The sequence below is a fragment of the Brienomyrus brachyistius genome, chromosome 20 (assembly GCF_023856365.1).
Source record: "Brienomyrus brachyistius isolate T26 chromosome 20, BBRACH_0.4, whole genome shotgun sequence".
Lineage (NCBI taxonomy): Eukaryota > Metazoa > Chordata > Actinopteri > Osteoglossiformes > Mormyridae > Brienomyrus > Brienomyrus brachyistius.
Window position 1 is genome coordinate 12,710,972 of NC_064552.1, and position 69,318 is coordinate 12,780,289.

At 43.2% G+C, this 69,318-nt stretch overlaps 7 protein-coding genes across 20 annotated transcripts; 6 read left to right on the forward strand and 1 right to left on the reverse strand.

Moving 5' to 3' along the window:
- Positions 1–263: 263 nt before the first annotated feature.
- zgc:174164 (uncharacterized protein LOC570656 homolog) lies at positions 264–11,837 on the forward strand. Its single transcript, XM_048987935.1, has 22 exons — positions 264–416; positions 1,030–1,139; positions 1,220–1,296; positions 1,462–1,540; positions 2,655–2,731; positions 4,129–4,324; positions 4,468–4,530; positions 4,620–4,691; positions 5,105–5,274; positions 6,360–6,447; positions 6,654–6,784; positions 6,923–7,094; positions 7,184–7,273; positions 7,836–8,031; positions 8,168–8,273; positions 9,002–9,182; positions 9,305–9,391; positions 9,462–9,567; positions 9,660–9,795; positions 9,912–9,987; positions 10,820–10,863; positions 11,179–11,837. The coding sequence occupies exons 1-22, from the start codon at positions 341–343 to the stop codon at positions 11,294–11,296; spliced, it is 2,451 nt and encodes an 816-aa protein (XP_048843892.1). The 5' UTR covers positions 264–340; the 3' UTR covers positions 11,297–11,837.
- A 517-nt stretch (positions 11,838–12,354) lies between these two features.
- Positions 12,355–16,769, forward strand: LOC125715544 (L-seryl-tRNA(Sec) kinase-like). Its single transcript, XM_048987227.1, has 6 exons — positions 12,355–12,743; positions 12,963–13,221; positions 14,339–14,540; positions 14,793–14,868; positions 15,359–15,452; positions 16,006–16,769. Exons 1-6 carry the CDS (start codon positions 12,525–12,527, stop codon positions 16,206–16,208), a joined length of 1,053 nt encoding a protein of 350 aa, XP_048843184.1. The 5' UTR covers positions 12,355–12,524; the 3' UTR covers positions 16,209–16,769.
- On the reverse strand, positions 16,394–30,559 carry ikzf5 (IKAROS family zinc finger 5). 11 transcript variants are annotated; one of them, XM_048987212.1, is made up of 7 exons: positions 29,924–30,556; positions 29,607–29,740; positions 24,620–24,658; positions 24,221–24,286; positions 21,414–21,578; positions 20,693–20,875; positions 16,394–20,564 (listed from the first exon to the last, which is right to left on the reverse strand). In XM_048987212.1, exons 2-7 carry the CDS (start codon positions 29,737–29,739, stop codon positions 19,618–19,620), a joined length of 1,533 nt encoding a protein of 510 aa, XP_048843169.1. In that variant the 5' UTR covers position 29,740; positions 29,924–30,556; the 3' UTR covers positions 16,394–19,617. The 11 variants fall into 11 exon arrangements, with proteins under 11 accessions (XP_048843169.1, XP_048843171.1, XP_048843174.1 ...); XM_048987214.1 differs by lacking the exon at positions 29,924–30,556 and having other exon boundaries at positions 20,693–20,971; positions 24,237–24,286; positions 29,607–29,648; XM_048987217.1 differs by lacking the exons at positions 24,221–24,286; positions 24,620–24,658; positions 29,607–29,740 and having other exon boundaries at positions 20,693–20,971; positions 29,924–30,559.
- A 482-nt stretch (positions 30,560–31,041) lies between these two features.
- Positions 31,042–37,427, forward strand: acadsb (acyl-CoA dehydrogenase short/branched chain). Of its 3 annotated transcripts, none has more exons than XM_048987224.1 (11): positions 31,042–31,171; positions 31,730–31,895; positions 32,150–32,250; positions 32,337–32,543; positions 33,768–33,938; positions 34,510–34,635; positions 34,717–34,809; positions 34,898–34,987; positions 35,365–35,502; positions 35,927–36,026; positions 36,127–37,427. In XM_048987224.1, exons 1-11 carry the CDS (start codon positions 31,139–31,141, stop codon positions 36,201–36,203), a joined length of 1,302 nt encoding a protein of 433 aa, XP_048843181.1. In that variant the 5' UTR covers positions 31,042–31,138; the 3' UTR covers positions 36,204–37,427. The 3 variants fall into 3 exon arrangements, with proteins under 3 accessions (XP_048843181.1, XP_048843182.1, XP_048843183.1); XM_048987225.1 differs by having other exon boundaries at positions 31,045–31,171; positions 31,736–31,895; XM_048987226.1 differs by lacking the exon at positions 31,042–31,171 and adding an exon at positions 31,204–31,384.
- Positions 37,428–50,252: 12,825 nt separating this feature from the next.
- On the forward strand, positions 50,253–52,733 carry LOC125715724 (homeobox protein HMX3-like). Its single transcript, XM_048987582.1, has 2 exons — positions 50,253–50,946; positions 51,391–52,733. Exons 1-2 carry the CDS (start codon positions 50,658–50,660, stop codon positions 51,999–52,001), a joined length of 900 nt encoding a protein of 299 aa, XP_048843539.1. The 5' UTR covers positions 50,253–50,657; the 3' UTR covers positions 52,002–52,733.
- A 5,757-nt stretch (positions 52,734–58,490) lies between these two features.
- LOC125715302 (homeobox protein HMX2-like) lies at positions 58,491–60,483 on the forward strand. Its single transcript, XM_048986611.1, has 2 exons — positions 58,491–59,090; positions 59,744–60,483. The coding sequence occupies exons 1-2, from the start codon at positions 58,835–58,837 to the stop codon at positions 60,289–60,291; spliced, it is 804 nt and encodes a 267-aa protein (XP_048842568.1). The 5' UTR covers positions 58,491–58,834; the 3' UTR covers positions 60,292–60,483.
- A 1,306-nt stretch (positions 60,484–61,789) lies between these two features.
- On the forward strand, positions 61,790–67,365 carry bub3 (BUB3 mitotic checkpoint protein). 2 transcript variants are annotated; one of them, XM_048987964.1, is made up of 8 exons: positions 61,790–61,954; positions 62,468–62,662; positions 62,767–62,836; positions 63,054–63,205; positions 64,234–64,392; positions 64,561–64,738; positions 65,234–65,450; positions 66,815–67,365. In XM_048987964.1, exons 2-8 carry the CDS (start codon positions 62,468–62,470, stop codon positions 66,822–66,824), a joined length of 981 nt encoding a protein of 326 aa, XP_048843921.1. In that variant the 5' UTR covers positions 61,790–61,954; the 3' UTR covers positions 66,825–67,365. The 2 variants fall into 2 exon arrangements, with proteins under 2 accessions (XP_048843921.1, XP_048843922.1); XM_048987965.1 differs by lacking the exon at positions 66,815–67,365 and having other exon boundaries at positions 65,234–65,648.
- The last annotated feature ends 1,953 nt before the right edge of the window (positions 67,366–69,318 follow it).

Below are 69,318 nucleotides of genomic sequence, written 5' to 3' on the forward strand. Positions count from 1 at the left end.
TTTGAAAATTTTCTTTCTGGAAAAATCCTAGCTTGACACCATTCTAAATACATTAATGCCCCTTGAACACTTATAGAAGAGAACATTAAATATTACTAAACACATATATTAACTGCAGTTCTCACCCTGTAACTCTTTTCTTACGACCGAAACAAACTGGAATCTAGTCAAGTTTAAAATATAGACTAGATCAACCGGTTTTTTACTAGTAGACACCCAGATCCCTTCGACAGTCACTCACCCCACCTCCGGAATTACCTTTGAAAGGTTCCTGATTGCATACACACTTTCTTTGCCACGGAAGTTAGCGCGCAAGCTCGCTATTGGAAATACATTAGCGATGGCAATAATGCAGGGGAAGAGTATCGTCGTTCTTGTGCAAGTTTTTTCTTTTTTAAGGGCAATTACAAGCCACGGTAAGGCCAGACTAATACTTAAAAAACATATGCGGATTCAAACTCAAAGTAGGAGTATTTTATCATGACGGCTAACCTGTAGAATACTCACCTAGTAGAGTGGTGCAGGTGTTGTTAGTCACTCAACACAAAATGAAAATTGAGTTATGTGATTAATAAGTTGCTTCAGGATATCTATCTATCTATCTATCTATCTATCTATCTATCTATCTATCTATCTATATATATATATATATATATATATATATATATATATATATATATATATATATATATATATATATATATATCTATCTATCTAGCTTTACAAATGCTGATTGCTAATCTCGAAGAATGGTTGTTCATTTTTGTAATGCATGTTTTTGTGATGTTTAACATCTTTTCTTTCATACTTTGAAAAAAAAGCTTATACATCATACGCTACCAGATGGGTCTGACTGGTTACGAGAACGCTTCTTTTTTAATAATGTATGCGGTTGTTTGAATTGTATCATAAATCCAAGTTCAAATTTTCTTATTTGGATATACGTTTTGAGCGTATCTTTGTTCGTGGTCACGGGTAATCGGTTATGTTTAAACAGGAATCGGTGCTTTGAGTAGCCTGTCTTTGCAGGGCTCGCCGATGAGCTGAAACTGCAGCTTTCGAGCCGCAAAGTTGTGTATCCGCAGATAGTCCATCACAAATGGAAAAGACAAGCCGAACCTGTTCAGGAGTTGGAGCCGGTAAGCGGAACATTTGTGGCTTATTTGTAGATCAGGGTGTGACCGACAGTACAAAGGCTAAAAAATTACTTTTATCGCAGGAAGTGGAAAACGATGAAGTTACATATTCTCTAATCATTGAAGGAAAGCATCACTTAATTCACCTGGAAAAAAACAAGTACGCTTTGAAAATCCATTATGCATTTCCATTATCCGGCCTGTGTGCTATATAATGTTTATCTCCAGATCATTTTTCACAGGTGCAACAAACGATATGTATAATGAGTCCACCATACTGACACACTTCTCTCATTTTTTTATGTTATTATTTTTTGCTGGACAGACACTTCTTGGCGAAAGATTTTGTTCTCTTCTCCTATGATGACAGTGGAAAGCTGGTGGCTTCATATCCAGCAGTTAACGTAAGTTATGAATTGAGTTCTGAATGTGAGGTAGCCTGGAAAGAACCGACATCAGCCTGACACAAGTGTGTATAAATACACTCCAGCCGCTGATCATTAGGATTATTTACCGTCTAGATATTTCAATTAAAATTCGCATAATGAGGAGACGGAAGGGGCGAAATACTTGACATTAAATCAGCTCAGTGACTCGACATGCCAGTTTGTCGCCTGATCCATGTTTGTTCGACGTCTGGATTGTTCAGTCTGCAGGTCGTATACTTAATGAAGTGTCCCAAGAATTAATTTTATGAGTTTGACGTCGAGAGCCATATTATATTGCATCACTCTTTTATTTGCTATAACGACTATGTGTGATTTGTTATATACGCCTATATGTTATTTTTATTATGAAGCGTATCAACTTACTGACCGAGAAGATTAGAAAATATTAACGTATCAGCCGCTTTTGATGAGGGGCAGATTTCTATTAAAGGCAGGTATCCTCTAGTAAAACGTGTCTGTGTGAAAATGTACTGATTGAGAAATATGTAGGCCATACCATGTCCGTGGCGCAATTTGAACAAATATTCCGTCAGTAACCGTCGTAGTGTTAGAAAAAAACCCTCGTTAGCGCTGTTAATCTATCCTCTCTTGGCTACTGCGGGAAAAGTAAGTGGGAGCTGGAAGAAAACGGAACAGAATAATGTAGTAGTTCACTCTTAGGGCGCTTTTCCACCGCACCAAGTGCGGTTCCATCGATTCCGGTCAATTACAAGTACTGAAAGTTCCAAAGCGAAAGTGCCAAACCGGATCTGGTACATCTTCGGTACTTCAGTACTTTGGGCTGGGACTTGAAACGCTTTACTTAATGTACTAATTAATAACAAACAAAGTGTTAGTTACGTACTGATTGCCCGTTCGTTTATCATTAGTCATTACAGTTCATGTAGTCACGATTTGTACTTGAGTAGTAACTGAGTTACTGAGCTATTTATGCTCCGCCAAATAATGTGTTACCTAGAAGCCAGCCTTCCTCGTTGTCCTGTCAGAAACCCATTCTGTATCATGCAGAAGGACCTTTGCGATATGTTCATGGCCATCAGGTGTTTCGTGTGTTTCTCTGCCATTGTAGAGACATTGTCATTATCACGGACGGCTGGAAGGACATGATGACTCTGTGGTGGCACTTAGCACCTGCTCAGGTCTCAGGTATGTTCAGTCATCCATGTATCGTCCATAAATATTTGTCTAAGTGAGCCATGGAGCTGACCCTAGGATTCACATGGCGCTGAGTAGGGGACACCGCAAGGGCACAGTCACACACTAAGGGCATGCAGTTCAGGGACACTAGTGTCACCATCTCTGGTCAGCTGGCTAGCGTGAGATTTTCACATATGTAACAGTTGTATATTACTTTGTAAGTAGTGTATAGGGTTTGCAAACTACCGCAAGGCTAATAATTCAGCTAATTTTAGGTTTATAATGGAATTATATAGATATGCCATAAGATTTTTTGTGTGAGAGTCAGAGGGCATTTTTCCACCACACCAGGTACAATTCAAGAAAGTTCCAAAAGTACGGTACTTCAAGGTGTTGGTTTTCCACTGCAGCGTATAAAGTGGTAGCAGCGCTGTATGAAATCACAGCGCGGGGGTGGGGGTGTATTTTGTACTAAATTGAAAAAAATGGCTGTAGTATATTATAGAGCTTGGCGAAGTGCAATATTAATACCAACATTACATGTTATGCACATGCAATTCCTACATCGCTAGTCAACTATATTAAAATAAGGCTTTTTATTACTTTCAGTTCTCTACTAATTTTATAGCTGTAGGGGTTAAAGTTTCGCTAAAATATTTTTACTCCGTTACTCTGTCATAGGAAAAAACTTAGCAAGCTTCGCTATTTTAATTGTTATTCCTATTATAGATTTTTATATGTTTAAAAATCAGTTTAAAGTTTTACCTCCGCTGCTTTTGCATGAGCGCAATAATCATTTTCCTCCTTGCTGTTTAAATCACTCCTAGACTAGTAGCAAAGGACGAGGAGACTTGTTTACAGGTGTTGTGCCGAATTCTGCACCCCTGCTGTGAAAGCACTCAATGAGCACCAAAAACCCCAAATACACACAGCGGAACTGTAAATCATACGCCGAACTGTAAGGTGCACAAATGATGGGAGATTTATATGAGTTAAGAACACGGTAGGATCGGACAGGGTACACACAAGACACGTTTCAAGTCCCACCCCAGAGTGCCAAAGAACTACCCCAGCTGGTTTGGCAGTATCAGTATTGGAACTTTTCATAATGGTACTCGACTGGAAAAGTCAATAAGTACCTAAAGTACAGTACTTGGCGCGGTGGAAAAGTGCCCAGAAATTGTGTCACGTGTGAGAGTTGGCAGCCCTGTAATCACGATATTCAAATGTGTGAGGAAATCAGACTTTGCTAAAGGAAACCCACAAAACACAGGCAGATCATGCAAACTCCACACACAGATAGTGGGAGCGAGACCACAGCGCTACTGTTGAGCCACCACCCTGCTCTGTTGGTTTAACCTAGGAGAGGAAGCATGAAAAAAAAATTGTGTTTGTTTACCTTTCAGTGGCGTTATTTTCTTTGGAAAAGAGGGTTACGGAATTGAACCGGCTGCCACTCATTCCACAACCAATGAACACTACCTCTTTCCACTGGAACCCAATCAGAATGAGGGGGTCTTCTGTGGAGTGACCAATGAAATGGATACCTCCGATGGATACGCCCACCCTGAGACTACCTTGTCTATGGCCAGATTATTCCGGGTATAATGCAATACCTTCTTTTTTTGGCAGGCAATAAAAGTTGTGACGAAAGGATTATGGATATAGCAAACCTGAAAGTGCCGTCTGTTAACTCATAGTTGGGTCATTCTTCCTCCCACACTTGTTTTCCGTTCCCTGGTCAGAAAAAACGTAATTTGCCACAAACCCGATATGTTGAGCTGGTGCTGGTCGTCGACAAGAACAGGGTGAGACCTCTTTTTATTTTGTCAGTTGGTTATTAGCTACCTGTATGTGGGTGTTAAATGGATGGCTCATTTTCACGCTCTGTCCTCAGTATGACATCGAAAAGGGCAACGATACTGCTGTGACAGAGGAGATGGTATCACTGGCCAACCTGCTGGACGGGGTGAGACCTCTTTCTTTAATGAATTCCACAAAGCAACAGGCCACCTTCTGCCCCCTTATACACCTACACAAACATGTGTCATATGCAAGTTAAACCAGTTATTTCATGAATGATATTATATATTTCATAATTTGGGGTGTCACTAGAGACCTTGGGCCCCATGAAAGCATATCGTATTAGACTCATAATCCAGACTGATCCAATTATGTTAAAAATTTTGGTACAAGCCCTTGACATCCTAACTTGTCTCCCTTTTATAGTGTCTCTGGTACTATTAATAACATCCATCTATCTTCCAAGGGCTTGTCCAGTAGAGGGTTGTAGTTATAGATAATATTTGACCATAATTTTTGAGTAAGTGTAGCAGATCATTACACTCAGCTGTCTGCTCCATGAAATCCTTCTGTCCCCAGTACTACCAGCAGCTGAATATCCGTGTGGTTCTGGTGGGAATGGAGATCCTGAAGGCGGGTAACCCGTTCAGCGTAAACGGCACTGCGGGGGAAACTTTGGGCAACTTCGTCAAGTGGAGGCAGACTGTGCTGCTGCCTCGCATTCAGCATGACGCGGCACAGCTTGTGCTGTAAGTTTCGGGGGGGGGGGGGGGGGTCGCTTTTTAGATGGTTAAAGAGGTCCATAGACCCCCAGTTTAACTATCAAAGATGGGCAGGAAAAAACAGGTACGCTTACCTCAAACAACAACGTTTGTCCCGTACATTGTTACAAAACCTGAGTAGAAAAAAACGAAAAGATAATTTTCTCGTGTGAAAATCTTCCAAAATTTACACGTAAAATGTATTACGGGTCCCAAGAGGGCGTGTAAACAGGTGAGTAAATCAAGGTTAACAGTAAACAGGTGAGTAAAACAAGGTTAGCAGTAAACAGGTGAGTAAATCAAGGTTAGCAGTAAACAGGTGAGTAAATCAAGGTTAACAGTAAACAGGTGAGTAAAACAAGGTTAACAGTTTGCTGCTTCTCTGTTCTCTGCCCCTTACGCAACCCGGAAGCAACTGCTCCACCTGTGTCATACGCTTCAGTTCCGGCTAAATTATTTTACAGCAATAATAGCTGATTTAAGAATGAACAATAGATTGTTTCAACCCTGTTTTTGTCATTATTATTATTTTTTTTTCTTTCCTCTGCGCGCCACAAATGTACATTTTGTTTAAATCTCTGTACCTAAAGCGCCTGTTGACAGGTGTTTGCTATGCACTACTGGAACCCAAGTTGGCTTAATGGATAATGATTAAGGTGGACCTATAGGTTGTGGGTTTAGATCCAAAAAAGGGGTGTGTTGACTTGTGAAGGAGCCTTCATGAGCTTCACCACAAGCAGCTAGACATTTCTCCGTAGTTCCCACAAGCATGTCAGCATTAACTGAGCAACTTTCCCACCGTAAACTTCCCTTACGTTATTACTCATAACAGTTTGATTCAATACGTGGTGCCTGTCTGTTTTACATATTTTAATTATTTAATATGTTTTTTTAGCATCATGTAATGTGTACAGGCACATAATGTGTTCAGATTATTTTATAAAGTTGCCCCCCCCTACAGTTTGAATAACCCTGACATAAACCATCATCAGGCATCATTGCAGTGAAGGTGACCAGCCTGACCTTGTTTTACAGCTTATTAACCTGTTTCACTGTGTTTTACCATGTTTTAGGGGCTTGCCTCCATACTCTGGAGGGATCCTTGGAATGGCCTTCGTGGGCACTGTGTGCTCCGCCTCAAGTGCCGGGGGAATTAGTGTGGTAAGGCCAGGCTTACGGACTGTGACTTACTGGCGGTATTTGCCAGGAGTCGTTCTCAGTTCTGTCACAAAATCTTCCCATTTCCCGTCCTGCCAGAAGTCGAAATGCCCCCGGCCACACGCGGCTGATCTCACAAAATTCCTATAACATAAGCGCCAGGGTAACGGATTGTCAGCTGACCTGCTTGCCCCTCCCCTCCCCTGCAGTTCACGGACAACCATTTGGGTTACTACTCCACGATAGTCGCCCATGAACTGGGCCACAACCTGGGGTTCAGCCACGACAATGGCCACTGCACCTGCAACGGGTCTGACTGCATCATGTATGCATGGGCCAGGTATGTGTGCTTTCCACACCCGCGCATCACACTGTGGCGTGAACTTCCCCCTTCTGTGTATAAATGAGGTTTTAGTAGTTCCTGCTTTTCAGTTTCTTTGTTGGTATTTCTGACACCTTGGTCACTGGCGCCCTCTAGTGGGTCGACCTTGTTCAGCACGTGCAGCAGCAATGACTTCGAGACACTGATCCTACGGGGAGGGGGCGTCTGCCTCAAGAACATGCCACCCCCCGCCAACGTCATCACCTACGCCGTATGCGGAAATGGTATATTGGAGGCCGGGGAGCAGTGCGACTGCGGCAAGCCTCAGGTGAGCTCCAGAGTCACGAGGCTGAGCTGAGGTCCGCCCGGCCTCGAATCCACGCTCTGATGCCGACCTGCTGCCCATGTTTGTTATAGGTGTGTCAGAATGTCTGCTGCAATCCCGCTACCTGCCAGTTCACCAAGGGCTCCACCTGCGCGCAGGGCAGCTGCTGTCAGAACTGTCAGGTAGGTGGCGCCCTGTCGCCCCATCCTCCTCCTTCAGAAATTGGCCGTGGCAATCCTTTTGGGGTCGACTCGGCGTGAGGGAATTCCACATATCGCAAGGTTCTTCATCAGAAGTTCATCAGGTAGAAAACAAGAAATTAAGTTCCTCTTTTAGCTTCTGTTTAATAATCTACACTTAGAGGGTGTGTGTTCCATCTTTAATCTTGGCCCTTTTGCAAGCTTGGTGTACATCTGTAACTAATCCAGTACAAGGTTGAAGTGAACTAGCAGCCTATCCCAGGAAGCACAGGGCACAAGGCAGGGGTAGACCCTGGATGAGATGCCAGTCCGTTGCAGAATACACACTCACTATGGACATATCAGTAAGATACGCCAGTTACCCTGACTGTCTTTCGATTGTGGGTGGGAACTGGAGTATCCAAACGAAACCACAACTGAACCTTTTCCATAGTATGTTCATCAGGAGATACCTGCGTAAGTCTTGTTGAGCCACACCTGGTTCCCCAGAGACCACTTGGCATCAGCGTAGGACTGGGCTGAGGGCCATGTGTCTGTGCTGCAGGTCATGGTGGCAGGGACACCCTGCAGGCCGTCGGTGGACACATGCGACCTGTCAGAGTTCTGCACCGGCCAGTCGGGCTCCTGCCCCAGCGATTATTACATCATGGACGGGACGGCGTGTAGCAACAACACTGCCTACTGCTATGATGGGCGCTGCCAGACTTACAACTTCCAGTGCCAGCAGCTGTTCGGGCAAAGTAGGTACAGGGCAATTCCGACCCCACCTTCCCTTCCACCCCCCCCCCCCAATGGTGGACAGCCACTTGACACCACCGCCTTTGGGGGCCTCGTCTGTCCGAATGCTTAATTTCTCCACCACCGGTTTCTTCACAGATGCAATGATGGCCCCCAACATCTGCTTCAGTGTGATCAACGCTAGGGGGGATCCATTCGGCAACTGTGGATACAAGGGAAGCAGCCTGGTCGGTTGTACGGTTGCGTAAGTATCTCCCGTGCCTCTCTGGGCCTGGAAGTGCTCTCCCTCCTGCTAATGGCTTAATTCGGCATAGAGAGCATGCAGGACCTGCCCCAGACTGCGGTGACGGTTTAAGAGCCGCACGGATGCTCTCCCCTGGGGATCGCAGTTGTCTTTCCTGAGTCGTTAGCAAGGAGTGAGCGTCAAGAGAGACAAACAAATGAGGGTTTTGTAGCTGCTTTGCATTTAATTTGGCTGTAAAACGATGATAGAATGACGGGGAACATGTTTTGAAGTAGAAGAATGCTCGGACATAAGGACTACACGTCCCGAACGGTTATAAACCGCAATGTGCGGAAGGTGCAGGGGGTGGCTGGGAGTGTCTGAACACTTGCCTGTTAGTATTGGTCTTTATTACCACACGACCAAGACTGGTGGCACAGCTTGCTACAGCTGGGGACTCTGTGACAGTAGCAATTAGCTTATTTACAACTTGGGCATAAACAGAGAATAAATGCAAGACACAAGATACACAACAGACGCAAGAAAGCAGGTGATAAATACAGTGGTTTGTGCAAATTTACGTAGTGCAATGCAGAAGGTTGACTGGAGAACAATACAGGCAATACACACCCATATGTATAGTGCATATTTATGGCTGTCATGGCTACTTTCTCAGAAGCTGATGGGGTTAGACAGTTCTGGTGGTTTCCCTCTACACTGGTGACCCACCCGTGTGTTCTGCCCTGCAGCCAGTCTCTGTGCGGGAAGGTCCAGTGCACCAATGTGAACGCCAACTACCCACCCCAGGGTGCCATCATATCCGTGCAGAACATCAACGGGACCAACTGTGTGAACGCCAACTTTGACCTGGGCCCGGATGTCCAAGACCCCGGCTACGTCAAACCAGGCAGCAGCTGCGCGCAGGGCATGGTGAGACATTACAGTGTGTTGTCCAATCCTATTGGACCTGTGTATGGAGGCCTATTGCGATTGGCTGAAATTTTATGAGTGTGTGTCCATTAATCTCGGCATTCAAATGCCTTGTCTTTCAGACATGCCTCAATTACCAGTGCGTCAATGCCTCACTGCTGATGCCGAATCATTCGTGTACCCCCAAGAACACCTGTTCGGGTAATGGGGTAAGTGGGTCAAGGGGGCATCATCAGTTTGGGGCAATTTGGGGATATTGAGTGAACTCGATGTTTGCAGGTATGTGACAACCTGGGCAACTGCTTCTGCAACAACGGCTGGAGCCCTCCCTATTGTAACAGAGCTGGCTTTGGGGGCAGTAAAAACAGCGGCCCTGCCGAGATAGGTAACTCCACCTGCCTCACCATCACATGGATCCCATCCTCTAGGGGGCGCTGCTGTCTGCCTGCAGCCAACACATTCCGGTGTCTCCCACAGATTACTCCCTTCGGAACGGCCTGCTCATCTTCTTCCTGCTGGTGGTGCCCATTCTCATCGTCGTCGCCCTGGTTCTCATCTACTTCTTCAAGCGCGACTGGATGAGGGCATGCTTGAGGAAACGCCCCCCTGGCGGGTAAAAGTGCACTCCCGTTTTCCCCCCAGCTACACCTCGCTCTCCTCCACCCAATCGGTCCCTCTCCCAGTATCCTTTGCCCTGCGGGCTGCCGTGTGAATCGCTGTGCTTTGCAGGTCACCGAATGCTGGCGGGAACAACGCGAGACCCTCCCCACATCCTCAGACACAGAGCAATGACAGATCGCGGCAGGTAGGCTAATCTGTCCAGAATATGGTCTCTCCCTCCAAAATGGCACCCATATCATCTGTATCAGCCCATCAACATAAACCATCTACCATTCGAAATTAATTGGTCACATGATTCAAATTGTTTTGCTGACTGTTTCCTGACGGCCCATCCCTGATGGGTGGATGGATGGATGTTAGATGAGGGTTGCTGAACCGTCTGTTTTTGGTTGAAAAAACCATGAGGATGCAAAAAGTCTAGAATCTGATGTTATTAATCTGAAGGTGCACAAATAAAAATAAAAATAATAGTAATTGCATTCTTCAGCTAATGTGAATCTAGTTTCAGCAGCAGAGGTCTCTGGATCACATGCCTGCAGCATGTGTCAGTTGTTTTGAAACACGACTTCAATCAGTCCAACGCCTCAGTACAGTGTAATTGGACATGAGTAAAGTTCTACTAGAGAGGAGTGAGGTTTATAAAAGCCAGAGGCAACACATTAAAATAGACTTTTAAAATGTTTTAAGGTTAATTGCTTATAACTGAAATCCTTCTCCAGTGTTTTTAGAGTAAATCTGATGTTCTCAAACTTCCACCCAGGACAAAGGAACTTTTTTTGTGAATTGTATTTTATCCCTTATAGACTGGAAGAGTGTGACTCAGTTACAGCGCCCTCTTTGGTCACACTTAACACTGCAGCAGAGAGTGTGGGGGTTATGGGCTGTCAGATTGCTGGTCCCAACAGCATCACATTGAATTATAACAGCGCACTGCTTTCTGGGAGCAGTAGTATGTTTTGCTACTTCAGAGCAATGCGGTTTATGAGCTGTGTCTATCTCCACCCTCCTATTTCCAGAATATGCCCTCATACATGGCACGCCCTCCAGAACAGACGCCTCGGTACGTACCTTTCTCTGAGATCACTACCTTAAAGGTAGGAAGGACATATTCAGAACTGGGCTGGGATTAAAAATTGGCACTGGAATTGGGTTCCCATTGACATATTTTGCTGAACCACAATAAATTTTGCCAGTTGCTTCTTTTTTTGAGTCCAAAGGGGTAGCAGTAATATTAAAAGAGTCTCAAAAGTGTAAATAATCACCAGCATCAGCACACTAGCACACCAGCCAGTGATCTTTATATTAAAAGGGATTCTTGTCACACTCTAGCACGCAAAGTGACACTGCCTTATCGTGGTGCTTGTGTATCCCACAGATATGCACAGGGTACCGGCGCACAGCAGGGCATAACCCTGCCGGCCCCGCAGCCGATACGACAGCAGGGGCCCGGGGTCCCCAAACCCATCGCACCCAGGCAAGGCGCACCGCAGTGACATCATCGCTCATGTCACGCGTGGTTACTGGGTGCATCCTCTCAACATGGATAAATCAGTTTGACGTTGTGTGCCTTTCATATACTAAGCATATTTTGAACCCTCAATCTCTCTCGAAAGTACAACAGGCACACATCATGAATGACAGAATGCCTCACTCATTCATTTTACTATTGTAAGATGTGCACCATTTAAATGACTGCCTATGATATTTTGTTCCATATGTGAATTAATTTGTCTAATGCATGGATGGCCAGTGTGTATGCAGGTTTTCACTGCAGCTCCTTAATTAGATTACAGTTTAGAGGACTGATTGGCTGAAGAGTCATCACACCCGGGTTTAAATAGCTGACGTAAAGGTTATCCCAAAAACCTGCGCACACACCAGCCATTTGCGGATAAGATTGGCCATCCCTGGTCTAAGGTATACAACCACCCTTCTAACAAAAGATATTTTCAGGGAATGGAAGCAATATTTAATGTAAAAATGTAATGAGTATATTTTAATGTGAATGTGAACTAAATAAAATGGTTTTATTTACATTTGTGGTCTTCCTCGACAGTGTGACTTGTGAGTGATGTTTGTGAGCGTTACTAAGTGTCTGTGTTTTAAAACATTTAACATGTAAAACACTTTTATTCTGGGAGACCAGCGCTTGTGTCCTCGTGAAATTTCTGCATTGGTGTCAGAGGCAGGATGTGTGGCAACACTACGTCAGTAACACACCCTCTGTTAAGCTCTGAGGGTGTGGCTTGTGTGACTTGGCCCAGGCGGGGGCAGCATAACATTTCCCGGATCCTCGCTTTGTCCTTTGGTCCTGCTCAAATTAATACTACATTCATTTTGTTACACAAAAAAGATAGGATTAGTATTTGGAAGAATAAATAAAAAAATATATAGATTTATAATAGAAATCAATATATAAAATCACCTAGTTTTTAAAAATTATTTGTAAAACACTTCGAACTCCGATACGGAAGTTATGAGAAAACGGGTGTATGACTTTAAGAGGATGTTTTCTTTTTATTGGTTGACGCTTACACCCTGCAGCCAATCACAATTTCCACGATTCTCTATGCTTCCTGTTCACGGTAGAACCCGGAATTGTCTCTCAATATAGAGAAAATAGCGTTTGGTTTCGATGTCCTTGCACTAGTTCCTAAATCATAGTGTATTTTAAGAAGACAAAGTAACTGCATCCCAGATTAGCATTTCTTTTGCTTTTGAATGGAAGCGCTAGCTAAGCCGGTGAGCTCCGAGAATGCACGGACATGCCTGTGTGTTTTGTGCGGTTTGCCCGCTGCAGGCAAGTCGACGCTGGTCCAAGTTCTTTCTGAGTGCTTACGGAAGAGGGGCTGGGGATGCTGCGTGCTCTGCTATGATGATTTAATCCCAGACGAAGCCTATGAGTTGCGCCTAGCAGAGACTGACGAGCTGAGCCACGGGGTAATGAAACTCTTCCTTTAAAATTAAAAATCCCGAAAGGAGTCGCGCACCTGTATGAATTTGAATTCACCTACGTTATGTTTCAGTGAACCAAATAACAAAAATTAGTTTTCTTTAAATATATTAGGTATGCTGCGCCAGCAGATTGGCTTCAGTATAGATAAACTGACAGCTATGTGTTTCTAGATATTTATTGATGCTGTGTGTATTTAACCTCAGCAAACACACTGGAAGATGAGCAGACGCGAGGTGCTTCAGCGTTTGGAGCAGCTACTAAAGCGCGACCACGCATCTTCGCGTGCCCCCGAACCAAGCTTTGGAGAAAAAGACACGTGGACGCGCTTCCTGCGCGCCGCACACGAGGCAGCGGAGTCCAGCTCTCACCTACCTCATGACCCCGCAACCCTAGTTATTCTCCTGGATGACAATTTTTACTACCAAAGCATGCGATATGAAGTTTATCAGCTTGCCAGAAAACGTATGTGAAATTTTAAATGCTGCGGTACCGAGGCATTTTTGTTATTTAGTCATGAGGGGTATATTAGCTGGGATACATTGTGATTGACAGTGTTAAATAATATTTCCCATGCCTGTTTTAGTCGATTTAGCTGTTTGGACACTTCACACAGACAGTGTACTAATGAAATGCTAAGAGTTATGTATCTTGTGGGGAAAAGTTGCATTTCTAAAATTTTCAAAATAGCATTTATTAATTTGCCGAGCACTTACATTTGCTTATGCCAGACAGTGTCAACGGCCTCCCTTAGATCTAGAACAAACAAACCCATAATCATTATGTTCTTGTGCTCAGCATATAAAAATCCTAATGTTTCCTCCAGGTACTCTGGTTTCCCCCCACAGGGCTAATTGAAGTGACTAAATTGCCCATAGGTGTGCGTGTGTGAGTGACTGGTGTGTGAGTGACTGGTGTGTGAGTGACTGGTGTGTGAGTGACTGGTGTGTGAGTGACTGGTGTGTGAGTGACTGGTGTGTGAGTGACTGGTGTGTGAGTGACTGGTGTGTGAGTGACTGGTGTGTGAGTCTGCCGTGCGATGGGCTGGCCCCCCATCCTGGGTTGTTCCCCACCTCGTGCCCGTAGCTTCCAGGATTGGCTTCAGGCCCCCGTGACCCAGGATAAGCAGTTTGGAAAATGGATGGATGGATATTATATTCGCACATTTAATAAGTGGATGCCCCTTTACAATAAGGCTTCCTCTTGCTCATGATAAATGATAGTAACTTTGTTAATAACGTAAAAAAAAACATAACTTCTTTATAATTGCATATTGATGATTCACAAAATTTCATCGTAATTAATAACCTGACTATAGACTATTCATAACCCTTTATAAGGGTGGGCTTATTGCAAAGTGGTACCAATGCTGGTTTTCTTCTCTCTGATTGTAAACAGCTCAGGTGAATAACACCAATTACCCGCATGAGTCTGTGACTTTCACAGTCTTTGACAGAAAAGAGTGTTACTGCTCTTGTGAAACGTGCTTCAGTGTCGTGGAGATTGTCAGATGGGCAGCATAATGATTCTGAGGTTATTACATGGGACTGGACAGCTTTCTCTTCCTCCTCTTTGTGTGCAGACTCTCTGGCCTTCTGTCAGCTGCATGTGCACTGTCCCGTGAACTCATGCCTGAGCAGGAACCGGGCGAGGAGCCGGCCGCTACCGGACGAGGTGGTGGCAGAGATGGCGAAGCGTATGGAGCCTCCCAACCCTGTCAGAAATGGCTGGGAGCAGAGGAGCCTCACGCTCACTAGTGACCGTGCCTTTTCACCACAGGTCGTGTACGTCTAGCACCGGTGGGACGTCGTTTATAGTCTCGGAAATGTGCTGTGATGAGAGTTTGCAAGCTTTGCGATGGTTCTTTGGTGGTTGTCCTCAGCATCTCGCTGAAAAAGAGTGACACCTTGTGGTTAGCACTTAGCTGTGGGTAGACATAAAGGTCAGGTAAAAGAATTCAACATGTCTGTGATGCATACGTTGTCCCCTCCTGCCTGGAGTGAAACGGAGGCCTCTGTCCTTCTATCTGGCTTCAGAGAGCTGTCCGTCGGTCTGATTGCTGCTGCAATGGACAACCCCCTGTGCCCAATCCAGGATGACGCAGAGCAGAAGGCAAGGGAGGTTTTAACTACTAATTACAGTTACACAAGTAATGGAAATTAGCCTAAACAGAAAGAGAGAGTACATGTTTGGATATATGCTGTAGGTGCCGTCTAGAATACCTGATGATTTTTGCATCCATTGGTGCCATTGTCAGACTCCAAGTCCCTCTGACATCACTAAATGGAGACAGGTGCTTTACTGTGGACTGGCCTCAAATTATGACATCACCGCGTCTCCCACACTGACAGTGATCAGCGCACATATCATCTTGTGTCTAAAGTAACCCACCATCTTAAGACTAGCCTCGCTACTTAATACAAATTAAGCCATTTAAGAACCTGAATTTTAACCATTTTGTCAGGTCTAGGCCAAGTGTTGTGAAAGTGATGTGAAATGAAGGATTAGTTATTGGAGCTTTTTAGGCAGAGCTGTGCATGGTCAGTAGGCAAATCATGGTGGGTGGGACTCACTGGATCTCTGTGGTACCGTTCCCTTTAAGGAGGCCGACCGGCTGGGCTGTGCATCCAGTGTGGTTCACCAAGCAGACCAGGCCTGCCGTCGGTTGGTGTCCCAGGCCATGCAGGGGGCCAGAGGTCAGTCTACGGTCATGTGGTTTCCTGGACCTGCTGCTCATTGACTGGGTGTCTTTGCACTCTGAGGGATGGGCTTTGTGGGCTGATATCCAGTGGTTCTGGATTTGATGCTGCAAATCTAGTTTTCTCCTGTATGAGAACATGTACCATCTCTCTGTAATCCTGGTAATAGTTGCTACTCACTCAGTTCCATTAACATCGCTCTTGTCAGTGATGGTTTGAAACCAAGATGGCTCCCAAGTGCCAGACTTGTATAGATGATTCTTGCACCTCTGGCTTAGAACACTGGGATACCGGTTCTCCTCTATGTCATAACTTGTAGATCCATCAGCTTCTAAATTCTGACCTTAAAGACTTCTTGAAGAATATACAGTAATGTATAAAGGGAAGTCTTTTATGGAAATATCTACTGCATGTAAACTTTTTTCTCTATTAAAAATCTGTTTACAATATTGTTCCATTTTATAGCATTCTTGGGTTTAACTGGAATTTTCAGTATTTCTCATGTGGTCTGTGATGATTTGTCTGTCTGTCCACTTATTGTTTACTGTAGAACGTAAGGTTCCCCCAGAGAGCATGAAGTCACTAGCCGCAGAACTAAACCAGCTGAAGACTCGATTCCTGGATGACCTACGCAAAGCGGCACTTTGTGGCCATCCCACGAGTCCAGGTGGGAGCGAGGCGGCCACTGCCTTTGAGCGGGAGACAAGCGACTGCATCAAACGATACAGCAGAGAGAACACCGAGCTATCATGATCCGCATTTCCCAGCTGCGGTCAGAGGGTGGCGCCGTCTGTCATAAGATGTGGCACTAGATCGGACTATAAGTGTATCTCCTCAAGGTTTCAGACCTTCAGTTAGCCTTGACCTAGAGTGAGAGCCGTGCCTGTGAATTTGTGACGGCCAAACACGCCATCGCTGGGTAAGAACACACACTGAGCCGCCGTTAGAAAGTTGTTTACTTAGAATGTACAAAAAGCAGGGCATTTAAATTGTAAATGACATCTGTTAACATTATTTCTACACAAACCGTCTTTCCACGTGTACGTTACAACAAGCACAACACGATTTTGCAGCAGGTTTATCCCCTGACACAAACTCATCACCCCAAATCTTCCTCTAGGAACAGCAACTGCATCCCAGAATGATGTTATGCACACGCACACACACACAATAGTTTCTATAATAAAACACTACCGACTGGTTTCTTGTGAGATTACAGTCACAAAAGTGATATTTACTTCCAGGCACAAAAAAAATAAAAGGCTTTTGATGGAAATACACTTTTCCACATTACAAATAAAGGTTTCTATATAAGCCTTCTTGAATATAATGTACATTTTTATGTACCAACCACATGGTAAGAGATTGTTATATTATCTAGTTAACAGCCACTATTATTTTTTTTCCCTACCAAAATTAAATCAGCATCAGCTGGTTAGACAACATTCTGAAATCAGAAGAAATGGAGACGCCGGGAAGATTGTCACCACGACAACCTTCCCATTACGTGTAGTTATAAGACCGAATGACAAAAAGTCATATTTACACCATATTCTAACTCAAGGCAAAAAACATACACATTTTAGTAAAGGGTAATAAATTAAAGCATGAAAGTTACTATAAGTTCATAATTAAATAAAGGCCTTCTTTTGTGGATGTTTTCAGATGACTGACCGACCGATTAACCCATAGACTTAAAGACCCCCCCCTCGTTCAAAATGGCTTCTGCGCTGCATTCCGTGCAGGTGAAGAACTTGGTTCACTTCTAAGGAGACAATCATCTCAAGCAACTTTTAATAACTGCTTTAAGAGCTCCGAAAATGTGGAAGTCTTAAAAATGGTCTCCCGTCCTGCCGTAACACTGAAGAACGATTCCGATTCCGTGTACCTGCCCCTAACCCCATTTGACCGCAGGGCTGGGCCTCTCAAACATCTTGAATCAAGTATCTAAATGTAGTGAGAAGTACAAAGAAAAAAAAAACCACACACACATCCCTCATGTGTTCATAGTTTCTATAAATTAGTCAAACTTGTAATTTGCTTTACTCCACACTGTTTGTACCCCCTCCCCCAACCCTCCCACTGCTGCTGAAGGCTTTGTGCTTCTCCATTGACAGTGACGTCTCGGTCAGATCTCCATTGACAGTGACGTCTCGGTCAGATCTACATTGACAGTGACGTCTCGGTCAGATCTCCATTGCAAATCAAGCATTTTCAGTTCCCTGCTACATTGTGAATGCTGAACTGGATGATTCTATTTGACCACCAAAACTCACGTGGTGGGGGATTCGTAGATCTGTATGGAAAAAAGGCCTTTTGGAAAAGCGGCATTAAACTAAACAATAATAATAAACTCCATCACACATGTACCTACCGACTGACATCACTATGGACAGATTTACTCCACACACCCGTATCGTCTAACAAAAAATGACCAAGTACAGAACAGGGACTCACGACAGCCACACCGAAAATGTGCAAATCATCTCAATACTTAAAAGAGGCGCACAGATAGTTAAAAATCACAGATTTTTGTAAGAACACGGGGTGAGTCCATCAAACTGCTACAGTGCTATTAAAATATGCTATCTAAAAAAATACTTTGAAAAGGTTAATTAGAACACTTTGGCCTTGACGTGACAGAACGGTTAAAATTCAAGTTCTTAAAAGGCTTGGTTTGTTTTATGTAGCGAGGCTAGTTTTAAGATGGCGGGTTACTTCAGACACAAGGTGATATGTGCGCTGATCACTGCCAGCACGGGAGACGCGGTGATGTCATAATTTGAGGCCAGTCCACAGTAAAGGAACTGTCTCCATTTAGTGATGTCAGAGGGACTTGGAGTCTGACAATGGCACCAGTGGATGCAAAAATCATCAGGTATTCTAGACGGCACCTACAGCATATATCCAAACATGTACTCTCTCTTTCTGTTTAGGCTAATTTTCCATTACTTACACCCCCTGGGTAGCTATCATATGACAAGTTAACAGAAATTATTAAGTCTGATCTAGTTCTCAAGACATCTTAAACAATCACCTTTAGTGCTCTCTGAGGTATCGCAGATTGAGACCGACACCAGAAAACCTCCGTCTCCAAAGCAAGGCCGTGACCATGTGACCCCAGAGACTCCTACACGCCTCCTGAAGCTCCTCCCACTATCTATAGCGCTTCTGTAGCTAAACGCTGGCTCGTTCGATGACGATTCATCGGCGTAGCCCATGAATACAGCACTTAATGCAGGAGGTTAGCGGGAAGTCATCACAACTTGCGTGATGCTTTTCAGCTTTGGGTGTGTCGGCGGCCACCAAGTTCTTACATTAGGTGCAGATGGGGGTAAACGTCACTATGCTACTGGTTACTGATTAGGTGAGTGAGTGTTACCGGAGGCGATTATCTCATTGAGGAACGGGAGTGTGCTGATATGAGGGACGACCCCTGAATCCGAGCCAGTTTGTCTGGCGTGGTGATGCACGCACTCGCCCTGCCCCATTTTCCACCCAGAGACAGTCAATGTCATCTGTAAACCTTCACGCTGTCCGAGACTAAAGGTGTATGTGATGTGCGCTACACCGAAAGGCTATTTCACAGGATCCAATGGGATCACCATAACCTGGAGCTTCGACTTCTGCGGGAGGAAGGAGGACGATCCAGAACGCTTCGCGCCTTCTCGGCCAAACGTGCTCCACCGGCCCTTCCTCGCAGACCACCCGAGGTGTCAGGAGCCGTAGTAACAGTCGTGTGCTCTGCCGGAGCCTTCCCTACTCAACGGCGGGAAGGACCGACACATGCGCGTGCGAGGATTGTTCGCGCGCTAAGGCTGCACTGTGTCCCCTTTAAGAGAAGCCATTTTTTTTTTAATAATATAAAAAAAATACAGCCGTCCCTCTATGACCTCATAAGGGGTGGGACTTCAGACATGCAGCGCTTTACGTATGTTTCGTGATTACTGTCCCCTTAAACAATAGCTTGTCTAATGATAATAATTATAATAATAATAATAAAATAATAAACACCACCTAGTAAAATATCTTCTTAAAATAGAAAGAGAAAATATTTAATTGCCTGGGTAGACTCCTAAATAAAAGCGGAATTCGCAAATTTACAAAAATAATAATTTAAGATGGTCTGAGTTGGCCTCCCCCCCCCCCCCCCTCCCCAAAGTCACTGCTTGTGCTGCCCTCTGGCAAAGTGGCACGCGAAGTCATACTTGTTTTTGCACTTGCAGCCGCAGATATTGCACTGGAACGGGTTCTCGTAGCCATGGCAGCCCATGTGGATGGTGTAGAGGATGTTGTCTGCAAAGTAGGTGTCGCAATGCTGGCAGCTGTGCAGCAGCTGGGGATCCTGCGTGGGCAGGTTGGGCGCCGGCGTGCTGGGCTGGCTGTTGCTGACACTGGGCGTGCTGGTGCGAGCACTGTGCTCGCTGCTGGGACCCGCCACAGGGCTATAATTGCGGTGTGCGGGCGGCCGCGGCTCCGGAGTGGTGGGGGACGAGGCCTGGGCAGCGGCCACACTGGCGGGTATGGCCACCGGGGCGGCGCCGGCGCTGGGCTGCTGAATGAGGAAGGGCTTCTCATCCCGGCAGGACAGGCCGTCGGGCGACACGGGGGCCTGGGCTTCTGGGGGAAGGCTGGCCAGCTGGCCTGCTAGAGTGGACAGCTGATTCAGTGGGTTGTCCGCCATCATGTCATGGGCGTCTCGAGAGCCGGCCCCGCCTCCTATGTGCGCCTTGGCCACGCCCTCGTAGGCCTCGGGGTGCAAGTGCGGCAGCTCGTGGGAGAAGTCGTTCAGGTAGTCCGGCTTCTGCACCACCATGGACGGCGGGCTGAAGTTGATGAGGAGGCGGCGGCTGTAGCTCAGGCCGCTCGCCTTCTTCTGAAGGACGCTGAGCATCTTCTTGTTGGACAGGCCGGAGCGCGCCCCCTTCATGGGCAGCAGCTTGTGCCGCCGCCGCCGGTGGTGGGACAGGTTGCTGCGGTCGCTGCAGCGGAAGGAGCACAGCTCGCACTTGTAGGGCTTCTCTCCCGTGTGCGAGCGCATGTGAGCCTCCAGGTGGCGCTCATAGGCCGAAGCGAAGGGGCACAGGTGACAACGGTGAGGCTTCTCACCTTGGCAGAACAACACATGGGAGACACACACACACACACATTAGTGTCATGAATACAGAAAAGACGAGCCAGACAGGTCACAGACAGAGAAAAAAAATCCGTGTCCAGATTCCGGGTCTCCCAGTTACCTGTGTGTATCCGGATGTGCTCGATGAGGCGTGCCGTGCCTTTGCTGGCGTAGTTGCAATACCGGCACTTTAGCTTGCCGTCGTAGGTCCTCTCAAAGCCGTCCACCAGCATGCCCGAGCTGTCCTCCAGGGACACCTCCACTGACGGGTGGTCCAGCCCGTTCTGGTCATTCTCTGTACCGGCTGCCGGTAAACAGAACATAGGTCTGTACTCTACACTGGCACTATCACCGCCATCTCCATCCTCTGACTGCATCCCAACTGGGTTTGTGTGCAGACCTGGAACATAATGCCACTGACATGTGATGCTGGACCACTACTAATGACCATTCTACTCGCACTTCCATTCAGATTTACCTTAAAGTCTAGAATACACAGGAATGGAAAAACTTTACTACCAAGATTAGGTAAATCCCCACAGCTATTGGCATAATAAAATAAATGCACCAGAGTCCCATAAAAAGGGATTAGACCCGAGTAACAGATTAGGGCAAAATTAACTCTACTTGTTATTTTTCTGATTAACACGGTACTGATTAAATACACAATTATGTGAATACACTGATTAATAAGGTTTAGATGCAAATATATACATTACTTAGAAGTAGAACGAATTACAGAATTATTCCTGCATAAACCATGATCAGGACTGTTAGATGTACCTGTGGATCGTACCATATAACATGCATTAAGCCAACTTGCCCACAAGAGAAATTCTCACCTCCTTGGAGAGGCTCGGGTTCCTTGTCGCCGCTGACGGAGCCCGAGATCATGTTGACATGCTGGGTTTGCTGCGTGAGGTACTCCTGAAAGTCTTTCACAAAGTCCAGTGGTTCGGGCTTCTTCTCTCCCATTCTGTGGCGGTGGTATATTCCGCTGCGGACGCCTGAGACAAACAGCGCGCACAAATACAGAGTAATACCGCCGTCGATTCACACCATTTAATTATATTTAAAAGTTTACGTAGTTCTTAAAGGCAAACAGTGCTTGTGATCGAAATATTTTTTTCTTACAAATTACATCAAGAAGAGTAAAAGTGGGATGGAGAAACGAGTCTAGTTTTAATTTTGTTAAATAAGAGGCCAAAAATAATTTCTCTGCAGCCCGGACTGTAAGAAAATACGCCATAGAAAAACGTGAGCAATCAGTATCCCTACAGTGAAATAAATATTTAAGAGGCTGTTTTACATGTTACACTGTTTACTAGTAAACAAAGCATATACCTCAAAAGACAAGAAAAAAATAAATCCGATGGAGGTTGGGAAGTTTATTTTGAGACACCCGGAGATTCATGGTACACGTCGTTTTTTATATAATTCATAAAATTGACACCACAGTAATTTTTGAGTTTGAAATGGTTGTAAATATAATTTGCATGTAACAAAAATATAATTAATTCATAATTAATATTAAATATTCACAGCTGAAATGTTCTGTACAGCTATGGTATCGCGCATAAGCATGACAGCAAAATGAAATATAAAAAGTACAAGCCGTTTTTATTTTCTAAAATGGAATTTAAATAAGCGTAGAAGAATTCAAAGCTCGCCAATGCAGATTTATAATACATACACGATGGTGTCTAACAGTATCAGTACAAGAAACAGTAGCAATAAAGTACACAGACATACTGATAATTGTGCCATAGTTACACTGTAACTCTAACCATACAGTTATCTTTAGTAGCCAACATGTCCCGATTGGGAAATAAATGCAGACAAATCTATGGGCGGTGTGGCACTCGAGCTTAAACAAACAGTAGTTGGCGTTACTAACCACGCAGCCGCTCAGATATGAGTGTTAGCTGCATTGCTATACGATCGCGATTTTAACACGGCTAGTTTGTAACGTCACCTAAATAGTTTAATGAAGTCTACCGTGCTATAAATCCGAGCCTTTACCTTGTGGCAGTTCAGTGTTTACGCTCCTTGGTAGCTCGGAGCATCAGTAGTAGAAACACAGTCGGAATGATCCGCTGACATCCAATATTTTTCCATGTAGTCCAGTCAACGAGAAAACTCTAAAACACTATGTCAATATTATAAAACATACGCTGCATTTAGCCGACTCTAAAGTATACTTTCGATTTAAAAGTGTTTTTAAACTGACTAGATAAATTGACTGCTAAAAAACTAACTAGCTACCTCAAAACACAAAGGGGAAAGACTGAGGGGTGAAAGGTTGGTGTCACAGTAAAGAGAGCCCCCACCGTGTACATTGTACTGAGAACAATAGTTCCGCTTTCCATTCACGTTGTACAAGCGCATCGATGTTGATTAAGATTGTAAAATTACTGTAGCAAATATATCAAATTGACTTTTTATTGTCTTTATACATAATACGTGAAATTTGTTCATCACTTCAATGGAAGGACATAGTGAAAATTCTTAAGTTAATTAAAGATGCAATGATGCATTCCCATACGTATGTAATGTGTCAAGTCTTGATGGGTGCTAATTAAAAAAAAAAAAAAACACATACAATAACCTCCATTTAATAGCTGAGTAGTAGGAGATGCTACATGTTACGTTGTGCATTCTGAAAGCAAGAGCAACCAAAATGTTTTAAAATGTAATTATGCTTTGTAATATTGCTTATGAATATTGACGTTAAATACTTTTTTATTGATATTTTCAGGTAATGTACGATGTAATGAGTGAACATCAAGCTGACATGTTCAATTAGTACTGTGTGTTTAAGTGACGTAGTTAGATAGCGACGGGGAGAGACGAGATGGTTCACGGTGGCTCGCTACATGTGTTATAATTTGTTATGTTAAAGTTGTCTTTTCTGCTGTGGGTAATAATGCACTAATAACATATAATTTAAATATAATTAGTTATATCAATTATTTTAAGAAGAAAACAACAATATCACGTGGCTGGTCTGACTTACAAATGGAAGTAATCCAACCACTAACGCCAAACTGACCGGGAGCATAGAAGAAAACTATAGAAATGTATGATAAAAGGTTTAATTATATCTGGGCGGCAATTGAAGCAGACTGAAAAGCGATAAAATGGAAGCATCCGTGTTTTGCACGTTGTAGGCGAATAATCGCTGGACATCTATAACAATTAAAGGTTTCCGATGTGGGAGACAATATTTAATTGAACGAAATAAAGGAAAAGTCTACAAAAATACTGTAATGCAAAACGTAATGTTATTTGTAAAAGACACTTTTTAAAAACCTGTTTTAATAGTGGTGAAACAATTGATCAATATGGCATATTCCGAGTTGCGCGATGGAAGTATAGTAAGACATTGTAATTCGAGGATCTTACGAATTACTGGATAAAAGATTTGTGTGGTGTTTCAGAGAAGACTGAGAGAGTGACTGTTAGGAAAGCATGGATTTGGGACAAGTCATAGCGTAGCGTTGGGCTGCAGAAACGGTGAACACACAAGCAAAATATATTGATATCGATGGCGCGTGCAACGTAGATGCATTAATGAAACGGGACACACGAGACCAAGAAAAAGAACGAGCGTGCTAAAGGCTGAAAGTTCTTAATAAGTAAAACTCACAGTGATCAAAATGTACCTGATGGGCAACACAGCATTCTCTGCGACGATGTCCAGCGTATGGGAAATCTTGCAAGAATTGCAATAAAATGAATCATTATGCACGGTACAAAGATACAGAGATTTAAAGAAAGGCAGATGCAGTTACCTAAGATGATGAGGAATTCTGTGTAGATACAGTAATAGAAAATTCAAATCACATAAAAGAATGTAGTCTGTAACTGAAAGTCAACGAAAAATACATAAAATTCAAAGTGGATGCCGGTGCAGAAGACAATATCCTTTTTGAGATGGCTTACAAGAGTTTGCAACCATGACCAAGACTACACATGCCCAGGCCACAATGCAAAATGTATGTGCATAGCTTGAGTGGAATGATGAACCACACGGGGAAATTCTTACCTAAACTAGCTGAAATTATGGTTCCACTTCGAAGTTTGACTGAAAAGGAAACAATATGAATAGAATCATGAGTACGAGTCAGCATGGAACCGAAAAAAGTAGTCAATTGAATAACCAGTCCTTGGACTTTATGATCCTATAAAAAAATAAATAAATAATTGGAATCTCTTCAGATGCATCACGTAATGGATGAGGTGCTATTGTTTTGCAGAAGCATGCCGATATCAGAAGGCCTGTGGCGTATGCATTTCGATGCAAGTCAGATACCGAAACCCGATATACACAAAAGGAAAAGTAGAATTGTTTAGCATTATCTGTGATAGTAAAAGATTGCAGCAGTTTGTTTCAGGTCAGGAAATCACTGCGTTATCTGACCACAAACCTTTCATTTCACTATTCCAAAATCCACAAAATGATTGTCCTACTGAGAATTCAAAGGATGTTGATCGAGCTCCAACATTGCTGGCTGAAGATGCAGTACATACAAGGAAAGATGATGTATACTGCAGACGCTCTTTTCTTGAGCGCTTGACCCAAAAGCGGCTGAGAATTCAAGGACAGAGGAAGAGCAGATGGCATCTGTGGACCCGATGACAGAAGCGTTATCCGTTTCAGATGGAAAAATTAAAACCATGTGAACAGAGACTGAGAAAGATAACACACTGAAGAGTTTGAAATGAATAACACAGGGAGGGTGAATGCAAAGCAAGGCTATGAGCCTAATGACAGGTTTTTGGAACTACAGAATTGAACTGATGGTAGGATTGCACAGTCTGATATGAAAAAAAAAAAAACAGGTGGGAAGTTCGGGTTCAGAAAGTACAAATCCAGACCAAGCAACCAGTTGGGTACTCTGTGACTGTGACTCTTTATAGCCAAGCTGGTTGGTTGAAACAAAACCTTGGTCGGGATTTGTACTTTCTGGGCCTGAACTTTCCACCTCTGGAGAAAAAAAACAGTGGTATTAGAGTTTTGAAAAGGGAACAATGCTAGCATTTTGAAAAAAAAAAATCAACTTTTATTATGCAAATAGCTATTTGATCTGGCTAAAAGGAATTTTGTCTCTTTAACCTCAATGGTGACAGTGGAGACGTTGCAAGAAACAAACAAGAGTAACAGTAGAGGAGGGATGTCAAACTCCAGTCCTGGGGGGCCGGAGCACTACACATTTTTGGGTTTCCCCTTATTTCACACACCTGATTCAACTCCTTGCACCTCCTTGTGCAAATTACCACACAGCTCTTCAGCTGAATCATTCGTGATGGATACAGGGGAAGAACTAAGCTACGCAGGGGTCCGGCCCCCCAGGATTATTGTTTGACACCCCTGCAGTAGAGAGAGTGATGCACTTTTTCACATTTTTCAGCATTTAGGCAGCGGTTTCAGCAATACCTTGTGGAAGCAGAACAGGATGTATGTTTCTATGACGCTCATAACCATGAGAACTGCCTCTCATCTCCCACTGATCATACGCTTTAAGCGGCCCACCTAACCCACAGGCTTCAAATGGCATGCAGTTTTATTCACCCCCATCTGGCCCCCCAGAAAGTGCAGAGTGCAGATACCCGGCCAAATGACGCACCCACTGGCCCTTGATCCTGTTGTACCTTTAATCTGAGTTGTATTTATTGTCCTTGCTCTGAAACCTATTTCTATAGGGTTCCTGGACACTTTCCTTAATAAATCATACCTGATTCAACTGTCTTCTCGCCAGAAGTGGTTTCTCTTTCACAAGCGGAATTCACTGACAAAGAGGGGGCCTGAAGTGAAATATGGAGATATTTCAGCTGTAAAGCCGGAGCCCCTGAAACAGCAGCACTAGTTCGCAAGCGCTGTTTTAAAGTATGTCTCTTAAAGGGAAGCGACACATTCAAAATTGGCCAGATATGTCAGACAAACACCGCAACCTTTTCAAGGAATTCAAAGACCGACACGTGATAGTTGACTAGTTAACTCCCCTGTTATGTCCACGAAAGATGTTAAAAAGATCGAAAAGTCTCTCGAAGCAGTAATGTTCACATTCGTACATAGTCTGGTGATGTGTTGGTTCATTTCATGAACGACCCAAACTTGCTGATTAATTCAACCTGAAGGTGACTCGAATCGCTAATATTAAAAAAGAAAAAATGGTGGCTGATCTGCATATTTGACTAATTCTTGTTTGAAATAAAGCACAATAATGACATCTGAGAGTGTTTCCCCCTTTTTAGGAAAAATAATGAAAGCTATCAAAATCGAAATTCATGACTTTGATATGGAAATCATTTTGGTATTGTTACAGCGCTATTTGACAGTAGGTAATGATGGAATTTACAAAGGAAACAAGACAGTCATTCAATTGACATTAAGAATAGAAATGCTGAAGAAAATTCACGAAGGACATTTGGGAGTTGAAAAATGCAAGAGAAGAGCCCATGAAGTTATCTACTGACCCAGAATCAGGATGTAACGAATGAGATATATACATGTCAAAAGTATCAAGCAAGTAACTCTCAAACCACACAGTGTGTCAGAAAGACCAGACTAGAAAATGGGAATAGACTTGTCTATGATAGAAAAGATGATTTTATATGGAGAATACTATTCTCTCTAGTTACTACTATAACAGAAATAGATTTCAATTAAGTATTCACTGACAATGGACTATAATTTCTCAGTGTGAAGTTCAGAGAATTTAGCAAGGATTTGGATTTTGCAACATTTTCCTCAATCCGATGGGCTGGCTGAGAGCTCAGTACAGAAGATAAAGAAACCGATGTACAAAGCCAAAAACAGAGATCATTTTTATAAAAACTTTCTGGCGTGATGCACAACCCTTCCGGAATGTGGATATTTATCAGCTCAACTTTGCATTGGATGGAGGACAAGAACAAACTTGCCAATAAAAAGCACAGCTATTAAAAGAGAGAGAGAGAGAGAAGATTATGAAGTACAAAGAAAAACAGAAGAAAAAAAACTTTAATTTAGCAGATCAACACACACACTGTCTGAACTCTACCCTGGTGATAAGGTATGACGGTGTATAGATGAAACAACACAGGGACAAAACAAGGTTCTGTATTGGAACAAGCACAGGCACGGTCATGTGACATACAAACAGACGGCGTTCTACAAAAAAACCAGACATCAAAGGACCTTCAACCAACCAAGACATGTGACATGGGACAGAAAAAGTTTAAGTAGTTAAAAACAAAATGTCCTGTGAAGCTGAAATGTTCATACATGGAAATTTAAATGATTAATCTTCTTTAGGAAGGGGAGATGATGCTATAAAGCCTTAAACAGACATGTTCAATCAGCACTGTGTCTTTAAGTCATGTAGTTAGTGACAACGAGAGATTCGGTTAACCACAAAATCTCTTAACAGCTATTATGTAACATAATGTTCAGTCTCTCGTTAAATTACTCCTCACCCATCTACTTGAATCAAGGATACAGTTTACAATATAATGTAATCATTAAACATCACTTTGCATATATTATCCGATTATGAATACTTGTGAATATACACATTTTTGCTGCGATAGGCTGGCCCCCCATCCTGGGTTGTTCCCTGCCTCGTGCCCATTGCTTCCGGGATAGGCTCCGGAACCCCCGCGACCCAGTAGGATAAGTGGTTTGGAAAATGGATGGATGGATGGATGGATGGATACACATTTTTGCTTTTGATTGTGTAAATCATTTCACTGTCACAGGCATAGCAAATCCATTGTTTCCCATTTCTGAAAAAGGTTTTGCAAAGCTCTTCACAGAAAATGACCGAAGAGATGACCCAGATCTCACACCATGTGTGTTTACAGACAGACTGTGGATCGTTTAAGTGCATTCAGTGCGGACATGTTTAAATGCAGAAGATCAGGGCCGACAACGTCTGCATTTTGTCGGGGATCTGTTACGTTGGAAGGCAGCATGAGCTAAATTTGGCAGCTACCTGCCCTGGCCGTTGAGAGCCGGCCAGCTATACATCTTCTCAGAGGAAGAGATCATGAGGGGAAGAAGCTTTAATCTCTGGGGATTTCACAGGGAAGCTGATACAATGTAATTCTTTTAATCCAGGCCAGCAGCACTGACAGGAAACAAATGATGTTTTGTGCTTCCCAGGGCTACCCTATATCGATTAAGCACAATATGTACACCGTTCCATCATTGAATTTTTGAAACTCCAGTCATTTGGTAGTCTTGCTGTCTCACTTGTGTGCTCACACACATAACTATGTTGTCTTATTAGGTAAATTATACTTTATTTTGTTGTCACATTCCTCCATAGTGGAAAAAGTTTGCACAAGAACACATTGTGGATGAGAACTCAACTATAGATGAGGCTATGATAAAGGACCTAGCTTGCCGTCGTAGGTCCTCTCAAAGCCGTCCACCAGCATGCCCGAGCTGTCCTCCAGGGACACCTCCACTGACGGGTGGTCCAGCCCGTTCTGGTCATTCTCTGTACCGGCTGCCGGTAAACAGAACATAGGTCTGTACTCTACACTGGCACTATCACCGCCATCTCCATCCTCTGACTGCATCCCAACTGGGTTTGTGTGCAGACCTGGAACATAATGCCACTGACATGTGATGCTGGACCACTACTAATGACCATTCTACTCGCACTTCCATTCAGATTTACCTTAAAGTCTAGAATAGACAGGAATGGAAAAACTTTACTACCAAGATTAGGTAAATCCCCACAGCTATTGGCATAATAAAATAAATGCACCAGAGTACTATAAAAATGGATATACCTGAGTAACAGATTAGGGCAAAATTAATTCTACTTGTTATTTTTCTGATTAACACGGTACTGATTAAATACACAATAATGCGAATACACTGATTAATAAGGTTTAGATGCAAATGTATGCATTACTTAGAAGCAGAACGCATTACAGAATTATTCCTGCATAAACCATGATCAGGACTGTTAGATATACCTGTGGATCGTACCATATAACATGCATTAAGCCAACTTGCCCACAAGAGAAATTCTCACATCCTTGGTGAGGCTCGGGTTCCTTGTCGCCGCTGACGGAGCCCGAGATCATGTTGACATGCTGGGTTTGCTGCGTGAGGTACTCCTGAAAGTCTTTCACAAAGTCCAGTGGTTCGGGCTTCTTCTCTCCCATTCTTTGGCGAACAGCACGCACAAATACAGATAAATACAGACAGAGTTTAGCTTCTAACACCGTCACTAACCACGCAGCCACTCAGATATGAGTGTTAGCTGCATAGCTATACGAACACGGCTAGTTTGTAACGTCACCGAAATAGTTTAATGAAGTCTACCGTGCTATAAATCCGAACCTTTACCTTGTGGCAGTTCAGTGTTTACACTCCTCGGTAGCTCGGAGCATCAGTAGTAGAAACACAGTCGGAATGATTCGCTGACATCCAATATTTTTCCATGTAGTCCAGTCAACGAAGAAACTTTAAATACCATGACGATATCAGAAAAATGTGCGCTGCAATCAGCGAACTCTAAAGTGAAATACACAGATTTTGAAATATACTGACAGCTAACAAATTAACTACTTCAAAACACGGATGGGGACAGCGACACCTTACCCTCTGGGGTGAAAGGTTGGTGTAACGGTAAAATGAATCCCCACCGTGTACATTGTGCTGAAAACAATAGTTCCTCTTTCCCTTGTACAACCACACCGATATAGCCTACTGCAAATTAGGGCTGTAAAACTACTACAGCGAATATGCGAATATACCATATAGGACTACCAATATTACCTTAATGTATAATAAGTTAAATTTGTTCATAGCAATTTAATGGGACGACATAGGCCTAGTGAAAACTGTGCCCCCCAGTTCGTTTCAGAGCAGTGATGCACCGCATACATCTGTAGTTTTTCTAATTTGGATGGGTGCTAATCAAACTTCACTAAGCAGGAGAAACATAAATTTTAAATTATACTTTAACATATTTACGTTTTATTTTCTGGATTTTCTACATTTCCAGGTATACTTATGGTATGCATTGTATACATTATAATTATCACGATTCATTAATCAGTTATGTTATTAACGTATAACATATATACTCTAATTTTAATAAATATAATTGTTCTGATTTTCTGAGCATGTATATGCACAATTGCAAATTAAAAACTGCCTTACCATAGTTCTAATAGTAGTTGTATTAGTTGTCCCACGACCCTGATCGGGATAAACGATTGAAAGATGGTTATGTTGATGTGTATGCATGATTGAAAATCAATAACCTGCTCCATGCACTCGATAAAGTACACTGTAGTTATAACCAGACACAATCTAGGATACGTGATTGGGAAGATTGCAGGATAGATGCACCATTATTTTATACCTACTATATAGGCATATTGAAAATTGACGATGGCGTGCGGAAGATTGCAATTGTTAAAGGGCGGCGTGACCGTGGCTAGACAGGCGGCTCTTTCCTGACCTGCACGCACCGGCACAGAGCTGCTCTCCCTGTAGAAGCTCGCTGACGCCCCCCCCCCCCCCTTCGATCCTAGCATATAAACGGAAGGGAACATGGCGGCACCCTTGGTCCGGCTGTGCGGGAAGGTGAGCGCGTTCCTATGCGACCTGCACTAGTTTACTCGTATTAATATAGGCTATTTTTTAACTAACAGATATGGGGCTGCTTCCCGGATACTGTTATGTTCAAAGTACGACCATAATACATCCCCACAAACCATAGTCACTTTATAAAACAACGTTCAATCTCTCGTCAAATTATTCCGCACGTATCTACTTGAACCCTGGACACAATTAATGGTAAAACGTTATAATTAAAGGTCTTTTGCATATATTATCAGAATATCAACACCTGTCATATAATTTCTCCTTAAAACGATTTATTGACATCGTCATTGCAAATCCGCTACATCGTTTCACCTATACAGAGAATTTCCTGGGGGAAAAGGGTTTTGTTAAGCTGTTTACAGAAGCGATGAAATGGCAGAAATGATTCAAATATAACGCTGCGTGTCTTTACACGTGTGTCGATTGTTAAAGTGCATTAAGTGCGGGCTTCTTTAAATGCAGAGGATCAGGGCCGACGGTGTCTATATTTTGTCGGGGTCTATTACGCTTAAAAGCAGCATTTTCAAATTTTCAAAGTTGCAGGTCGGCAGGTACCTGCCCCGGCCGTGGACAGCCAGTTCATGGAGGCTGCAGCACGGCGGCGTGTCGGCGACGGCGGAAAGCGAGCGGGCCGCCGCGTCTGGAATTTCTCACCCTCCGCTGCAGATCTTCTCAGAGGAAGAGATCATGATGAAGGAAGCAGGTGAGCTTTAATCGCTGTGGATTTCACAGGGAAGCTGATACAGTGTAACGCTTTTAAACTAGGACAGTAGCACTGACGGGAAACAAACGATGTTTTGTGCTCGCCAGGGTTATTTTGAATAACAGCAGTATGTATGCCGTTTCATAGTTGAACTTATGAAACTACAATCATTGGCTGTGTTTACGCACGAAACTATGCTCTTATTAGATAATTTAAGTGAAGCCTTACTTTTGTTTTGTTTCATGCCTCAACAGTGAAAAAGTTTGCACAAGAACGAATTGCCCCACTTGTGTCAAAGATGGATGAGAAGTCAGCCATGGATGAAACTATGATAAAGGAGCTATTTGAACAAGGGGTTTGTATTTCTCTCATTTGGATGATGGTGGGACAGCCCCCCCGATTATGTCACTCACATAGTCCTCTCCCGTATGCCTGTTGCAGTTAATGGGCGTCGAGATTGACCCTCAGTATGGAGGTACTGGCTCCTCATTCTTCTCCTCCATCCTGGTCATTGAGGAGCTGGCGAAGGTAGACCCATCCGTGGCGGTGCTGTGTGACATCCAGAACACGCTTATCAACACCCTGCTGGTCAAAATCGGCACGGAGGCCCAGAAGCAGCGCTACCTCTCACGGCTCTCCACAGACATGGTGAGGACTCAATGCTGGGGGTGGGGGGCGGGCGTGTTGATGTCAGGGCTGGGGTGTCATTTAAAGAGGCACCTATGTTTTGTCCCTCCCCCCCCCCCAATCTCCTCCAGCAAAGGAGCAATTTGTTTGCAAGTCCAGGTGCTAACTGGGTCCTGTAGAGTCCCACTACTAACCTGTTGTCTATTACACTGCGTATGGCAGTATTTATGGCTACCTGGATCCCTTTAGCTAGTGCTGGGCAAATGAAGCTTCATGAACCGATTGCTGTATTTTCTGACACCACTAGATGGTGTCCTCTAATCAAAAAAGAGGTTCAATTCATGCCCTGAAGCAAACCAAGAGCGCCATCTAATGGGACCAAAAATTACATAAAATGGTTAATTTGGCCATCACTACCTGTAGCTATTGTTGTTACTACTGGAGTTTGTGGGTAATGGAGTGCGCAAGTGCTACTGTACACCTGTTCTATTTCCTCAGCAAAACAGTGTTCATTTAATATACAATTCCCACCCCTCTCTTGCTTCATTTTGTGACCTATTAGAGTGTAGACCCAGCAGTATCTCTATGCGTCACTAATGTATTCAGGGTTAATAACGGTGGAAATTTTGCCTGCTGCAGATAAGCAGTTGTAAAAATGATTGCTGATTTGCAGACGGGTCCATTCTTCCTGGCACCTCTGCAACGCTCAGTCTTGGCTCTCCTGAGCTTCATGCCCTCCCTGACTGTACGGTAGCTCTTTGGAGTAACAAGCGGAAACTCGCATATTCTTGAATGCTAAGAGCCGTACATTAAAAAAAAATAAAATTTGAACATGTGACCCTATGCTGAATAAGTCGTTGGAAGATGGATGGATGGATCTGTATCCTGTAATTAATACCTCTGGTAGATCCTATACAGAAAGATGTATTTATATTACATTTTATTTATCTACAGACTCATGAAAAGGGACATGTTTTTTTTATTTTTTGAAAAAGCATGTTCAGATAGTCCCTGTAGCAACTGGGGGCTAAAGGCATTGCTCAGGGGCAGCAGTAACATCACTGTGGGATTTGAACCAGTAACCTTCTGATCACAGGCAGTTGCATTCCATCCCCCTTATTCTCCTAGATGAGTTCAGTCAAAGGGGAACAAAATAGAGACACTGGTGCATGATATAGATCCTGCTGCTGAATCTAATACCCACAGTTAAGTTTTTTTTTTTTTTAATTTAATTCTGCCCCACAGGTGGGGAGCTTCTGCCTGTCAGAGGCGGAGGCTGGGAGCGATGCATTCTCCCTGAAGACTCGCGCGGAAAAGCAGAAGGACTACTACGTCATCAACGGCTCCAAGATGTGGATCAGCAACGCGGAGCACGCGGGAGTGTTCTTGGTGATGGCCAACGCAGAGCCCTCAGCCGTGAGTCACGCATCTCATTGTCCTGGGGTGGGAGGTCAGGTTTGGGTTTGCCCGGTGTGGAACTCTGCAGGAATCCTCTTCGCTGAGACCGAGTCAGAGTGCAGATTAATTTGTAATAGAGTTTCGCCTTTGTAATCATTTCTGATTAAAGCTTATTGTTACAGCAAAGTGTCTAACTTGAATGTGTCCAGTAAAATATCCGGCTATATGAGTTACAAAATGTGTGTTTTGCACAAAGGCATCTGCTAAGAAAATAAGTGCTTCAGCTGTTTAATATCCATAGATTTGTGGAAGCTGCTGTCTGTATTTGAGTTCTGTGTTCAGTACAACATCATTAATACCCACTAGAGGGTGCACTTGCTTTAAAGTACATCCCTGTTGGCTGACCAGCCTGTTGTGGTAGCGCGGTGTAGTATTCTGTGTGTTTTGTGCTCTCCTTTATCCACACACTAGACGTTTGTATAAGCATGTATAGTGTAATGTTGGGTTTGGTCTTAGGCTTATAGAAATAAGATTATCTGATTGGTCATTGGTTGTCATGGAAACGATCTCACTTCCTGGTGCTTGGCAGGGTTACCGGGGTATCACCTGCTTTATAGTGGACAGGGACACAGAGGGGCTGTACATCGGGAAGAAGGAGAACAAGCTGGGCCTGCGTGCCTCCTCCACCTGTCCGCTTACCTTCGACAACGTCAAGGTGCCCGTCCTCGCCCTCTTACCCCATCACCCGTCGCTGTACTGGGAGACTCGACTTGGCAACCCCGTGTCTCCTTTTCAGGTCCCAGAGAACAGCGTGCTGGGGAAGGTGGGCCAGGGCTACAAGTACGCCATCGGGATGCTGAACGAGGGCCGGATCGGCATTGCCGCTCAGGTCCGTCCCTTTTGGAGACTCGCCGCGTCGCGTCCCTGTGGCCGGTGATTCCCGCAGCCTCTGAACGCAGCTTCTCTACTCTCCGCAGATGCTGGGCCTGGCTCAAGGCTGCTTCGACCACACCGTCCCCTACACCCGCCAGCGCGTTCAGTTTGGCAAGAGAATCTTTGACTTCCAGGTGAGCGTGAGGGTATGGGGAGGTGTGCGGCTTGGGGCGTTAGGGATCTGCGTCTGGAAGGTCATGAGTTCAAATCCCATGGCAGGCACTGCAATCATATCCCCACTTTACCCCTGAGCAAGGGTCTTAACCCTAAAAACTGCTGCAGGGATGCTGGCTGACCCTGTGCTCTGGAAAATAAAAGAATATGAATACCACAACTTAAAACTTTAAAAAAGTTATTAAAATCAGCAAAGGGATATCTGGCTCCAAAGTGGGGGGTGGGGACTAAGAGAGAGTACTTTTAAAGAGAGGTAGGGCAGGACCTCTCCCTCACCTGTTTTCGGGCTCATGAGACGTACACATCACTTCCGGCTGACCCTGTGCTTCCGTCGCAGGGCATGCAGCACCAGATCGCCCATGTGGCCACACAGCTGGAGGCTGCGCGGTTGCTGACCTACAACGCGGCGCGGCTAAAGGAGGCCGGGAGGAACTTCGTCAAGGAAGCCTGCATGGCCAAGTACTTCGCCGCAGAGGTGAGCTGCTGGGGGAGGGAACAGAGTCTGGGACAGGCTGCCTGTCCCTACATCTGGAGCCAGGGACGGCCATTCCCCAGTCCTGCAGGCTGTATCGTAGGACTGGCCCATTAATCAAATTACGATTTTGGTTTCCAACAATTATCAAAACAAAGTAATTGAAATTATCGTGCCACGTTTTATTTCACAGTCATGCTCCCATTTTGTCCGGTTTTTAAAAAGCAGTGTGCTGGACTTGTTTTTTAGTTGAATTTAGAGTTCTTGGAAATCCACATTAAGACTAGTTGATTGATTTTCCTTGTCACCTCATTGTGTCAATAAGTCAAAATGGAGCCCGTCTTAAAGGACAACCAAGATGATGACTAGGTGGCCAGGCCTTCGCACCTAAACACCCGTCTCGCGTCGTTTGTTCAACTTCCGTTAGGTTGCGACTCTGACGACGTCGAAGTGCATCGAGTGGATGGGTGGGGTGGGGTTCACCAAAGACTACCCCATTGAGAAGTTTTACAGGGACTGCAAGATCGGTGAGTGTCAGCTGCGTGACGTCAGGAGCTATTGGGACGAATTCATGCCGGAGATTAACGTTGTTAGTGAGGTATTTTACACTCGCTGCTTCTTTTCCAGGCACTATTTATGAAGGCACAACCAACATTCAGTTGACAACAATGGCCAAGTTTATCGATCAGGAGTACAACGATTAAACTGCTGTCACACGCTGCCCCGTTTTACAGAGACTGTTCTGTCTGCCAGTCTGGTTCTAAATGTGACATAATCATCTTGATCTTACAATAGAGTAGCGCTGATGTAACATTTCTGTACTGCAGGCTCCATTAAGAATATTGTTTGACAAACTCTTCTGTAATGTAGCATTGAGCTTCTGTCTGGTCTCCCAGTTCACCAATGTGTCTAGATCGTGCCGTAACTTACATTTTACAGGGTCTTGAGGACATCGCACACCCTGTTCAGCTGGCTACGTTGTCTGTAACTGCACTTACAAAGGTACAAATGTTTAGCCGAGACAGTGTTACGCTCCCAATAGCAGAAGCGGCAGCTTCCATCGGCTGTTTCTGCAGCCATCCAGAGCCCAAACCATGTTCCTGTGATCTGTGCTGTTGGGGGGGGGGGGGGGGGCTTTGTATCAGCTGGTGACCAGGCGACCGCGGATTCAGGTCGTCGTACCTTTTGGCAGGACAGGTGCCCTAACGTGCTAAGGTGAGATGTCAGATGGTATAAATGTGTAAAACGGTATGTTGCACTAATCAACTTTAAATATAGTTATATTTAAGATAATATGGTGCCTCAGGGGTAGATGGACATAAAATTAATAATGTGGCGTTCCTGAGTTTGTTTCAGCAATCTTCTCCTTGAGATCTCACTGCAGACCTTCTGGTGAATTCTTTCATGTTTCTTCCCCTCTGGAGTTGCTTTATTCACTGGGAGCATATATGTATTGATTTATCCAAAGCAAATTACAGTGGAGAGAGTGGTTATAATTAATGGGTACTCTGTGGGATTTGAACCCACAACCTCCGCACAATACGCTATTACAGAATGAGCTACAGAAGCTGGGAGCCTTACCATTGAGATTAATCCTGGTTCTAGTGTGGCTTTCAATCTTTACCTTCCAGCTGCCATTCTCGTACTTTCTGAAGAACGTGTGTCTTGCCATCTGTGTGAAGCGGTATGTCACGTGTATTTAGGGTCCCGTCCCACCTTAGTTGATTTAAACAAGGTAGCAGCTGATGTTCATTTGCACAGAGCTGTGGTCATTTTTGCTGTTTACTGGTGTGATAAGCATTTCTCTTAATGACATTGTTTCTGGTTGTTACTGAAATCATTTTTGGTAACTAAATTATTTTTAGAAGTGTGTCCATTTTAATAAAATTCAATATTTGCCAAACTGAATAGGACATTGAACCTACAAACTGTCTCCAATGAATGACTTGGGGAGATATATTGTTTGAAATGCCATTAATAGATGGGGCAGTGGTTGCCTATTGCTTAGGGAAGTGCACTTGTAATCAAAAGATTGCTGGTTGGGGATTTGAATCCACAAAGTACCACTGAGGTACCCTGAGCAAGGTACCGCCCCCAGACCCTGAATTATCTGCCTCCTGTTATGTCATAATATCACACATGGGTTAAACGCAGGACACTTTTTGTTGGGGTGTGCCAACAATATCAACTAATCACCTATAATAAATAATAGATTACAGTAATTGGGGCAGTTTGTGGCTCAGTGTGTTAAGATTTGTGCCGCTGATTGGAAGGTCACTGGTTTGAATCCTGGGGTTAGCAGATGGATGGTGTAAAATTATTTTCTGTGGAATAAAACTCTACAACGCCGGTATAAACTTCTTTCCCCGAATCACAAGACACCTGGAAGAGAAGCAAATAAAATCTGGTCTAATGGCATAAACTTTTGAGTATCACTATGCCCTACAGCAATAAAACCAGGCTTATTACGTAAGCCTATTCAAAAAAAAGTTTTGGTTTATTACATTACGTGTGAACGTACACCTCCGTCAAATGTTCGTATAATGTGCCCATACTCCTGTCCATCGTCAACATTTTGCAATCATCTCCTGGCCTACATTTTAACTGCACGTCTGAATTGATGCTTTTTTTTGGTCTAGTGAGGTCTATAAACTACTTGGGAGTATCAAGAAAAATACAACTTTTGCAAAAACTGACCTGTTTGATGGGGATTCCCCCCCCCATTTGGTTTAAGCTGAAAATAAATACCTACAATGGAAACCTGCAATGGGGAAGTTGAGTCCACATAGGACTGGACCTAATTCCCACCCGGAACAAAAGGACAGTCAATTACGCCACCTTTTAAAAAGGCAGCTTTGCCCCCGCGTTGTTTAGCAGAAATTTAATTACTCTCCGGTTTCGCTGAGATGCTACCCGCCCTGAATAATTTACTTGTCGCTGCCTTAATTTGCCAGTGGATCAAGATTAATTAGACAATTGATTCTGTTTATTTCTTTAGTACGAGTGTATTGCTTTCTTAGATCTTGGGGTTATCGAATGTTACTGTATTAATACCATATTATTCTACCTATATTGCAAATCGCAAAGTTGAACGACGTGGCGATAAGCCGTTCAGTTTATATCCCAGGTTTCCTTCGCTGTCATCAAATACCTTATAGGGGCAGGACTTACTAACACGCTTAAAGCTACACAATACGCGCTTACAAAACCCGACGATGAATAGGGTTTCAATACGTAAGGTAGCGAAATAGAGTATGCCGACGAGAACTAATTATGCACCGGAGTAGTTGAAAAGCAATGCTTCTGTCTGCTTTCGATTTTCCTCACAGTAGGCCTACGGTAGCCTATAATGTTTTGTTGAATCTTTTTTTATCTTTAATTAAGGTTTATGTTATGTTGTCATTCATTTCTAAAAACAAATAATGAACTGGACTGCATAGGTCCATGTTAACACACAAATCCTTGCTGGGAGCGTATTAGCAAATGTTTTGCTAAATTAGGTTTTTAACCAGAGGTTTGGATTTGGCGATATTTTGCATTTCCGCGACACCTATTCACGGGTAAGTTAACGTAAGACCACCAGCCAGCCCGGGTTGGATTAGCTGTTTCTTTGGGGTTGTCATAAGGTCACCTGTGAGGAATAGGGAAGGGAAGCGGAAAGACGGCTCTACCTGTGTGTCGTTTTGCTGTTCATTGTGTTTCTTTGTGCTCGCAGAGATTTAAAGTTAAACTTATTAGTCTGCTGTTTGACATATTTATAAATAACATAATGGGTGTAAACCATCTCGTCTAGCCCGCAACCCACCACAAGCCAGACATCTCAAGTGTTTATAAAGAGAGCAGTGGTCTGTACAACGAAGCGGGGTTACTGGCTTATCGGGGTAACTTGTCGGATTTAAAGTATACCACAGTTTAAATTGACTTAATATTCGTTCACTTTGAGTACATTTTGCCCAGGCTACCTTAAATCCGACAAGTTACCCAGATAAGCCAGTAACTCCTGTTCGTAGTTCAGACTCCTGGACTTGATTTAATTTGCTTTACACACGTGCAACATTAACAAGCTTTGCCGTATCTCCCACAAGGCACCGCCCACCGTGAACCATATTACTCGGATCAACGCCCCGTGGTGTCGCCGCGCTGTAGTTTTGATAGTTAATCTACCCTCTGCACGCGAGTTTACACCTGCTTAATAAGAAAGTCACAGAGTTATCCACTTGGCCCCATTCGCGTTTAAAGGGACGGGACTCAAAAGGCTGGCGCCGCTATTAAACTGGCACGCTTGTGTTCTGTTTGCAGTTTTGCGGGACACACACACACACAAACTGCGCATTTCCATCTGAAAGGAAGCGGGGGGATTAATTCCTAGTAGAGCCTGTGCCTCCCCCCTCCCTGGTCCAAAAAAAGCACTCTACTCATATGTTGAGCTCATTTAAAAGCTGCATTGGATATTAGTGCCAAAGAAAAGATCGCGCTCCTTGAACAGCAATAGTAGCGTTATTCATCGCCTTCGCTACCGGATCGGCGCGGGGGAGAGATAGGGGCGAACCCCAGAGGATTCTATTCTTCTTACACTATTTATTTCTCAAGACCCCTAGTCTGCATAGGGTGTATGGAAAAGAAAAGGGGTGGGGGCGGTTTACAATAAAGAAAGTACATATTAGGCTTTTCATTTCCCAGCACTCAATTTCCTGGAGACCACGCTGAGCCCTTTCTAATGAAAGTAATTGCCGCCTCTGATGAAAATAGTATTATCAGGATCACACTTTGTGCAGGCAAACAAAGTGCATCTCCCCCCCCATTCCCACCCAGTCCTCTTTTAACACAAGCATCACTCCCTGGACCCCAACCGCCCCGAAACGCACTGAGAAGTAGCAGCCTTTCAGAAAGACGCAGTTTTCCTGAGGAATCGGCGATGGCCGGCGGGGATGAGGCTGGACAGAGAAGAGGCGCCGCTCGATTAATTTCCTGCGCCCGCCCGAAAGTGCTTCTCCGTAATTTCCCGTTTCTGCCACTGCCCGGCTCGTTAAAAGACGAGTTCGGGGACACTGAAAACAGCACCTTATGAAAAGAGGCTATGTTTGGCTCAGTGAGTGAATATGCTGCGTTTGTAACCAGAACACCGCTGTTTCAAAGCCCAGCATCAGTGATTTCAGTGCAAGGCCCTTAACCCCCAATTTTCCACTAGGATCGTCCGATCCTGCTTTCTCGAAAAAAGAAAAATGTTTACCCCTTTGGATAAAAGTGTCTACTAAATAAATAAAATGTAGAGAAAATAACTATTCCCCTCGCTTTTGTGGGTTCTGATTTTTATTTATTTATGGGTTGGATGAAGACTGTGGGTCCGTTCCCAGAAGCAGCCTGACCAGCACAAACTGGCGTCAGTCACCTTTGTGGTTTACGTTACAGCCATCATAAAGATGTTATATCGATCCATTGGATCTGCTCGCCGCTGAGGTATTGTAATGTATGACGGATTGATTATTCCTTTACGTATCTTCTTAGTGGATGTTCTTGTACAAATGGAATAACAGAGCTCATCATTTATTCATGTAATCAATGTTACCCATGAATATGATGGTATATTTGCACATTTTCATTCTGGTTATTTCTCAAGGGTATGAAAGCAGATTTTACTCCGAGATTTGAACCTTCTGTCCTCATCATTCATGGTTAAATAGTTAGAAATGAATGCCCAGTTCTCCTTTCATGTCCATTTGGGGACTATTTAGTCTGAGTATTTGTAGGATTGTATCTGCTGCTGATAGAAATGAATGCCTTTACTCTTGATGATAAAGGGATTTAGCTTTTCAGCATTGCGTTTCTGCCCCAGTTGTGGCGAAGCTCGAACCTGCTCTCTTGAGATTGCAGAAATGTAATAAACAGAATTTGATGCTCGGTTAATGTAGAATTTGGAATAGCATTACTGCTGTTTGCGGTAGCAATTTCCTCAAAATGCACAGAAATAATTAGCAGCTTGAGCTTGCTTGCCACAGTATTCTGGTTATGGATTTCCAGAGGCCATTTTACTGAAGGCTAAAGCTAGATGTCAGTTAGCACATCATACACACCTGTAACCTGACGTAATGTGGCTTTCAGGTCTTTCAACAATCCCAGTAAACCAATTACAAGGCAAAGTGGAAAACAGAAGGGCATGCACCCCCCCAGACACTGTATTCAGTCACCTCTGCTTTTCGGTAACCATGACAATACATACCCAGCAGTAGGGCCTTAAAATTATTTCCTTTTTGTCAAGGGGTGGATTAAAACCAATAAGAAAGAGGACTTATGATTCAGTCCATTAAAGTATAATTGTCCCAACTCAGCAGCCTAAATGAGCAATTCACCCGTTAATTAGCAGTAATTAAGACTGGTGCTTGGTTAAATATTTCATTTTTTTATACCACTTATTTAATCAGGGTCACTGTGACCAGGACCTGGAGTATGAAACCAGGTGCACTGTGGACCAAGGACTATTTGGAGTCAACAGTTCACCACTATGCCAGCGTGGCACAAACGGCGGTGCCAGCATCATCTTGGCACATACCTGCTGTAATTAGAGCATCAGACTCCTGTCTAACAGGACAGAATTAACCTGAGTGTGGCCTTTACAGCTCAACGCTGAGTTTGAACTGCACTCTTTGGATTTCATTGAATAAACTGCCAGGTTGTGTCCCCTGCCACCCCCCCTACCCCCGCCTTCCTCGTTGTACATTTTTGCACCATCCATTTATAAATGGTGGTTCCTGGTCTGCGGGGACAGTGGTCGGCACAGGGGCTGCTGGTGGTCTGCGGGGACAGTGGTCGGCACGGGGGCGGCTGATGCTCTGCGGGGACAGTGGTCGGCACAGGGGGCGCTGATGCTCTGCGGGGACAGTGGTCGGCACAGGGGGTGCTGATGCTCTGCGGGGACAGTGGTCGACACAGGGGGCGATGATGCTCTGCGGGGACAGTGGTCAGCACAGGGGGCGATGATGATCTGCGGGGACAGTGGTCGACACAGGGGGCGATGATGCTCTGCGGGGACAGTGGTCAACACAGGGGCTGCTAGTGGTCTGCGGGGACAGTGGTCGGCATAGGGGGCGCTGATGCTCTGCGGGGACAGTGGTCGGCACAGGGGGCGCTGATGCTCTGCGGGGACAGTGGTCGGCACAGGGGGCGCTGATGCTCTGCGGGGACAGTGGTCGACACAAGGGGCTGCTGATGCTCTGCGGGGACAGTGGTCGGCACGGGGGCGGCTGATGCTCTGCGGGGACAGTGGTCGACACAGGGGCTGCTAGTGGTCTGCGGGGACAGTGGTCGGCATAGGGGGCGCTGATGCTCTGCGGGGACAGTGGTCGGCACAGGGGGCGGCTGATGCTCTGCGGGGACAGTGGTCGGCACAGGGGGCGATGATGCTCTGCGGGGACAGTGGTCGACACAGGGGGCGATGATGTTCTGCGGGGACAGTGGTCGGCACAGGGGGCGATGATGCTCTGCGGGGACAGTGGTCGGCACAGGGGGCGATGATGCTCTGCGGGGACAGTGGTCGGCACAGGGGGCGCTGATGCTCTGCGGGGACAGTGGTCGGCACAGGGGGCGCTGATGCTCTGCGGGGACAGTGGTCGGCACAGGGGCCGCTGATGCTCTGCGGGGACAGTGGTCGGCACAGGGGGCGCTGATGCTCTGCGGGGACAGTGGTCGGCACAGGGGGCACTGATGCTCTGCGGGGACAGTGGTCGGCACAGGGGGCGCTGGTGGTCTGCGGGGACAGTGGTCGGCACAGGGGGCGCTGGTGGTCTGCAGGGACAGTGGTCGGCACAGGGGGCGATGATGCTCTGCGGGGACAGTGGTCGGCACAGGGGGCGCTGATGCTCTGCGGGGACATTGGTCAGCACAGGGGCCGCTGATGCTCTGCGGGGACAGTGGTCGGCACAGGGGGCGCTGGTGGTCTGCGGGGACAGTGGTCGGCACAGGGGGCGCTGGTGGTCTGCGGGGACAGTGGTCGGCACAGGGGCCGCTGGTGGTCTGCGGGGACAGTGGTCGGCACAGGGGGCGCTGGTGGTCTGCGGGGACAGTGGTCGGCACAGGGGGCGCTGGTGGTCTGCGGGGACAGTGGTCGGCATGGCGCGTTCCTGCAGGACTCATTGGCCAGGAGATGATGGGAGGAATGAGTGACCTTTAACCTCTGCCCGCAGCCGTGCTCCCCCCCCACATTGATCGACCCGGACCATGTCCAGCTGGGTCCCCGCAAAGCCAGTCAGCCGGAGAGCTACTTAAGGGGCAGCATGACGGCCCTGTCCGGCTTCCGCAGTCATTAATTACGTTTTTATCTGTGACAGTGATAAACCTGCCGTGTCACAATCCAGTTTATTAGGGTCACTCTATAAAACACAGAGACGAATCTCTGCAAAACCACACACTGAGGAGACTAAGTGGGGAAATAGGGTCATAATGAGGGAGAAATGCACTTTGCAGATATTTTTGTACATGTATAATGTCACATATATTCCTGCAAGGGCTGGATTTTCATCTGTACATAAAAACTAGCTCGCGTCCAGTGTAATGTTTTTATATGTCTTTAGGGGACAACTAATCATTGTCAATGATAAAAAGTTTAACTTCAAAATATCAAAAGAGGGTAGCTGGATAGAACAGTGATGTTTAACAAGATAACTACACCTGAAGGGTGTTGGCTCGAGTCCCAAATGAGGTCCTGCTTTATACCCTTAAGCATGGTACTTCACCGGAAATACTCCAGTGAAAATACTGTAAGTCCATCCATCCAACCATACATCTTGTGGCATCTTCTCCAGCACTGGGGTACAGGAGGGCTGAGGCGGCAGAGGAACATGGTGACGGGATGCCAGCTCACCCAGCTGCCCAATTTTGGACTGCAGGAGGAAAGCAGAATAGCTGTATGGACATGTGAAGGAGGTCATTAGATTCGAACCCGGGTCCGAATGATGGTGCCACTCATTACTCCCCACTCCGCCAGCATAACACTCTCCAGGTCTCTAGACATCCTAAATCCATCCAGGCAGTAGAAGCTTACCCATTGGATCCTTGAGTTGTTATAAGTATCTAATTAATTGTTATGGAAATAGTAGTAAATAATTCTCTCTCACCCCTTATCCTAAGGATCCAGATTGCTAACATATACACTATGTTGCAGTTCAAGACAGTTGATTGTAGAGGAGGTGGGGTCAAGACATCTGATTGATTGGTCCTGCATCCTCTAGTTGCATCCTCTCATCTACAATCTGATTGGATTAATGTTGTTTGTAGCTTACAGGACAAAACTGTGCCAGGACTGTAGATGTTTTTTCTGACAATGTAACACCAACATGCCCTGCCGCTTGCAGATTGGTTTAAGGCAGGTCCTATTGGTTAGTCTCAGTGGGTTGAACCAGGCGGAGATTGACAGCAAATGGGAATGCCAGCCAGTTCTGATTGGAGAGCTCATCTTCTCCCATCATTCGGCTGAGTGATGCACATCCCCTGCAACAGGCAAGTGTCACAGCATTCAAAAGACCCAATAGAAAGCCCCCAAAGGTATTATCATTGTCCATCTGCTCACTGGTGTAGTAACAGTGTGCCCCCCCCCACCCCCCCAATTTTGGGTTGTTGATAAATGTTGATAGCATAAAACACATGTTCTCATACCCAAGACATGCATGTGTAACACTCCTGTAATGTATGTGAGAGTGCAATTCAGAGTCTTCGCATCATACCGGGAGCATATGATTGGACGCTTGGTTCCCCTCATGTCCCTCAGTTGTTTTGTCACTCCACAGTCAGTTGGATGCATCTTCTGGACCCAATGGGGGGGGGGGGTGGCTGAGGTTTGGGAGCCCCCTGTTGGCCAGAAATAGATACTACACTGGATAAACCCACCCCTTTCTGGGTCTCATGTGTATCTTTCTAGCGCCCTCGCTGCAATAAAATCCGTCTTCACTCCCAATGCAGATGGCTAAAGCTCCATTCTGGGGCAAATAAGGAACAAATCTCCGATTCCTGGGGCTCACAGTCCTCAGAGACCCCCACCCCCCCATTTCCTGAGCTAAAATAAAAAAATAAAAGGAAAAGAAAGAATTGAGCAGCCTGGCACACATGAGGGCGGCAGATATTCCCGATACATCCCCAAGGAGCGGATAAATCAATGTGTTAAACAGGAGAAATCTATTAGGTTTATGTGTATCAGGCTGTTAACTAGGAACTGACTGATTGCCGATGGTGTGACAGTGTATTTAAATGTGGGACTAAGTGTAAGCGAGTTTGCTATAAATGACGCAGGTCAGTCCTTCCATTAAAGGAGGGGGGGAACCACACCTCCAGGCAGAAAAGCCCCCCGGGGCTGTAGGGGGAACCTATTTCACAGGCCCATTCTGCAGCCTCTGCCTTCTCCAAAGAAAAGGGGGGGGGGGAGGGGGGGGGAGATCGAAGCATAATCAAGGTGTATGTTTAGAAAATTTATTGCTATAATTTTTCCCCCTAATCTCTTCCATTTTCCAGCTGCCCCTGTGACATAGATCATCATCCCAAACAGAAAAACAAGGAAAATTAATAGCAGTTTAAAATTTATCGGTCTTTGATTCTCAATTATGTGTGTTTATGGATTCATCTGTCTTCTGGAACCAGAATCTTTTTCATTACGGTAGAATATATGACACGCTGACACACACACACACACACACAAGCAGAGCATTTATTAAGTTCTATTTTAGTATGCTAGTTTTTTGGGGAAAACCTTTCTTTTAAAGATTGCCGACGTGACAGAAAACGTCACCACCGCGCAATCGGGAAACGCTCCGTCGATGGCTCTCGATCCGATCTCCCTTCTGCACAGCTGGCTGTTCATGATTTAGCGAGTGTCTGGGATCTGCTCCAACACCCTGACGGACCTTCTCTGGTCCACAGAGCAGTTGATGATGTGTGGAAACAGGTGGGAGCCACCAGCGCATGTATACGCACAAACACACACATACACACGCATATTTGTATTCGTATCTTTGTGGGGACTCTCCATTTATTTCTATGGGGAAAACCCTTATCCTAACATGATGACCCTAACCCCTACCCAGCCCTAACATTTACCATAAGTAACTAGAAGGGGTGGATAAATCAGGCATGTTTGTGCTTCACGAATTGGCAAGAACAAATCCGGCACTTATTATTATCAAATCTTCAGTAGCTTAGTTTTAGTAGCTGCCATTTGTTTCACAAACAACTTACATATCTTCTTTCAAGTTCAATTTTATTTATAAAGCACATTTAAAACCACCTTAGTTGACCAATGTGCTGAAGAGTTTGATTCGTGAGTAACATACTTACATGAAGACAAGATAAAAAAAAATAAACATCAAACATAAACACACAGACAGTGGCAAAATAAACACAACCACAGCACCAAGAGCAATGGACTATTGGCATCTAAGCCAGGTCAAATAAAATGGGGTTAAAACAAACAATTTCATATTATTATGTAGCTGAGTATTTTAGAGGAAGGCCCATGCAGGCCCACCGCCCCAACCCACTCCACACAAACTCCGCCCTCAGTTACTCATTTTTACTCATTTAAAGTTACTTTTACCATTTCGTTATAATTCTGAAAGCTGGGGGGAAATCCGTAACTGGATATCAAAACAAAATCCATCTCCACTATTCTGAGCAATCGCAAATAAAAGTTAAGGTGTGAGGCTGGTCTGGACGGCCGCAGATTTTTCATCATTCTGATCATTATATGATGATGGATGGAGACCTATGCAGTATCTAAACTGAACCTTTAACAGGCCATGAGCAATACTATCATTTCTTTAATAGAACTTGCTGACCGCGTCTTTCTCAGGTGCCATTTGTCATTTTCCCTGTAAAATAATCAATAACGTGGATTTGGGGGTGAAAAAAGTCATATAATAACATATTACGTCTTCTTGTGCTGTGCTGAAGACAAAATAAAATAGACCTATATTATTTAATAAAACAACAAATAATAGCGAAGGTTTTTTCGTTAAAAATGATTTTGAATCAGAAGCATAGCACGTGTCGAAAGAATTCGTATTTGAAACGAAAATAAAACAGTTACGATGAAAATGCCTGTATGGCGCCGTGTTTATTGTTCCGCCCGGTATTGAAATTGATGCGCGTGTCATTTTGTTCCTTTACTGACATCATTCTGGTCACTGAATTGTATCTGTCTACAAAGCAAAATCCGGAAGAAAATATCACAGTGTGCATTTTATATTGATCTGCTATACAAATAGCTTTGTTGTTTGTAACCGGCAGTTAGGTAAAGCCTTTTTAGCATTTATGAATTATGATCACGGGTTTTAATTATATAATCTCACAAATGCGGATAAACAGCATTTAACAGGTCAAGCACAGACTAAATGTACTGATCCCATTGTCAGATAGACTAAGAGTGCTTTCTTCCATGCCTGGCTTGGTGTAAGATTAGTAATTTATCTAAGGGCTACAGCCTGGTGTCTCGGAGAAACTGGTATTAAATGATTATCGTGAATTACGTCTAATTTTAACAGAAACTCAAGACACATAATAAACTTTTCTTTTTTTTATTATGTCCATGTTACTGAATTAATTTGCCCTGGTTAATGTGTACCTCAGTTAAGGTACTGGTTATATATAGCTGTTCTTTGTTTCACGCATTTTTTAGATATTTTTGCCATTTTATATATCTTACCATTCCATCCTTGCTATTTCTTGTCCACCTGTTTATATTCTGGTGTGTTAAAATGGCCAAACATACTTACTGCTCTGACAAACGATTCTCTAGACAATGACTTCTGCTAACTGCCCGTAATATTAATCATCAATGTTCTTCATTTAGTAAACACCAGGTGGCGCTGCTTCATTGGCGCTAACAAAACATTAAAAAGCAATTTCAGTAACAATCAAATGATTTATTATTAATTGTATGATCCATTTCACAGGGATATCTCTGGAAATGATAAAATAATACAAATTCCTGTTTCATTTTTACTATTTATAATAAATAGTAATTTCTGATGATAAAAATATGCTAATTTTTCATAGGAATCAAGAGATATTATAGTACAGTATTACCACATAAAGTTACTATTGTTCCCAAAGAAAAACAGAACCAGGGTAGCTTGATCTAAATTTCTCACATCTTACCCCTCCAGAGGAAGCACCGAAGCCCGTGTCCTTTGCTAAAGCGCGAAAAGGTGTATACCTTAGCAGGCCTTAAAACCAGTAAGCTATTAGGTCCAGTCTCTTTACGTGAGTACAGACTGAAGAATGGATAAATAGCTTTTCAGATTCTGTGTCTGATTTGCCAAAATAATCACCTGGGACAGGGCAAATGTCAGATATCTTCAAAAAGATGAAATCGTATACGCATTATCTTAACATGATCTTCCATTATACATGCCGATAGAGGACGCTGTTTCCATTTATTCTCCAAGACTCGGTCTTATTTTTTTCTGCTCCCTGTCTATTAATCACTAAATACTAAAGCTACCAATCACATCTAACACGATATTGAGCATTTCAAAATTCATTGTGGGGGCTGGATAATGGAGAGGATTTTAATAGAACACGCGTCGGGAAGGCACACGATTCGGCGACAATTGTGAGGCGGGCAGAGGTGGAGTAGCCATTAGTTATCTGACTGCTGAAAGCGCTGATTTGTTCTTACGCACTTATTTATATATTTTTAATTTGCCTGGAATCCAATCGAAACTGACTCTGTAAGTCTGAGTCATTGTTTATTACTTGCGATTCGGAGTTAAACTTCGTGAACTTCGTCAAGGAGAGAGAGCGACAGTACCAGAACTGTCAAAAAATTATGCGGAAACTTGTAAGGAGGAATTAGTTTCAATTAATACGGTATTTACAGGCCTATAGTCATTCGGAATACCACATGAACCATTATTTAAGGCTATTTATTTTTTTTTTATTCCAAAAGCTGTTATGTTTGTTTTCTCCGTATGTAGGCCTGTGTTCATGGCAACATTTACACAGACTATGGTCCTATTATAAATTTAAACTCGCAGTAGACAAATTGGCACCTATCAAGCTAGGAAAATGTCATATATTTAAACATACTGTAGATAAAAAAACATGATTAACAACATTAACAATAACAAGAGTCCAATAATGTAATGAACAAGAATATCTTTGAAAGGCCGACTTATTTTTTAATATAATTACGTCGATTTTAATTAGCTGTTCGTCAAAGACAAACGTATAAACGGATCTTAAAAAAGCAGGGACCGCACGCCTTTAAATGATCCAGTAACACGTTTTGTTTCACACGTCCCCACGTTGGTATTTCCAGGGCGGACATGCCCGAAGCGCTCCGCCGTCCCTGTCTATCACCACCTCGGACGTTCGGACGCTTTCACTTTTTGCTACGGTTATTTGCTTAGCAATACTTATTTATTTGTTTGTGACGTCAAATCGGGTTTGTTTCGGCAAAAACAAGCGATTATTCCTTAACCAGTTCACAAGACGTATTTATTAATGTATAATGTAATGTGACTTATTGAGAAGTAGTGAAATTCTGAAAAAAAGACTCCTCCCATATAAATCAATCCAAAAGCATCTCACTTCAAAGTAAACAGACGAAATTAAATTTGAGACACTTAACAAACAGTCTGACGTTTGTCATTCGCTTGCTCCACTTGGACTGCCAAGGCAAACCGCATGGTGATTTGTAATAATACCCCGACTCTTATTTGCTGTCTAATTGGACTATATAAGACCAATAACAGGCGAGCGCTTACACTCAAGGCAAGCAGTCAAGGGAGGGTGGACTTGCTTTCAAGCCTGTCCCCTCTATCTTCCACCGCCTCTTAATCCCATTTGCCATTGTAGGTGAACGGCAGCCCTGCACTCTTCGCGTTTAATATCGGTGACATTTTTTTTTCGTCATTTGCATCTGGCACTACGCTGGCGCGCCACACGATTCCTACCGCGGATCTTCGTAAGACCTGGATACTGACCGATGCTACTTTTTAAAGGTTTCTGTTTACCGTCCCGGGCGTTTCATTAATTAACAGAACAACCGACGTTTAAAACGGCACTCATTGGTGGCAGCGAAGTTAAAAGCTGTTTGTTTTTATTTTTTTCTTAGCCACGATTTCTTCCCCTTAACTTCTGTTTTGTGGCGTGAGATATCCGGGCGTTTAGTCGCGATGCCAGAGACGGCGCAAGAAACCTGTGCTGCTGCTAAAGACTCGCCCTTCTCCATTAAGAATCTGCTGAACTGTGACAGCAAATCCAGCAAACCCAGACCCCTGCTGGCTGCATCCAAGAGTGTTTTGGACGGCGGCTTCTCATTCTCCAAGGTCGGAGATCTGAGCTTTCCTCGTTTTGAGATACCCACGCAGAGGTTCGCGCTACCGGCCCACTATCTGGAGCGAGCGTCCGCGTGGTGGTACCCCTACTCCCTCAGCTCTTCGGGCCATCTACACAGGACAGAAGGTGAACATTCCTCATTCGTTTTCTTTGTTAAACGTAGGAACACATTCATTAAATTGTGTCTGGCATACCTTAATGTGCTGCATTGAAAAGTGAATTAAAAATAAATTAGCCTATTACGTTTACTAGGCTGGGTGACAAAATAAGCATTGTTATTAACGATCGCATTTTTAATAACTTTTATTATCATTATACTCAGAATAGCGAACTAGAAGTGTACGCTTGCTCAAACATTTTGTAATTACTTTTGGTAAATGACACAAAAAGTTATGATTTATGCAATCGTGCTATAACCGAATCCTTACAATAATCGGACACAAGAAAAACAACCCGCTGCTTTACATGACAATGATTTTTGTATTATTTTGTATTGTTTTCTTATTATTTTAATGTTGTTTTGCATGCTTATCGACAACTTTCCCGTTCCCGTTTTCTTTTCAAATCTAGTTAACGAAAAAGCGAGCGTGAGGGAATCCTCTCCAGCCTCGGGTACCGATCGAGATTCGCCGGATCTAGTACTCAAATCCGACCCCGACTCCAAAGAAGAAGACGGCAGCAAAAGCGCGGACGAAATCGTGCTGGAAGAGAGCGATCTAGAGGAACCAAAGAAAGACGACGGCACGGATGACTGGAAGAATAGGGACGACAGTCCGGATAAGAAACCGTGTAGGAAAAAGAAAACGCGCACGGTCTTTTCCAGGAGTCAGGTGTTCCAGCTGGAGTCTACGTTTGACATGAAGCGCTACCTGAGCAGCTCAGAGAGGGCTGGATTAGCGGCGTCCTTACACCTCACAGAGACTCAAGTAAAGATCTGGTTCCAGAACAGAAGAAATAAATGGAAGAGGCAGCTGGCCGCAGAACTGGAGGCTGCAAATCTGAGTCACGCAGCGGCGCAGAGGATAGTGCGCGTGCCTATTTTATACCACGAGAACTCGGCCTCCGAAACTGGGAGCGCAGCGGGCAGCGTTCCAACGAGCCAGTCCCTGCTCACATTCCCCCACCCCGTGTACTACTCACACCCTATAGTTACCTCCGTACCGCTGCTCAGGCCGGTGTGAGAACTCCTCCTTTTACACCAACAAAGTGTAATTTTAAATTTATTTATATAATCGAATATTCGAAATATTATTTTTATATAGGCTATATAAAATGCTTACATTTTTAATAGGGGGAAACGGCGTTGACATTACAGCCTGTATTTATTTGACGTGTGAAAAAAAAAATCACTGCAGATTTAATGTTCACAAATTGTGTCATTATTTTATATATCGTTGTTATTATCATTAGACGTACTGATGTCATGGTGTACGATATCACCTACTGCCGTTGAGTATTTTATTTCGTTAAGTAGCCTAAGTGAGTGAAATTTTTACGATGCAGTTTATAGAGTTTAAGAACTGGTGTACAGCTTGCAGCTATCGGAAACGTTCTTTAGTTGACTGACACCTAATTAGGAAGGCGTTTGCTGCCGCAGGATTTACATCGGTTTTCGGGGGAGTAGTTTCGATAAATAAAATATGTATGTTTAAATGCGTTTTTATATAAAACAAAAATACATACTGTGTAAAATTTGTTTGGTGTTTTATGACTGCATGAATCTGTTTTGTAAAGGGAATTGTTATCGGTGGAATTCTAATATGTGTGCAATATTTGGTATGTTGAGGTCATGCACAGCACTCGACGAGGAACGGTGAACCTTCTAGCCGTTATCCCGATTCAGACTTTAAAAGTATTCTACTGTATATATTAAGACTAATCAGAAATATAGAAACAGAATGAGAGGCCCATAATAAACGTATTTGTTTTTTTATTATTATTATTAAAGCGCTTTATAACTGGAGACAATCAATTTTCTTCCCCCCCCACCCCCCCACTGTATAAGCTGTGTATATTTTTGGTTTGATGTATACTCAATCATTTGGAATTTACTTGAATTCAGTCAGGAAATTATCTTGTATTTCATTTGTGGTTTAATACTGACACTAGGTTATCGGTATATATAAGCGAGACAAGGGGAAGAAGTTTTAATTGACTTACCGTTCCCTTTGTACATGCCGCGACATTTTGATAGTGTACTGCTGAATTAAGTTGTGAAATAAACTGTTAACATTCCATACTCCGTTTATGCTTGTTAATTCTGTAGCTGACGGTTTGTCTTACGTATGGGATGTTAGGTTTTAAAAATGACGGCCGCCTGTTCCTTTCACGGTGATATCTATGGACGCCTGAAAGATTTCCCGTCTTTTAAGAAGCAGAATTACGGCACCTAGATTTAGGATATGAAATCAGAATGGAGAAATGCCATAAACTTTCTTTAAAATTGTAATTAGAGATAGTATATGGGTCGATAACAACAACAACAGCAATAATAATAATCATAATAATAATAATAACAGAACATTTGAGAATGTTACTTGTTGCTTTGTCATTTAATCAGTCGTTATGCGTGTTCTTCTTCAGACGTTCGGTAACGTAGGCCTGTAGTACCGTGTTGGTAATATATCTATAGTAATCTCGAACTTAAAACCATGCATATCTGTCACGTAGTCGCAGTTCGAAAACATTTAAAATATGATCAAATCGCAATTGTTTTTGGAGCCAGCTGTCTGTCCGTAAATACCACAGGCATTTCCGATTTTGATTTATTATTTATTGCCGTACTGTGCAGAGTTATTCATCTTCAAGATGGTTTATGGCACTTAATTCATTTTGTGTCCATCGCGGAATATTTTTAAATCTTAATTTTCTTACGGTTACCAACATGGATTTGTATATAACTTTTCAAAGCCGATCGCAATAGCCGCGCTTTGCAAAATTCAAATTGCTGTTTTTAATAACTTGCTCCTCGTTTTTGGTTTAACATGGACTGACCCCACAGACTCATTTAAACAGTGTGTATTACACTGTATATTACGCTATAGTACACGAGCTCAGCTCGTACTTCGTTCTTTTCCGAGATGTAGGGTTAGGAGCTCCCTCAGTTAAAAATATAAATAAGTAAATCCCAGTTTATTTTCAGTTTTGTAGCCGCTATTAATAAAACACATTATTGTTGTGTCTATTATTCGTTCTTATTAACAGCGGAATTTAAACTTGCGCACAGCTTCGACAGGGCCTGGTTCAGAATTTAGAATTACATAGACATGCAGCCTAATCGCTCTAGGTCTTCTTACCCTTGCAAAAAGTTTCTGGTAAACATAAATGTTTAATATGCACACCAAGTCCCATGTATTCAAAATGCCTTTATAATCTAAAAGGCCAAGAATAGCATATCTATTAACGTTAAGTTACGATTTAATGAAGATAAAATATACAATTTTAATATATAAAGCTACAATGACAGTTCTTTCACATTAATTTAAAATATAGATCACGAAATTCACTCCGCGTAAAACAGCCTTGAAAAATATTTCTAAAAATAGTTTCTAAAATTACCCCAGTTTGACGAGGGTGCATGTTGTTAAGTAACAACAAGGCGTATCGTATTGTTTTTTAAATACTGGATCACCAGATCATTTATTTTTTACTTTTGAGTGATTTGTTTCAAAAGAAATGTGCCATAGGTTTATATAGGCTAATAAAACACATTTAACAAAAATTGCAGAAATGATTACAGAAACTGTGGGTTTTGCGTAGCGACCTGAATTCAGAATTAAAACACGCTAGATGTAAAACGTTTTTCGTCACTGTATAATAGATTTATATCAATTAGATGGTAAGTATGAGGATATTAATGATAATCACGTCTTTAATAAACATTATTCATTTATATTTTCACAAATTTTGATGACCTACACGAAACCTCAATATGCAAAAACTAGCAAAAGTATATAGCAAAAATGTAACCTACTAAATAAAGTCTGAATAACAGGACTCGTTCAACTAATGTCGTGATAATAATTTAATGTATTGAGATATTATACCAGGCAAGCCCAACGCGACCCCATTAAAGCGTATTTAATAGATTGGTAAAACATTATGCTTCAGCTAGTATCGATCGAAATACGGTGGGGGGGAACATTGTTTTCACATGAAAGCCATTGTCCAAGTTACAGCAGCGATCGTGACCTTGATGTGTTCGCAGACGTTTTAATAATAAGTTTTCAGTCTTTTCCGTAATTCCAGGTTTGTATTCCTATCAAAATATTCGGAGAACTGAAATGAATAACATAACCGAGAAGTTGTTCGTAGTTTTAAATAGACCGCATCATTAAATTAGATTACCGGGCTCAAGTGGGCGACAGCATCAATTATTTAGTTTTAACTCAGTTATAGCCATGTGCCCAATACTGACAAATCGCTTTCTCAGAAGTCATTCACATACAGAATCATAAACTGGCAATTTTAAAAGCATAGGCCTACGTCACGGGCTACATTACTGCCATTGGTAAGAAAACCGCACAGACCTCTGATACCAGTTAATTGGCAGTTATTGAAGGTTACCACGTACATAAAATAATAGTGCGTTTCCCACACTGAGTAATTTCTGCATTGCAGGTATAGGTTCGCGTGCAACATTCAAATCCCTTTATTTAAAGCTTTAAATAAGTTTGCTTGACTTTATATTAGCTTGGAACCCTGTCGATTTAAACCTAAATTATTTAGCCTACCAATTAAAATAGCTCAACGTGAGAAATTTGCGGCGTTTTCGGAAATAAAAGTTCGCAAGTGACTGAGTTAAACCATCAGATTTTCATCAAAGTTCTATTAAGTGAAACATAGGTTGTGGGGCATTCTCTGATTGAAACAGTTTAAATTTTAATTGTGTTTTTAATTTGACATACAGTTGCAGAAAAGAATGACACCGCGACGCCAAAGGGCGGTCGATTTCCCGCGTCTCTCCCATAGGAATTGATGAGTCTATAAGGGCAGTGGATTGGAAACCCATTAAAGCTCAGTGGTTTAGTTGTTAATTGGAACGTGATGGATAGAAGCCCTTGGATGGGCTAGCCTGATTCAATCTGTATAGCTTTCTGTTTCCAATAAATTACCCAATTCATTTTCAACCACAGATTACATAAACTGTAAATTGTGTACCTTCAGGGTTAAAAAGGGAACCGGCCCCGCCCCGCTCCAACCCCAACCCCCTTCTGAGCGATGTCATTTGAACCAGAGAAAAGAGCGGACTCAAATCCTCTGAATGAAAATCGAAACATAATCAACGTTCATACTTAGAAAATTTATTGGGATCATTTTCTCTCGTAATTTCCTTATTTTTAAGTTTAGACGCCTCATACATCATAATACACAGCCGTAAAGGCTCTATGTTTAATATTTATCGAAACTTGATTTCCTGATCGAGGCTGCTCATGACTTCATCTGTCTTTCAGAGAGAAAACCGTTCTCCCGTGCTATAGGGTTAGGCTTTGGTACGTGTGTATGTCACACACACACACACACACACACACACACACACACACACACACACACACACACACACACACACACACACACATTTTTACTATATAAGTGTGGGTTCTCGGCAAAATTGTTGGAATTTGGGACACCCCAAAAAGTGCGCCAGAGGTTTTAGGAAAAGGCTAAAGTCGCCATCTCGCCTTAAATCGGGGACATTGCGGATTAAAGACTTGACATTATGATTAAAGTTGACCATTTGTTATGTGTCTGGCTTCCGCGGATGCCGTAATAAGGTTAATGTAGTAGAACAACGAAAGCGAGCCGCACCTGCCCCCCAGACACGGTTAGGGGTGGAGCCCCCCAACACTGATCAATTAGTCGATCAATTAACTGCCTGCCAGCACGTGAGAGGAGGCATATTACCGAATTAATTATCCGATTAATTTTTAATTGGACACAGTGGAGATGCAGAAAAACAATGTCATTCATTCCCGTCGTTTCTTAATTCAACTTTTCCTTTCAAACGCAAGCTTCGTTGGCGTGGCGCTCTAACTGGATTTTTGGCAGATGATCAGTCTGTATATCACAATCAAAATGTTTCGAAACTATTGAACTTTTCAGTTAAAAACGGATGAGGGCAATTCGCGACAAGATATTAATGCTCTTGTATTTATAAAAATTTTACTATATGGATTTACTGTCTTATTTTTATTTTATAGTAGTATTGTAGTGGGCTAGTGCAGCCACCGTATTTTGTAGATGCCAAATAGAATTTAATTGAAACCTTGAATGACTGCAATTTAGAAGTGAATGCTTTTTTTCAGATTTAGAATATTCATTTGTGCAAAGTGGGTTACGCTTAACCCTTCCATTGACGGTTTTAACGAAAATACCGTAGGCCTATGAAAAGAACTCTCGCTGTCACCATTCGCAAATAATAAACTTTACGAGGAACAAAACCTTATTCTGAAAATGTTCAGATTTTGTGCATATCTGTAGCAAATATTTGTGAAGCCTGTTTTATAAATATGGATGTGTTTTGGATGTATATTGATATTAACAAAATAATTAACAATGTTACTCTTAGAATACCCCGCTCCTGCTTTACATAAACAATTGCGGAAAACTGTAATTGTAAATATGGCTTAAAATGGTATTCCGTATTAAAACTACTCAGCTCATCAGGTAACCTGCGTCAAAATATTACAGTATAGTCATGCGTCTCGTTGCGCACACTGGAAATCTCAGTCCCTCAAATTAGCCATAACCTTTCCGTTCTGCTGACAATTTGAAATCGCATCGCAAAATGAACTGGACTGCCTCAGAGAAGCAAAATGTTGGCAAAAAAATACGGGCTACTTTTAAGAGTATTACCCATAGTCCTGCATTCCCATGACAATGGCATTGCTCACTATAAATTTGAAAAAATATAATTTTCCTTAAATAAATGAGATAATACTTTCGTTCTCTGTTAGGCCTTCAAATGTGACAGAAAAACGTCTATGAAAACGTGTACTTGTGGCAATTTTAGTGCTACAAGGATGTCCCAGAAGGTCATTATCAAGTAGGAAGTTGATCAACCGTGTGAAACTCTGTCATCGACATTAACTTCTGAAAACCTCAGCATTGGCAAACGTACGCGGATGGTAATTTATTTAACTTTCGTTTTTGCTTTATGAACTCGTAAAATAGCCCGCACGTCGAATCAAACAAGTAGCGCTGATAATATGAATGCTGTTAAAATGCAAATATCCAAACAGCAAAAGGAAAGGCTGTATATAAATATGTAACAGAGCCCATAATTGGTACCCATAAAAGTTTTATATACATGTACTGTTTAATGGTATATACTGTAAAACATCGTTTCGTCTATTAATAAAAACAAGAGTGTAAGTGGGGGAAAATGTGTGTATATATATATATATATATATATATATATATATATATATATATATATATATATATATATATATATATATTCGCTTTACATATGCATTTTTTCTTCTGTGTCTTAGATTTCATATCCACTTTTTTCCTTCGGACCATTCCAATTAAAGCATTGAAGTCGGTATCTCTAAAAAAGAACTAATCGGTGGGTCTTTGTTACAGATGAAACGCAATTGACACAAACTCTGTGAGGCACGGCTGTGTTTGTGCAATAAAATACATATTAGGACTACAAAACACAATTAGTCAAACCGGCGCTGTTTTTTTTTCTGTGGATGTCTCTCGGTCCCTGCATCGCTCCGTACAAGAAGACAGGCGTTTTGAAATTTCCGGGGCATAGTTTACGCTTGTGATTGGCCCATGAGAAGCTTACCAACATGCAAAATGAGGCAACGCCACAACACTGCCTCTAGTCGACAGCGGATGGTAGTAGGTAGAAATACGTATAAGACTGTGCGTTCAAGAAAAAAAAACCCTCCCGACATCACTTTTTAATCTCTCCACATATACGGAACACGGGTTTATGTTATCGTTCTTTTTGCATACACATAAAGGCTTCTGATTCCCCCAGTGTTATGAATCCAGCATGAGTAGCACAGAAGACAATGGTAGCAAATGCTCACCGGCCCCAGTTTCCAGCTTCACCATTCAGTCCATTCTGGGCACCGCGTCTGAAGGCGCGCGCGCAGAGAATTCCAAGGAAGGGCTGCACAGGAATCGCGCGCTGTCCGTATCGTCCGAGGAGTGCAGTGGAGGAGAAGAGCCTGTGGATTGTTACTGTGCCGAGGCCGGAGACCAGCACTGTGATGGTCGACAGCAGGCTCTTAACTTTTCTTGTTTGAGTAAGTTTTACAGTTCATATTATTATTATTATTATTATTATTATTATTATTATTATTATTAATTTACACTTCCGAACGCAAAGATATCGTTGTATAGTATGTTATTCTCTCAAAGCTATTTTGAGGGACCTCGTCAAATTGATGAAATCGGCTTTAAAATGAAATAATTTCCCCCAAATTGTTGTAAAATGTAGTCTGATTTAATTACGGTTTGTTAAATATTAATTGTATGCCATTGTTTATTTAATGGGGCACTCATAGCTTTTCGACAGTCGATCAAGTGGCCAAAGTTCAAACCTAATGAACTCCTCATTAAAGTACAGAATAATGTTTAAATGTAATAAATCATTCGCTTTACACTGTTGCACCACACAAATCATTTTAAAGGTTTGGGGTTCTGTGTTAAAAGATAGAACTTACGAACGACGCAGCGTTAATAAGGCTTCGGGAAACTCACTATAGTTCTTATGAAAGCCATAATGCGTCGTTATGTATTAATAGAGATAATAGTATATTTGACGTGAAAATTACCGTAAAATAGTAGACCAAAGAAATCTTGTAAATTATTTTGTAATAATAAGACGATGTTAGCAACATCATTTTTATACTTTTGATTTTTGGACATCACCGTACCGTCACTGTCTTTTTCGTAGACGCAGCGAAAAGAATCGCATCGGTTCCAGGTGGAATAGAAAAGGGGAAGAATTCATCAAAGGGTGTATTACAGGATTACAAAGAGGAAAAGCAGAGACCATGTAGCCAGATGTCACCCGTCTCTGACGGAAGGAAAAGAGACGCCGAAGACAAACATAGTAACTCCGCCAAGAAGAAGACCCGCACGGTGTTCTCGCGGAGTCAGGTGTACCAGCTGGAGTCCACCTTCGACATGAAACGCTACCTGAGCAGCTCCGAGCGGGCCTGTCTCGCCTCTAGCCTACAGCTCACAGAGACCCAGGTCAAGACATGGTTCCAGAACCGCAGGAACAAATGGAAAAGGCAGCTCTCGGCAGAACTTGAAGCAGCCAACATGGCACACGCTTCTACACAGACTCTGGTTGGGATGCCACTTGTTTTTAGAGAAAATTCCCTACTCAGGGTTCCAGTGCCAAGGTCCATTGCTTTCCCCACACCTTTGTATTATTCCGGCAATAACTTACCTGCTTTACCGTTGTACAATCTTTATAACAAGATCGAATACTGAATCGAATACTCCGTAACACAATTCATACATGTAAAACATGTCTATGTATATTTATAAACATTTCTTTGAACGAAGATGTTTTACATTTCGTATAATAACCTGCATATATGTTTAAATACGAGTATTTCTCTGATTGTAGCCTATTAAATACACCATGTGTATGTTATTTTGTACTTTTTTAATTTAGTGCTTTTCCCGTGATTAACTGATATACATGTTATCGCAAATGTAGTGCTGTAACGGAAGGCCGCCACAATAAATGGCAAAATAATTCTATTCGTTTTTTTTCTGGGCACGGAGCAGAAATCCACAAATGCTGCATTTCGATTTTACTGACTGGTAAAAGTATCCGTTACATTTTTAAATGGCAGTAAGGTAAAATATTGATATATTGTTTCTTGTTGTAATGTTAATATATAGGCAGATTTGCAGGATATTCTTGGCACAAGAGTGAAGGAAAAGGAAAGACCCACTAGAGGTTAGAACGGTGGCATCTCAATATTACAGTAATTTCTACAAATATAGGTTCTGGATTTCTACGTGTTTCATGGTGTATTCCATTCTTCAACTACAATATATTAAGAGTATTCAGTGACAGATGACAGGCGAGTTATTCAAGGACACTCGGATAGTTTGTTGCGAAACGAGTAGGCTATGTAGCCCGACAGAAAAGTGGTGTGCCTTTAGGTTTCTGGAGAAATTATTTAGAAAGGTGGCAAAATGTAAAAATCTGATGGTTAATGACACAAGTTTTTTTCACCTTCATCATCATGTACATCATTGTGATTTTGTATATTACGTCAGGGGTCAAAAAGCAAGTAATCATTTGAAATTAACTATGAATATTTCAACACTACAATACAACTACAGTATTTAACTACTACTGAACAGGAACTAAAATTACTGGGTACCTAATTTGAAGTAACGTCTAATTATGTCCCGTTTAATCGATTACACTCAAACTGTAGTCAGCTCAAGATATCTTAGGTCGAATTAAGTCCTCGAAGGACCAAAATCGAACGTCATTGAAAGCCCCAGCAACATTCCTCCATATCAATCAATTCTGTTTAAATTTACAATAAGCATATAATCATCTTGAAAGATTTGTTGGAATAAAAATTCAAAAACGGATTATGACACAAAACGTAGTCTGCATTGAATCGAACATTTTCAGAACATGACATGCCAGTAGGTCTAATTATATCTGTCGTATTCTCTTCAAAAATACCCTAATCCAAGTATAATTCTACTTATCTAAGAAACATGCGACGAAATTAGAGTAGGCTATGCTCCTCAGTGCCCAGGAGCATACATACCCTATGTATTTCTGGTGTTATTGTGCGCTCATACTCCAGTTAAATATTCCTTATCTACACGGGGTCCAGCTTTGTGAGTACAGACACGGAGCACGTGATATACACAGTGGCAACGGAAGAACTGAAAGAGAACCGGAAGTGATACAAGAGCCAATCAAAATCAAGGCGGGAGCGCCAGGATTTCGAGCCTGCCAATGACAGGCCGTGTTTCTTTCCTACACCCTCGCTAGTGAAGCCTGCACCGGAGACTCGATTGCTGTTTGCTAGCTAAATTGTTTCGAGAGATATACTTTATTTTTTTTCAGAATAAAAACGTATTACAGGGTAGTAGCACTCAACGAATAGAGGTGAGTATGTATCCAACCGGCCAAAACTTTCTCTGCTAACGAGGTGTTGCTAGCTGCGGGTTGGAAGCGGCACGACGTGACAAAAGAAGGCCTAACATTTTCGTGACCACTGTATGTCAAAGTGGGTTACTGGTTTTAATTTTCCAACAGAACGTCAGTTATTTTAATTATTGAAATGAATCTCTCAGTTATATATTTAACGGAAATTCCATTGTTTCTGCTTACGGGTGATGATGCTAGCTAGAGTTAGCCAATTACTACATCTGGGAGAAGCAGTCAAATACAAAAACACACAATGCACGCTAGTTAAAAAAAAAAAGTACAGCTTCACAAGAACTTCGGCAGCAAAATTGCGATTATCGGGTGCATGGTCTCGACAATAGTTTTTTTAAGAATGTCAGGATTAATATACAGCTGTATCGTTATTGTATGACTGGCGCGTACAATAAGACGCATTTATCATGTATTATGGGGTGGATCCACACATTAATCGGTACATTTTTCTGCCAACAGATGACTGGGTCGAATGAGTTCAAGCTGAACCAGGGTCCAGAAGATAGTATCTCGGCAGTGAAGTTCAGTCCTAGCACAGCCCAGTTCTTACTGGTGTCCTCCTGGGACTCCACTGTCCGCCTTTACGATGTTGGCGGGAACTCTATGAGAATAAAGTACCAGCATTTGGCCCCCGTACTGGATTGTGCTTTTTATGTAAGTGAAATGGATGAACCCGTATGCAGTTCTTATAAAATTACACAGTGACACTTTCTGATTTCTGAGGGTTTGAATTGCACTCTGATCATGTCCTATTCCAGGATCCCACACATTCTTGGAGTGGGGGTTTGGACATGCAGCTGAAGACCCATGATTTAAATACAGACCAAGGTATGCTTGCCACTGCTAAGCAGTAGCCTAAGTGCGACATTACTGGTAACCTCACACATATACAGTATAATAATGCTATTACTACTTAATTCTATGTTGTATTTAAACTTATGATTACTTACCGTATTAACATGCCGTTGCATATGATGCACACGGCTGATTGTCTTTGGATCTGTAGTATAACGGGGACATGCAACCCTTCCCTTGCTCTCAACAGATACAGTTGTGGGAACACATGATGCACCCATCCGTTGTGTTGAGTACTGTCCTGAAGTCAACGTCATGGTAACGGGCAGCTGGGACCGGTCTGTAAGGCTGTGGGATCCACGCACACCCTGCAATGCCGGTACCTTCACCCAGCCCGAGAAGGTGGGCCTACGTTTTATGAAAATGATGATTTACATGAACAAAAATGAGTACAGACTTTTCTAGAGCGAATAAACTGTCACGATTATAGTCCACGTTTATTACTGTAAAAGGATTAAATGAGCAGTGATCCTGTTATACTATATGACAGTTTTTACTGTGGGTCTGCTGCATAAAAGGCTTTCTTCCCTCCTGAATCAGTCTATTGGATGGATATTTGCAGAGTTGTGTTGCGGCTTTTTATATTGGCCATTTTTGCCTGTCAGCAGTGAAGCTGTGAAACGGCACCTTTGTAAGTAACTGCTGTGGATAAAATAGTTTCATGAAAGGGCTTTTAAGCCTATCTGTACTCACAGGAAAAATACAGGCGAGCTCCAGGCTTTAATGGCTGTGTTACTTGTTGCTATGTTGCAGGAAAGGCTGCCTGGCTTCACACATTACTCATGACCCAATTTCCGTAACGGCCCCGTGTTCAGGATAAATGGATCGCATTAGATAACGGCTGTGATTTATAGGTAACCTTAAAAACCGGCAAGGTGCGCGGGGCGAACCTGACAGATCGGCGAGCGAATTAAGCTGTTTATGAGTTCCGCAGGGCGCGTAATCTCGTCAGTCTCAGTAATTCTTCTGAGCGAATGTTTGTACCCGGCTTTTCACGAGTCTTATTTGATCTGTCAGGTCGGATGCCTGTGCATGAAGAGTAGGGGGAAAACGTTCGGGATATAGAGCCCGAGCTGTTGGAAAATATTTGCAAAGCGCTGGCCTGTGTTTTGTTGATTTTAACTGCAGTTTGTGCGAAGAACTGCAGTGATTTAGAGCCTATAGAGGCGCCATGGTGTCTGTCACCGTGGATACAAGAGGATACACTTATTCGCCAACACCCTAAATTCTGAAAACAAAGACTCGGAGAAAACCAAAATTCTGTTGTGCTCTGAAATGGGTTGAATTGGTGGTGGTGAAGTTTTCTGAATGAGACGAGCGAGGGATTGAAGTTGCTTTCTGAAAACCCTGCCTCCACCTCCCTTCTATAGGTATACACGCTCTCCGTCGCAGGGGACAGGCTGATTGTGGGGACGGCTGGCAGGAGAGTCTTGGTCTGGGACCTGAGGAACATGGGCTATGTGCAGCAGAGGAGAGAGTCCAGCTTAAAGTACCAGACCCGCTGCATCCGGGCCTTCCCTAACAAGCAGGTGAGCCCGCATATTCAGTTAGGGCAGCGTTTCCCAATCCACACTGGGATTGGGAAACACTGGGTTAGGGGGCGGAGCTAAATTGTATGCTGGACCAACAATAAGTGATTGTTTCTGTGCTTACGTGAGCCGGGTGGAGCGTTAGCCTGTGCGTGACTCTGTTTTCAGGGCTATGTGCTGAGCTCGATCGAAGGCCGGGTTGCTGTGGAATACTTGGACCCTAGTCTGGAAGTCCAGAAGAAGAAGTACGCTTTTAAATGCCACCGACTGAAGGAGAACGGAATTGAGCAAGTGTATCCCGTCAATGCCATCTCCTTTCACAGTGTTCACAACACCTTCGCCACCGGTAGGTCTGCCTCTTAATGTAACGTCCGGTGACCTTCTTTGAAAGTGGCCAGTACGTTTGTAGTCGCCTCATTTAGTCCACTGATCAGCTTGATTAGTTTTAAGTGTCCATCAGAGCTTTTAGAAACCCTGTGGTTGGAAGGTAAGATATTATTGGAAATGAGACCTGATCATAAATATTTCTGCTGGTATTTGTGCTTGTAGTAAGCAACCCAATCCTGAAGTGCTGCTATCCAGCAGGTTTTCCATCCTGCTTGATGAGTTACTATCTGCCTGAGATCAGGTGTGGTTCATCTGGGACCAGGTAGGATGGAAAATCTGCTGGATACTGGCACTCGGGGATCGAGAGCGCCCCGTCTCAGGTGGTTTCTCTTGATCAGTTCTGCCTCACTCTGGTGTGTGTGAAGCTGCCCATTTTCAAGAAGCTGTCTTATCCTCAAGATACATGGCAAGACCACGTGATATTCAGATATTTTGGTTTTTAAATGACTCGCAGGGGGCTCAGATGGCTTCGTGAACATCTGGGACCCGTTCAACAAGAAGCGTCTGTGCCAGTTCCACCGCTACCCCACCAGCATCGCGTCACTGGCCTTCAGCAACGACGGCTCCACGCTGGCCATTGCCTCCTCGTACATGCAGGAGCAGGGTGACATCAGTCACCCCGAGGACGCCGTCTTTATCCGCCAGGTCACAGACGCTGAGACTAAGCCCAAGTGAGTCCCTCCCCCTGCTCCCCCCTCCCTGCCCTCGTTTGTCAGCTAATTAATTTCCATAATTCCGTCAATGGGATTATTGATGGCGACGCGCACAGCTGCAGCCCCTGGACAGTCTTTATCTCTCCTTCCCGAAGGCTTTCAATATCCGGCAGTTGATAGACGTCTGACAAATGAAATAAAATGAGAAGGAAAAAGGCTGTATTGTCTGTTTCTCTCCTTTAAGTCCCTGCCCCCATCCCACACGAGATGTCAAATGCTGCGTTTTTGCACTGGTTTAGGGATGAGGGTACTTCATGTCTAGTACAAATGTATATCGGAGCTTTTTAGTTGGGTCCCGTTGCGGACGAAGGCCAATTAGAATGGCTGGGCTGCATTAATGTCTCTCCCTGAAGTGGCAGCCCAGTTTCTGCTTTGTGAAACGCACGGATATGCGAGCGACATTAATCAATATTCCCTCCATTTTCCTGAGGGGATTGGGTTGGCATAGGTGCACTTTCAGATGAAGACGGTGTTTTGTAATTACTTTTTCTTTTTTTTCAGCACCAGGAACTTATGAAAAAAACACCCTAATTAGTAGAGGTGACCTCTGATTTTCATGGAGATGGTAGAACTTGATGTTTATGTGAACCTCTGGTGACCGAGTTACCTGAAAAAGGTTTTCTTGGATGCTCCTGGCTTTCATGGATGGGCAAGGACGGGGGGGGGGGGGGATACGATTAGATTTGCGAGCAACAGTGCAAATCCCAGCAGTCAATACTGCCACGGTTAACATACTCCAGAAATCCTGCTTAGAGAGGCAGTGATGGCATCAGGCAGGCAGCCGCGATGAGAATCAGAGCCGTGACCTCACAGGTTTGAAAGCAAGCAAAATGTACAAAAATGCAGGTGTCTGCCCGCTTGCATCTCGTTCATGTGACTTGCCAAAAGCGTATTTATAGAAATGCAACAAAGTTTTTGTTCCTGTTTGTAGGGATTTAAATATGCACTTTCCTAGTCAGTTGGAAGGAAAGGTACCGCTCAGCGAATTTTTTTTTATTATTATTTATTTATTTATTTATTTTTTTTTTTATATTATTAATGTCCTGGACACCAAATACTGTTTAAACAGCTATCGATTGGACAGTTGTGGTATATCTCAATTGTTCTAAATGCCGTGTCCTTGTGTTTGACTTTTGAACAGTGGCGTTGCTGGGGTTTCTGGGCTCTGTTTGTGTGTGTGTTTACTTCTTCTATTTGGACAAAAATTTTGCAGGTTTTTCTGTTGGTCGATCATGAAAACAGGACTTATGAATATGAGACGGCTGACTGCGGGCAGGATCGGCTGCAGGTTCCACCTTTTGATTGATGTGTTTGTCCCGCAGGTCCACCTAAGCTCCCTGGCATGGACAATTCGCCATGTCCCCTCCTGTCATTGTCCTGTCCTTGAAGCATCTTGGGAGATTTCAGCTGGCATCCAGTCAAACCTTGATGAAACTCACCTTTTTGTTCCTCGTCACTAATATTTTTTACACGTTAAATATATTAATGTTTCCATTTTCTGCACAGTCTTCGGTTTCCCCTTTAAGGCGTTTATTCATGTTATCCGACTCGTTTTTAAACTACAAGACTAACCCACTGGACATAAGGATGTACATAATATACAGTGAATACTGCTTATGACCATAATATCATTCCATCCAGGTCTTGCACAGCAGATGCTGAAATAAGGAGAGGTTTTACAGATAATGGTAACGACACGTACGTCACAGAAGCTGGTTAGTACGTCATATGTCTAGCGAAATACACTCTAAAAAGGAAAAATCGTTTTGCACCGTGAAATTTCATTGTAATTTTCCCTATTATACATCGGTTTTAAAAAATTTGACCTGAGTAGGAAATAAACATTTTTATTAAATCCTTCCTTTCCCCCTTATCTGCTGTGCTCTAGGTTGTGTTTTATACGAGATAGGTGGTTTGCGATTTTTTTTTTCCCTTGGTGACGTTGTACTAAAGCTTTGCGAACCCAGCCTCAATAATAAACTGAAACGCAGAGTGCTTGGAAATGTATTAATGGGAAAGTTTTGTGATACAGACGTAGATTCAGGTTTTTAATATATACGGGGAAGGTTTAACTTCAACGGCAAGTTATTGTTGCCTGTTTTTAACGCCACTCCCGGACCTGTGGCTGGCGTGCAGTTATTGAAATATCCCCTCCTTGCCGGCGGAGCGTTTTCACATTCAGCTATCACAGGAAACGTAATTAAATCGCCGCGAAATAAGGCCGCACAGAAAACCCGCGCATTAGCGTATAATTGATTTCAAAATGGCTACTTTTAATCTTACAAATATGTACTAATGCACTGACCTTTAATGGCAGCTCTGCGTGGATGTGTGAAGGGGTAATTAATTCCTTTTGATTTCGCTGCGCAGCGCCGGTGCTCTTTGCGGTGAAAGAGGCAGCGCTCAGCCATGGCCGGGAGCCGCTCCGGCAACAGTTGTTAAAAGACCCCTCCCCTATCCTAAAACCCTCTAGAGTAAGAAGCGAATGGCATAAAGATTATAATTATTCTATTTAAGAGCTACAATTTTTTTTGTAAATGGACTTGCAGTGGTGTAGAGAAGTGCGAGCAGCTTCTTCGATATCCGTAGCATTATTTGCTCGTTTGGTTAAATGATGTTTCTAATTCCCCCGTGATTACTTGTAATGAGGCAGTCTTTCACATTCTTTCAGAATCCATAAAAATTGCCTTCTTTTAAGATAATCACCACTCATAAACCGGCGAGAGAGAGCGAACAAGGCCGGGGCTTGTTGTGGGGAATATGATGGCAAATTGCCTCGTTTCCTGCCGTCTTCGCTTCCAGCAAATTAGAAAATTAAGTTTCTCGGATAAGCATTAGGACAGTCGTGTTTGGATGTCTTCTAAATGATCGAGGCTGGGAGGATATTTTCGAATATCTTAATTCCTTTTAATTATGCATTGTAAACCGTGTGGGGACGGTTTTATGTTTAAACTGTAATCGAAATGAATGTGGGATATAGAGGAAGGAAAACATGTCAAACAACTATTTGTTTTATATAAAGCTGGCTTGCATAGCTGATGCAAAATACCGGACGACAACTAAAACAGCGTGCATTTATCTAACAAGTTAAAATGCGGCGTATTATACTGGTTTTAAATACTAAAGGCCACGGATGCTGTGAGCTGAAGTGTAGCTGTCAGTCGGATGGTGTAAGTGCCCGCTGGCGCTCCGACCGCAGCCGCGGTGCAGCGGTGACGGTTTCATTTTCTAAGTGCCGACGTGTGGCAGACAGTGCGGCTCTACAAGAGACTGTTACATGACAATTAAAAAGGGGGAAGCGTGCATCTGCAGGCAGTCTTGTACATTTACCCTAACCACAAAAAGGGGCTTATGTGTGCACCGATAGCAAGGGTGACCTTCAATGGGCACCCGGGGTGTAAATATGGTTTCTAATATTATCACTATCTGATGCGCCCGTTCAACATAATCCGCGAGGAAAGGGGGAAATCACATGATATTTCAGCAAATATTGATAGCCCTCCAGAAACGTTACCCATAATATTTATTGGCACGTCGAGATCTTGTATATAGAATAACAGCGCTGGTCGACGTTTTTCAAAGGTTTTCTCAGACTAAGTTGGTATCAAATCTGATTTCAAATCACGTTCTGATGATAAATATACACGCAAAGGTTTACGCTAATATACTCATGCAAAAATGTATGATAAGATCGCTATGTCTCCATGCGAAATTGTTTCTTATTTTCTCCTAATGTGACTCAATAACGTTTGAATTAACATGTCCCGGTGTTGGCGATAGTTGTACTGGATCTGTCACGTGGATCTTATTATGCTGATAACTTGTA

Coding starts and splice junctions, on each gene's coding strand:
- acadsb (XM_048987224.1), top strand. CDS start 31,139: ATGGCGGCACCCTTGGTCCGGCTGTGCGGGAAG. Junction 33,939..34,509: donor CCAACGCAGAGCCCTCAGCC/GTGAGTCACGCA, acceptor GGTGCTTGGCAG/GGTTACCGGGGTATCACCTG. Junction 34,988..35,364: donor AGAGAATCTTTGACTTCCAG/GTGAGCGTGAGG, acceptor CTTCCGTCGCAG/GGCATGCAGCACCAGATCGC.
- zgc:174164 (XM_048987935.1), top strand. CDS start 341: ATGGCAATAATGCAGGGGAAGAGTATCGTCGTTCTTGTGCAAGTTTTT. Junction 417..1,029: donor AAGGGCAATTACAAGCCACG/GTAAGGCCAGAC, acceptor CTGTCTTTGCAG/GGCTCGCCGATGAGCTGAAA. Junction 9,392..9,461: donor ACACCTGTTCGGGTAATGGG/GTAAGTGGGTCA, acceptor CGATGTTTGCAG/GTATGTGACAACCTGGGCAA.
- ikzf5 (XM_048987212.1), bottom strand. CDS start 29,739: ATGGGAGAGAAGAAGCCCGAACCACTGGACTTTGTGAAAGACTTTCAG. Junction 21,579..24,220: donor TCAGGTACATTTTGATCACT/GTGAGTTTTACT, acceptor TGTTTGTCTCAG/GCGTCCGCAGCGGAATATAC. Junction 20,565..20,692: donor GCACATCCGGATACACACAG/GTAACTGGGAGA, acceptor TGTTCTGCCAAG/GTGAGAAGCCTCACCGTTGT.
- bub3 (XM_048987964.1), top strand. CDS start 62,468: ATGACTGGGTCGAATGAGTTCAAGCTGAACCAGGGTCCAGAAGATAGT. Junction 62,663..62,766: donor TACTGGATTGTGCTTTTTAT/GTAAGTGAAATG, acceptor GTCCTATTCCAG/GATCCCACACATTCTTGGAG. Junction 63,206..64,233: donor CCTTCACCCAGCCCGAGAAG/GTGGGCCTACGT, acceptor TCCCTTCTATAG/GTATACACGCTCTCCGTCGC.
- LOC125715544 (XM_048987227.1), top strand. CDS start 12,525: ATGGAAGCGCTAGCTAAGCCGGTGAGCTCCGAGAATGCACGGACATGC. Junction 12,744..12,962: donor CTGACGAGCTGAGCCACGGG/GTAATGAAACTC, acceptor ATTTAACCTCAG/CAAACACACTGGAAGATGAG. Junction 14,869..15,358: donor AGGATGACGCAGAGCAGAAG/GCAAGGGAGGTT, acceptor GTTCCCTTTAAG/GAGGCCGACCGGCTGGGCTG.
- LOC125715302 (XM_048986611.1), top strand. CDS start 58,835: ATGAGTAGCACAGAAGACAATGGTAGCAAATGCTCACCGGCCCCAGTT. Junction 59,091..59,743: donor TCTTAACTTTTCTTGTTTGA/GTAAGTTTTACA, acceptor TCTTTTTCGTAG/ACGCAGCGAAAAGAATCGCA.
- LOC125715724 (XM_048987582.1), top strand. CDS start 50,658: ATGCCAGAGACGGCGCAAGAAACCTGTGCTGCTGCTAAAGACTCGCCC. Junction 50,947..51,390: donor CCATCTACACAGGACAGAAG/GTGAACATTCCT, acceptor TTTCAAATCTAG/TTAACGAAAAAGCGAGCGTG.